Genomic DNA, 72,089 nt, shown 5'->3' on the forward strand with positions numbered 1-72,089 from the left:
GACGACGAGCAAGGGAGCTCGTCGCCCGTGCGGCACGAATGCAATGAGCAAGGGCATGGTGCACGAGCACAAGGCAGCAGCCCTGCCTTGTGTCGTGGGCTACGAGCACTGGACGAATGGGCATGGGCGAAGGCAAGGCACGGAAGTCGCGTGTGGGCAGCAAGCGAGCTGCGCCACAACGTGCACTGCCTCGCGCAAGCGCGCGCAGCCTCGCGCGCAGCGAGCGCAAGCTCGCGTGCCACGAGTGCTGCGCCCAGCGTCGATGCTCGCGCACAGTGAGCGATGGCTCGCGCACAGCGAGCGATGGCTCGCGCACAGCGAGCGCTGGCGAGCGCGCACAGCGAGCGATGGCTCGCGTGCATCGAGCGCTGGAGCACGCGCAGCGAGCGCTGGCGAGCGCGCACAGCGAGCGATGGCTCGCGTGCATCGAGCGCTGGCGCGCGCGCAGCTAGCACAAGGTCGCGTTGAGCCTTGCGAAGGATAGCAGCAGCAGCTATGCGACGCAGCGCATGGGCTGCGCGCACATGGCCAGCGATGGTTGTGTGCGTGTGGCCCATGGGTGTGCGATGCGTAAGGTTGTTGCGTTACGATTAGATCGTTTTGAAATTTTAATTTGAAATTTTCAGTTTACGTAATTTTAATTAATTTTAAAATTAATAATTTAAATTATTTTCTTGGATTTTAATTTTGAATATTGTAATTATAATAAATTTTATTTATTCTAATTATTTTACTAAAATTAAAATCATGAATTAATTTAAATACGACTGAAATTAAATTAAACTTTTTGGATTCAATTATAAATTTATATGAGCTTTAAATTTTAATTAAATTTGTATGTTTCCGGTTAGACTAGAAATACATTTTTATGTTTAAAATTAGTAAAGCATATGAATTTATTGGTTTAAGTGGGAGCCCTTTTAGTCATAAACTCTTGATGAGGTCTACAAATCCTTAAGGTTAAAACAACTTGATTAGAATTAATAAGGACTGAATAATTGGTAGATTATTGGTGCCCTTGATTAATTGCTGCAAATGTTTACGTGATGCATAATGTGTTTTACTAACCAGCTATGTGGGCCATTCATGATAATAAATGGGTGAATGGTGTATATTGTATATGTACTGTTTTGCAGGTTATGAAGTGACTAGTATGGCCCAAATAGGATAGAAAATATGGTCTACGTACCATTAATTTGAATGTAATTGGTCTAAAGTACCAAAGTTGTTTTTCAATTCAAATATGGTCTGCGTACCATCAAATAGTTGTAATTAGTTTTAATTATAGCTTATTCTATTTGAAGAAAATGGTGCCTCCCACGGAGATTTTCAAGACGGACTTTGAAGTTAAAGCTTCAAGATGAAGTCGGGCCATACTAGATCACATTTATCTTATGCATGTTTTAAGTTATTTATTGCTTTAAATATGTCTTAAAATGCATGAGATTACGGCTTGATTATGTTGCATGATTAAGGATTTTAGTTCACTTAAAATCTAACCAACATAGTAAGAGCCTTAAGTTCCAAACTTAAAAATTGAGTTAAAAGGTGCCATGCCAAAATATACACTTGCTTGGATATCCTTTACATCAATCTAGTAATAGTTTTCGCTCAGCGAGGTGTTACTTATTGGTCCTAAAGGGGCAAGGTACACAAATAATTGTGAGTACATGTTAGTTTTGGTGAAACTCAACGATATAAGTAAGGAGTCCTTTTATGTCGTGGCAAAATCGATAGGTTTACCTAATAAGTTCTTAGACGTACCTATCAACCAAGAATAGTTTCTAGACTATTAGCAAAAGGCTTTTGCTTACCTAAGATATTTTAGGATTAAGTCGACAAACTGTGCTTAGTTCTTCAATGATTTTAGGGTCTTGGAATCATTTTATTCACACCTGCCGGAACACATAATTCGAATAAAATGCTAATGACTTGTTTAAATTGCATGATTGCTTTCATTTTCAAGTTATTATTCATGATAAATGTTTAGACTTTGCATGCTTCAATGTATGTTTTAATTATTGTTTATAATTAAATATCTTGCACTGCAATAAATCCTTTTAGAAAGGTAACAGTAAATTTCCTCGATTGGTAGTGAATCCAAGAACGATTCACGTAAATGAGAGAGAATGAGCGATTTAAAATGTACGTTTCTTTTAGCGACTTTTATGGTTGTTTTCGAACATCAAAGTCGAATGGCAAACCAATTGGTGCTTGTGAATTCAAAATACAATGTAGTTTTGAGATCATAAAGCATTGAGCTTAAAACGCTCAGCTTTACCAATGGTTAACAACCTAATATCTTTGTCCATTTAATTCTCGAATGAGTCTAGTTCCTAGACATTCGAATAGATCGATACTTAGAGAACTTTAGAAGCTTCTGGTAAGATCATCTAGTTGAAACAAAATATTCAACATAAATTAAAATGGTAAAGAACCTTGTTGGTGACATTGGACATGTCTAACAAAGTATAAAAGTAAACACTAAAGAATTCAATTCTTAAGACTATAAGAAAGGGTACAAGAAATAGGAAAACAAAGGAACATATGAAAGGAATTTACGATTCCGTTTCTACCTATAAGTTTATGTTTAAAGAGAAGTGACCTAGCAATCAAACTTCCTTGGTATCATATATACCGCTTGAGGTTCTTACTCCGGTAATAACTCAAACAATGGAAGCTAGGATACACTAATGACCTACAAGTGGGAAATGAAGCATGGCAATGCTACATTAGTTGTAGGGTCATCTAGTTTGTTTTAAGTCCTTTCAAAGGCTGGAACTTAATGGCTATTTTGTTCCATAATCAACATACCTAAATTTCTGTTTTCAAACACAGAAAGACTCACATTCAAGAAAAACAAAAACAATGTTTGTTTGTTTATTTGAATGAAATGGTCAATTACAGGTTGAGTCAATATGCTTGATTAAAACAAACAACTCTTTAAAGAACTTTACTAGGTTCAAATCAACCCCTTGATTTGAGTTCCACTAGTCTTTGGCATTGTTGCTTAGACCATATCAATAAGTTCAACTTCAAAAGCTCTATTTTGATGGACTTTTGAAAGTTCATTGATTTCTAGATCAATTTAAGACGACTAGTCTTACTTGTTGAAAGTAACAAAAGATATGAACTATTGTTAGAACGCCTAGACAATAGAGTTCAAAGCTAAAGAAAGATTTTATGACTTTATTATTTCACATGGATTTGAGTGAATATAGGTTTATTTACTCAAATGTGATATAAGTTTGGCTAGTTCAAAGATTCAGAAGTATAAAATCCACTTAGCAAGAAATCATAAAGATCTAGGTTAGATCATGTTGATGATTACTTGAGACCAAATATGATCATCAATGATTGTGTGTTGTAATTTCACAATCTAGCTCCATAAGATATGGCATATCTACGTTGGAATGATCAAAGTCAATTAGTACTTGATTCGATCAATGATGAATCATAAAGACTTTTCCTATAATTTCTAAAACAAAATGCTCAACTACCACCAAACTAAACCAAATTCGTCAAAGCTATTGAAAAGTAATTTCAGAATATCTTTTCATAATATATCTAAAGAGTTCCTAAACTCAGTGTGAGCTTAGTGTTTGTTATTCAACAAACTAAGGCCCAAGTATAGATATATGTTTCATTGTGATTTATTCAAATGAGACACAAGGGTATTGTTTCTACCACGAATTTTTGAGAACATAATGTTTGTTTGCTCGAAATAATGTCCTTTTGGAGATTCGTTTCCAAAATGACAAGTGGGAGAAAATAGACCTCGAAAGTCTTCGAGGCGAACAACAAACATAAATGGACATTCCGGAGGCTTTTCGAAGTGCTTCAGAAAATCCGAACTTATTCTTTAAGGACTTTAGAAGTGGCTTTTAAAGAATAGACATCTCTTAGAAGACTTTACAAGTGCTTCAAGGAGAACAGAATATTCAAAGGACTTTCAAGTGGCTATTGATATTCTATTGTTTGATGTTCTATACCCAAGTAGGCATAGATTTCAAGTCACTGAAACTATTAGATAGTGAAGAAACATGGAGTTCAGGTCACTGAAACTATGCAATTCTTCTATTAGATAGTAAAGAAACCTACAACTTGCAGTCAAACTATTAGAAGTGACTTGTAAGAAAGCTATGACGAAACCCAGATTCCCTAAAATGGTTAGAGGCCATATATAGACTCAAATGTTTTAAATGGTTGGAGGCCATAAAACATACTCAATGTTTTGATGACAAAATTGAAATTTTGTTGATTTGCAAGAATAGTTTCACACCTATTGGTTGCAAGTTTGTTTTAAGGATAAAAACCATCAAACATGAAATTGTGTTCACACACAAAGCTAGATTAGTTGCTAAAGGTTACAAGCAAATTCACGGCGTGGATTGTGTTGAAACCTCATGCATAATCGTAATGCCCAAGTCTATAAATCAAGCAATGATTGCATATTGGTACATATGGCAATTGGATGACAAAACTTATTCCTCAATCAAATGTTGGAATAACTATGTACATGGTATGTCATAGGATTTGTGGATCCAAATAAATGCTTGAAAAGGAAAGCTAGCTTATAAAATCTAAGTACAGATTTAAGCAAGCAATTGGGAATTGGAACTGTATTTTAAGTGAAGCTAATAAGCATTTTAGTTTCATAAAATATACATGATTCTTATAGATATATAAGAAGTTTAGTGGGAGTACGTAAAAATTATTTGGTCCTATGTGTATCACACATATCTCTCTATTGTGAAATAACATTCAAATGCTAATGACTTAGGTTTGAAATTACTCATCAATGATGGACCATGGCGAAACTTAGTACATACTGGGTATTAAGATCTATTTACAAAGATCTTATGATATTGTTTTAGATTAAGTAATGGCATTTACTAAATCAAACACGAAAGTCTCCATTGGAGATATTCGACCCATGTGAATAAATCTAAGTAAAGGATGTTTGAACTATGTATAAGCATTTACTAAGTTAAACATCAAAGAGTCTAAATGAGATTCTTAACCTATATTATATGTCAAAGAATTTAGCTGAATATAGTATCTACTGAAATTGAATGAGCTAAAGTTACATGAATGGAATTCAATTGGGAATTATTCTGCAAAAGAATTTATCATGTATGATATAATATGAGGATCGCCAAAAACGTATCGTATGACTTTAGGCATGACGAACATATACCAATCTCTATTGATCTAAGTGAAGACTATTTAGATTGAGATCAAGAATACTTATGGTACTTGAAAAGGTACATAGGAATAGTTCTTGATTCAAGGAAATAAAGATATGCTAAATATTGATGCTACACGCATAAACACTGGCAAAGGATCAAGCAAGACCCTTTGGAGTTAACCATTGATAAGGACGAGCTATAGAGCATCGTGTTTTGAAATGGCAACATGGATTGGAGACCATGAGTTGTTGCGTGGGAAATTAAATATTAATTTCTACGTTCTAAGATACAACTGGAGAGTCTTCCACATATCTATGAACTGCTTGGATAGGTAAATCCAAACAAAGCATCACTAGCAACCTATACAGTTGAAGTAAAAGTAATTATTGCCTAAGAAGCAATAAAACAGGGTTGTTTAAAGTTCTTCACTGAACTTGGGTAGATCACCTATCTGCTGGCTTGATGGTTCTTCATTGAAAAATGCGTAGAACCACTCTTGAAGCAAGAAAAACGTCTGCTAACTTGATGGTTCTTCATTGAGAAATGCGTAGAACCACCATTGTAGCGAGAAAGACTAGATCACAAAATAAACAAACTCGAAAAGATCTTATCATCATATCTCAAAGAACATTCGATGAAAAGGATGTTAAGATTGGAAAAGCATGATAACTAAACCTATGCAACAAGTGAGAAGCAACACTCACGTTGTAGCACTGGAAATCAAGCATAGCTTTGAATTCCATGAAATGTTTTAAAGATGGGTTAGAGGCCCATGGTTGTAAAACATTGGGGTTGAACATTTATCATATATGAAATGTATTTTCATATTCCATTTAATCTTGGTTTAGTATTAAATGATGAGTCCCTTCAAATTTGACGAAATATTCAAGATAGACTGTCAGGACCAGTCCTGTGACTAAGAAATGTCTATCAAGTGAACTTGAATGTCAAAGGTTGAAAGTGGTCCCTGGTCGGAGTTTTCTATAAAATTGGACGCATAGAAAACGTTAGACGATTAGAATGCAAGATGACTAGTAGTTCTGTTTCTTGAACTATGTGGACATGGCAATGTCATAATCATTTGCATAGATACTTACTTTGGGAAGACTAGTATCGGACAAGACCTATGAAACTTTATTGTAAGAGATGAAAATCTGTCATAAGTAAATTTCATTAAAATTATTAGACACTAAATCCTCAATACCTGAGTGATTTGAGATTACTTGTTTGAGAACTGGTTGCTTTGACGTTGACCAACCGTCGCACCGTAAAAGGAGGCTATAAAGGCAACGCTCAGGTAATCACCTATCAAACGAAGTCTAATCTCAAGATCACAAGATTGGATTGTCCTCCCATAAATCGGGATGAGATGCTTAAAAGTTGTACAAGGCCACTCGGAGAGCTAGAAACTATGAAATGCATGGCCGTGCTCGGATGAATCATAGGCTATGATTATCTGTTTATTTGATCAGTTGAACTCTGAAACCGAGGAACACCTCTGGACATAATAAGGATGACAACTCTTACCTTATGTTCAAGAGCAAGCATCGAGCGACAAAGGAATTAGGAAATGCACACTTGTCCCTAAGGACAAGTGGGAGACTGAAGGAAATAATGACTTTGGTCCAAGTATGCATTCAATGATAAGTCTAATATATGCGGTTCAGTATTAATTAACAAGTTAATAATTCAGTGAGATCAAGTGAGCTGAATGCCTAGCTAGAGGCCGCTTCAGTTCAAGTGGAATTAATGATATTAATCCACAGCTTACTCTTGACTGAACCCGTAGGGTCACACAAATAGTACGTAAACGGATCAAGTATTTAATGGCATTAAATACTCCATCTATGGGTATTCGGAATCGACGGATCTTGGTTTCAGTGGGAGCTGAGATCGTCACAGGCAAGAAATGAATACTCCGGAAACGATGATATTGCCGGAAACGAAAATATAGATCGTATCGGAAATATAAAAATTATCCAAGTCGTAGATGTTGCCGGAAACGGAAACATGGTACGTATCGGAAAATATTATCGGAAATAGAAATATTGCCGGAATCGGAAATATTGCAGGAAACGGAAATATTGTCTGAATCGGAAATATTATCGGAATCGGAAAATAATTCCGGAAACGGAAATATTAAATATTTGTTCGAAACGGAAATTAATTCCGGAATCGGAAATGTTAAATATTGTTCGTATCGGAAATGAATTCCGGAATCGGGAATTTAATCGGAAGCGTATCGTACGAATTAGCATCGGACGAGGCCCGCTAGACGAAGGCCCAACACGAAGCCAGGCCGTCGCCCAGCGAGCCAACGCGCACCATCGCACGCCAAGCCTCGACCAGGCCCAGCGCAAGGCCAGGCCCAGCCAAGGCCTTGGGCGCGCGCGCGAGAGCACAACAGTGGGCCGAGCGCTGTGCGCCTAGCGTGGGCCGCAAGGCTTGCGCGGGTGTACGGTGCTCGTGCAATGCTTGTGCGGGAATCCTGAAGCAATCGGGATTCGAAGTGTGATTAAATCCTAAAACTATTAGATAATGATTATTTAATTAGAGTCCTAGTAGGGTTATAATTAAATAAATTAGTATCCTAATAGGATTCCAAAACCCTTTCCATAACTCTATAAATAGGTGCCTAGGGTCACATATTTTCATAGATTATTCAAGTATTCAAAGTGAGTTTTTGAGAGAAAATTCAGACACATTCCTTGACTAAAAGTGCCGAAAATCTTTAGTACCTTAAGGGCGATTCTAGTTGGTCAATCTTAAGGCGGATCCGTACGTGCTGTGGACTATCTACGGAGGGACGACACTTGGAGTCCTAAAGACTTGTTCTTGTTCGGTTCGGGCGCAGCTAGGGAAGGCACGCAACAAAGAGTATGCATCTAAATTATGCTATATGATTATGTGTAAATAATATGTATTCCTGGCTTAATGGTTGTTTCCGCATGATTTATGAATTGTCATATATATCATAACCCAACACATACTAGATACAGAATCATTACAAAGCCATTATCATCTGATTATGAAGAGACCAGACATGTAGCAGAGACCAGCAGAGGTGAACTAATACTAGTAGAAGAGACCAGACATGTAGCAGGGGTCTGATTATGAAGTATGAGATAGTTTGAAGAAAATTCTTTATCCAGGAGTCTGTAATGATTCTTCGGAGAGGAACAATTGCATTTTAAAATATACAACTATCATCACGAATTATAAAAATAAAATTTCAGAATGTGTGAAAACTATAAAGAAAGAAAAGTTCAATAATCTAGAAGATGCCAATCAAGAACATCAAAGATGAAAACTTTAAATGTGTGAAAATTATAAAGAAAGAACAGTTCAATAATCTAGAAGATGCACTCAAATAGCTTTCTTGCAAGTACTTAACTTTAATTGGGAGACAACTTGTTTGGAAATGATTGATCTAAAGTCCCTTTAACAATAAATGGTGGTAAAGGTGATGAGCTTCTAAGAATTTTCGCAAGGAAATTCCATGTCAAAGTCCATAATAAGTATTTTTTTTCAAGAAATTTTCATTACCACTCATACCTACGACAGTGGTAATGAGTGGTAACAGAAGCGAAAGCAAATACTTGAAGGTGAAGCGTTATCATGTCACTTCCCGGCAAAGTTACTTTATTTGAAACTTCTTACCATTATCGTCATTGTGTTGTTGCCTACAAAATGGGATACAAATGCACTCATACAAAAATACTTATAAGGGGCTTATAAAAACACTTACACATGTATCAGAGTCATGTTAGAACTGAAAAGATTACGCGGGATTTCTCCAGAGAGCTAATTCTTCCAAAGTGACTGCAAAGGTTTAACACTAGTCCAACATTAATAAAAAAAAATGTGGATATTAAGAGTTAGACAAAAATAACCACTACATCAAGGTTAAGGAATAGTACATACAAGTGCTTTGTATTAACTAGCAAATCGAGTCCAGGTTTGCTTCCATCAGAAACAGGAATGCTCCCGGTGAGCTGATTGTCAGACAAATCCAGCCAATAAAGCTGTTTCAAGCTACCAATAAAAGCTGGCACTTCTCCAGTGAATCGGTTTCAAATTTAGAGATCTGCAAGATTCAAAGATAGGATAAGAAAGAAAGTAGAGAAAAGTACAGTACAGTTGTAGACACGCTTTAATAGAACTAAAAGAAGCATAACCATGAATAGCATTCTTACAAATATACAAGCTTCTTGAGCGATCCCATTGAATTAGGAATGCTCCCGGAAAAGCCACAACCAAGAAGAATTCTTGCAGATAAAATGGAGAAAAGATAAGAAGAGATTTCATGAAGTGTGTATGTTGTAATTCATGTGTATCATTTAATTCCTACTTTGTGCAACATCAAACCCATAGCTTTTTTAATAATTCAACATGTACACATTTATTCCATGAGTTATTAATGTGACCAACATGTTCAAATGCCGCATTTAACAATCATTGTAAGGTTAGTGGTTACATGAATACAAGGTGCTTAAGGTAGAGACCAAAAGCTAAACTGTAATTATGTCAAACCATTTCCCCCGTAAAATATCCCAACAGAAAATTGGGTGTAGTTAGCAGAGAACAGCAGTGGAATTGTGTGTGAATGCATGAGAATTTACTCAGAGAACTACTGAAGGTTTATTACAAGGTTGTAAGCTTTGACAGTTTTCCGATAGTCGTTGGAAGTGAGCCTGTAATCCCTTTATAGAAGGATATATCACTGCATTAATTAAAGAGAATGAATCAGAATCTCAACAGGACAAGTAAAATACCTTCAAGCCTATCAACTTGTTCGATTGAACATGGGCATATTTCAGATGCATTACATGTATAATGTGGTTAAAAAGTTATGAAAACCTACAGAATCTGCAGTTCAGACAATGAATCCAGGTCTCCAGTTAGCTGACCTGTCAAATCCATACTTGTTAGTGTTCTGAACAACAACAAAACAACATTGAAAAGTTAGTTTTCACCCCAGAAAAGTTGTATAGGAATTGTGAGCAGGAAAAGACATCATGAATCTTCAGGTTGCTGCGAATCTTAAGAGCAGGAAAAGAATTTTCAGATATCAAAAGAAGATAAAATCTGAACACCAAAAACCCCTAAAAGTACCTAGACTTAGAAAATTCGTAAATTGACAGAAGGTAGGAATTTGAAACAACTAAAACCCCTAAAATTCGAATTTAAAATACCAAGACCCTAGACAATGCAGAAATTGAGAGAAGCGAATCTGAAACACCAAAAACCCTAAAAAAATCGAAAATTCTAAAAATCAAATTCAGCCCCAAATTATAGAAAAGAAAACCCTAATATACAATTAAATTCATCGAAAATTTTTAGTCACTAAGCCAATAATGGAACAACTTGTATAAATTCAAATTCTACAGAGGAAAAGAAGATGTAAAATTTGAAGAACTTACCTAGTACATATGGTGAGAGGTTGAGAGCATAACTGCAGGAAGGAGAGAGGAAATCATGAAGAAACGAAGTTCGTAGGAGGAGGAGGGACTGAGGAAGTTCGTAGGAGGAGGGACTCGTCAGTGAATTTCGTAGGAGGAAATAAAAGGATAGAGAGGAGGATAGAGAGGAAAGAAAAGAAAAACCAATATTGCAGCAAACTAATTTTTTACCCGGGCTATTGCAGGGGGCTTTTACTATGTACGCTGCAAAATGAAAGGTCTATTGCAGGGGGCTTTTACTATGTACGCTGCAACAAACTCTTTTGCAGGGGGCAATTAATTTGTACGCTGCAATAACCCTTTAAAGGGTTTGACCCGCGTTGACCTACAGGTTGTTGAAGCGTATTAATCTTTGTACGCTGCAACAAGGGGGGTGCAAAAGGGGGTTTTTCTACTAGTGAAACAAGTTAAATATCATGGTCATTCTTCGAAACACCATAAATGTGTATCGTTAAGTCGTTGGTTTTCCAAATAAAAAAATGTTTGTCTGTCAAAAGATTAATCCGGGCCAAGCTAAAACCGGATGTCGCCTGAAAACTAAAGTCGCACTCCACGGCTTCGCTAAAGTAGCACACTACTATAAAAGGTCGCTCGCACATACGAGCATGACCCCAAACATGATTACAAGATGTAAAAAACGACCGACGAGCCCCAGTGCTTGGGGGCTCGCGAAAAATAGACTCCAACAAGGAGCGCACGATCAAAATCGCATTCCCGGACTGCGCCATACACCATATCATGTTTGGATATCTCAAAAAAAAAACAACAGGTTCGACCTCAGGGAAGGTCGTCATTGACACTTGTGCACGGTCCTCTGATCGAAGACCAAGTCGAGCCGTAAAGACTAGCTCAAAATCACGAAAGCAGACGGTCGCAAGACAAAGGTCCGTCTGAACACGTTGTCAGCCCACGTTCATGTTACAACTAAATTCGAGCATCCCTCAAAAGAATTCGCTCTTGCAAGAATAAATAAAAAGAAATTCTCAGAAGAAATCACAAAGAACCAAAGAAATAGGAACTTGCCCATCTTCAGTTGGCAAGATCGCGTCACAAACCGCGCGATTTCCCAAATCGAAAAAACGAATTCAGGGATGTCCACCCTTAGCGGACAGGGCTCGCCCACCTTCAGCTGTCGGGGTCTGCGTAACTAGCCGCGCAGGTCCTCAGTTTTCGAAAAATATAATCTTCAAAAAATAAAATAAAACAGGCTCGCCATCTTTAGCCGGCGGGGTCTACGGCGCAAACCACGTAGGTCCTTATTTTCAAAAAATAAACACAAGAACAAATTTCAAAAATAGATTCGCCCACTTCTATTGGACGGGGTGTCCACCCTTAGCGGACAGGTTCACCATCTTTAGCCGGCGGGGTCTACGTCACAAACCACGTAGGTCCTTATTTTCAAAAAGCACAAACAAATTTCAACACAGATTCGTCCACTTCTATCGGACGGGGTGTCCACCCTTAGCGGACAGGCTCGCCATCTTTAGGCGGCGGGGTCTGCGTCACTAACCGCGCAGGTCCTTAGTTGCTGCAGCGATAACTTTTTCTGGTTTTCCCTTTTCCAAAAGATTAAAAGGATTGGTTTTCCGTTTTTTCCAAAAAAGAGCGAGGTGCTGGATTTTCCTTCGTTTTACGTCCCATAAAAACAAGGGAGTTTTCTCGTTTAGCTAGCCCTGAAAATGAGAATCTTTAAAAAACATTTTCACCTCGTGATTGGGCTTGGCCAGGCCCAATTACACTTTATAGCTTTGATTTCGAAAACATCTGTAGCTACTCCCAATGACAAAGTGAGGGAGTTCCTACGCCTCTTTAGATACTTCCAATGACAAAGTGAGGGAGTACTCTATACTATCCGTTGACAAATCCCAATGACACGTGAGGGGTATGTCGACACTTCAAAGTGATGACCCTTAAGTCAAATGTTATCACTCGGGGGCTCGTGAGACCCTCGCAAAACAGGTCACATACACCATGGCTTGTGTGACGCACTCCGTCTAGTACTTTGACCATCGTCTTACTCCAAGACTCAGTCAAAGTGGGGGCTAAATGTAGACACCTACTTTTGTCCCCATTCCCGAAAGGGAAAGGTTCGATGATGAAAACATAAATCTCCACTTGACAACGCATCTCCCATAAAATAAACAAAACTTAATTCCCCTCTTCATTTCACCCGAAACCTGCTATTTATAGAAACCTGCTAAAAATAGTAACTGCCGTAAAGGGTAGCTTCTAAAAGTGGCAAGTCATAAAAGATAGAAACCTGTCAGAATTAGGTGTTGCACTCCAACATAAATCCTAAATGAGATAAAAAACTGTGAGAATCCTATTCCTAATATGATTCAGAAATAAGAGTTACGTATTAATTAAAATCCCAACGAGCCTAGAGTTCGTAACGGGCCCAGACGCATTCCGTCATGAAATTGATACGCACTAAAAGACTCGATTAAGTCTCAAACACTACGGATCTCAGGAATCCGAATCTGACTAAGAAAACAGCCCAGACCCTATTTTCAACGCCTGGCTCTGGGCGCCGAAATCTTCGGCGCCCAGGCCTGGGCGCTGAAAATACCTGGGTACGTGTTTTTTCCTAATTCTTTGTGGATTAGAACTCTGCAATTCTATCTTTCCACGAACTCTTCCCTATAAATACAACCCCAAATTCGACGTGAAAGAACACAACACACAATTATATTCTGAGTATTGACTCCAACCCTTAGCCTAAGCCTCACGCTGCAAAACTGTTCACGCGTTCTGTCGCAATCGATCCATAAATCGAACAGAACGTATCCTGTCCCATAATTTGAGATTCGTTAAATAAAAAGGAGAAATAGCAAAGTTAAAGTGGTTAGTTTTCTGAGAACCGTGACGCACCTCTCAAGGGTGCGTCGTAATGTGTCCCTTTTCGATGATTTAATTGCTTTCCTCGCCCTTTTTATGAACTGTTAAACTAACTAAATCTGATTGTTCTACCACGCCTAACAAATATAATATTTTTGGGAAATTGGATTATCATGCTAGGTCCCTTAATACTATTTAAATCAGATAATCACGATCGATCTAGTATTATATGTTGCATATTGCTAAAACCAACTCAGATTAGTTTAATAGTTAACGCATGTCCCTTCAATTATTTATGCTGAGCTAGTAAGGATATCCTGCCTCTAGAGTTATCGACGAGCGAAGTACTCCTCTCGGTAGTTGCAGTCCCCCGAACCCTCAATCTCTACCTTGCGGGTGTATGTTGAGAGATCCCCACACCAGGGATCACAAGGGAACCTACGGCCGTCGTGGTCAAACATAATTGCACTCCCTTTATGTCACGATAACCGGGTTTTGTCAGTTTTTCTCATTGTTGTTAAAAACTGAATGGCGACTCCTATATTACTAGTCAATTGGGTGTATACTCACAGGAAATCCAATTACACTTGATTGAATAAAAGAATTGTCACACCCACGAGGGACGAGGTCACGCATTAGCCTCGTGCTTTTTCGACCCCCTCACAATGTCCGTTTTATGTTTGTTGTTCGCCTCAGGTCTGTTTTCTCCCACTTATCATTTTGGAAACGAATCTCCAAAAGGACATTATTTCGAGCAAACAAACATTATGTTCTCAAAATTTGTGGTAGAAACAATACCCTTGTGTCTCGTTTGAATAAATCACAATGAAACATATATCTATGCTTGGGCCTTAGTTTGTTTGAATAACAAACGCTAAGCTCCTACTGAGTTTAGCAACTCTTTAGACATATTATGAAAAGATATTCTGAAATTACTTTTCAATAGCTTTGACCAATTTAGTTTAGTTTAGTGGTAGTTGAGCATTTTGTTTAGAAATTATAGGAACAGTCTTTATGAATCATCATTGATCGAATCAAGTACTAATTGACTTCGATCATTCCAACTTAGATATGCCATATCTTATGGAGCTAGATCGTGAAATTACAACACACAATCATTAATGATCATTTTTGGTCTTAAAGTAATCATCGTCATGATCTAACCTAGATCTTTATGATTTCTTCCCAAGTGGTGATTTTATACTTCTGAATCTTTGAACTAGCCAAACAGATTCAAACTTATATCACTTTGAGTAAATAAACTTATATTCACTCAAATCTATGTGAAATAATAAAGTCATAAAATCTATCTTTGGCTTTGAACTCTATTGTCTAGGCGTTCTAACAATAGTTCATATCTTTTGTTACTTTCAACAAGTAAGACTAGCTTGTCTTGATTGATCTAGAAATCAACCAACTTTCAAAAGTCCATTAAAATAGAGCTTTAGAATGTTAACTTGTTGACATGGTCTAAGCAACAATGCCAAAGATTAGTGGAACTCAAATCAAGGGGTTGATTTGAACCTAGTAAAGTTCTTATTGTTAAAGATTTGTTTGTTTTAATCAAGCATATTGACTCAACCCGTAAATGACAATTTCATTCAAATAAACAAACAAACATTGTTTTTGTTTTTCTTGAATGTGAGTCTTTCTGTGTTTGAAGCAGAAATTTAGGTATGCTGATTATGGAACAAAATAGCCATTAAGTTCCAGCCTTGAAAGGACTTAAAACAAACCAGATTACCCTACAACTAATGTAGCATTTCCATGCTTCATTTCCCACTTGTAGGTCATTAGTGTAGCCTAGCTTCCATTGTTTGAGTTATTACCGAAGTAAGAACCTCAAGCGGTATATGATACCAAGGAAGTTTGATTTCTGGGATACTTCTTTTTAAACATGAACTTATAGGTAGAAACGGAATCGTAAATTCCTTTCATTTGTTCCTTGTTTTCCTATTTCTTGTACCCTTTCTTATGGTTTTAAGAATTGAATTCTTTAGTGTTGACTTTTATACTTTGTTAGACATGTCCAATGTGACTCCGACAAAGTTCTTACCATTTTATTTATGTTGAATATTTTCTTCAACTAGATGATCTTACCAGAAGCTTCTAAAGTTCTCTAAGCATCGATCTATTCGAATATCTAGGGACTAGACTCATTCGAGAAATAAATGGACAAAGATATTAGGTTGTTAACCATTGGTAAAGCTGAGCGTTTAAACTCAATGCTTTATGATCTCAAAACTACATTGTATTTTGAATTCACAAGCACCAATCGGTTTTCCATTCGACTTTGATACTCGAAAACAACCATAAAAGTCGCTAAAAGAAACGTACATTTTAAATTGCTCATTCTCTCTCATTTCCGTGAATCGTTCTTAGATTCACTACCAATCGAGGAAATTTACTGTTACCTTTCTAAAAGGATTTACTGCAGTGCAAGATATTTAATTATAAACAATAATTAAAACATACATTGAAGCATGCAAAGTCTAAACATTTATCATGAGTAATAACTTGAAAATTAAAGCAATCATGCAATTTAAACAAGTTATTGGCATTTTATTCGAATTTATTATTCCGACAGGTGTGAATAAAATGATTCCAAGACCCTAAAAACCATTGAAGAATTAAGCACTTTATGTATTTAGACTCAATTCTAAAATCTTTTAGGTAAGCAAAAGCCTTTTGCTAATAGTCTAGAAACTACTCTTGGTTGATAGGTACGTCTAGGAGCTTATTATTAGGTAAACCTATCGAATTTGCCACGACAAAAAAGGACTCCTTACTTATATCGTTGAGTTTCACCAAAACTAACATGTACTCACAATTGTTTGTGTACCTTACCCCTTTAGAATCAATAAGTAACACCTCGCTATGGCGGAAAACTATTTATAAGATTGATGTAAAGGTTATCCAAGTAAGTGTTATTTTGGCATGACACCTTTTAACTCAATTTTAAGTTTGGAACTTAAGGCTCTTACTATGTTGGTTAGATTTTAAGTGAACTAAAATCCTTAATCATGCAACATAATCAAGCCACAATCTCATGCATATTTAAGACATATTTAAAAGCAATAAATAACTTAAAGCATGCATGAGATAAATGTGATCTAGTATGGCCCGACTTCATCTTGAAGCTTCAACTTCAAAGTCCGTCTTGAAAATGGATTGGAAACTACGTCTTGAATTTCTCCGTGGGAGGCGCCATTTTCTTCAAATAGGATCAGCTATAATTAAACTAATTACAATTATTTGATGGTACGCACACCATATTTGAATTGAAAAACAAACTTTGGTGCATTCACTAGAGGAAAAAACCTTATAAGTTGCTCATCAAAAGTTATCCTTATACAACAAGAGCAACTTATAATAGTCAAAAAAATATATAATTTAAAAATTGCCCTTATCTAATAAGAGCATATTTTAATTGACAAAAAGTAAAAAAAAAAAAAAGAAATCTCCCATTTTCTTCTCGCTGCTCCCCTTTTGTTACTCACAAACTACTCAAAAACTCGACCAAACTACGACCAGTCGACCACCGCTCGATTGATCGATTAGAGGGACATTTTTCTTCCATCAAATCCATGAGCAAGGATTACATTTCTTCAATGGCTACAGATAATTGGTTTCGTGTTCAATTCGTAGCTTAGTTTCTAACATTCTTTCCGATCAATTACCTTCTCTCCTGTTATCCTTGAGGTAAAATCATCCTCACTTTCTTATTCTTTCAATTTAATTAATTGTTATTTGCTTATTTATTGATTATGAGAGATTTTGGAGTGATCTCTGACGAATTTTAGCATTCCAAGTTGTTTGTTAAGCAAAATTGTCAATTTTTAGTAGAGCTGGCAAAAATTGACCCAACCCACCATCCCAACCCGAACCCAACCCAATAATAAAAGGTTGGGTCAAGATTTTCAACCCGTTTAATTAAATGGGTCAACCCAACCCAACCCGTTTAATTAAATGGGTTGGGTCAGGTTGAAATTTTCAACCCGAAAACAACCCGCCTAACCCGTTTAAGTTCAAGCAAGTATGTAATATAGATCTGTAGAATGTGATTTGAAAGATTTTATTTCTCATTTTCTCTTCAACATTGAAAAATTATTTGACATTTTGATTCATGTCAAATACATATTGGAGTATTACTTTTTGCTATGAGATATGCCATAACAAAATCACCTCGCAATTCTATAGTCAAATCAATTTACACTTAAAAGTGGGAAAAAAAATTAAGCGGGTCAACTTCAGGTCAACCCGTTTATAGTTGGGTTGGGTTGGGTTGAAAATCTCAACCCGTTTAATTAAACAGGTCGGGTTGGGTTGGGAAAATCTCAACCCGTTTATAAATGGGTCGACCTGATTTCGACCCAACCCAACCCATTGCCAGCTCTAATTTTTAGGGTTTTGTTTTACAAGATTGAGCAATCAGATTTCGATTGATGTTCTGCGATTGCACGCTTACCTAACTAATTTGGCGACATGTAGTTAATGTAGGTTATGCGGATTGTTCTACTCCATGTATTTTATTAGTTTATGCTTTAGGTTCTAATTTAGTTTAAATTAGTAGTATACAAAAGTACAATTCTGAATTGTTTTTCTTATTCTTTGTCCAGCGTTATCATAGTGGTATACCTACTTAGTATTTTTTGGGTTTTTGTCAATTGCTTGAGATCAATTTTTTATATACATACATATGAATTTCAGCTGTATATTCTGATAAATCAAAGCAAGGTATCCTACTTTAGGGGCTTAAAATATTTAAAAACAAGTTATGTGCTCAAGTTTCCGTAATTACAATTCCCTAATACTCATCATTATCTTCGTCATGGTTGATTGAGGAATCAATAACCACCTGATTGGGTATTCGTTAGAGTTTTAAATGGATTTTTTGTGTGTTATTAAGCTCACTTTACTGTAATGAAACTATGCACCTTAATGTTGTTGCTAGTGCTTTTCAGATCCGTGCTTATTAGCTACAAGAAGAAGACAAAAAGTACGCTGCCAAGAAGTCATTTGATCTGTTTCTTTAGAAGCTACTAGATTGCAAAAGTTGTATAGTCGACCAGCTTGATGTACTAACAGTTTGACAAGAGAATAGAACATTTAAGGAGTAGGCAACATGGCCAGCATGTCCTCACAGGAGCATTCATAGAACCAGCTAAGTCTACTCCTCTTTTTGTTTTTCATTTTGAATATGGGAAATGTACTGTGGGATTATGCTACAATATTATCTTGTTTCTAACTGGTTGTCTTGGTCTGTATATATAAATTATGTATGCTGGAATTTATATATCAATGTGGAAAAATGAAAGATTGTTATTTGAAATTTCATATTTTTAGAGGAGACGCTACTGAACTTTATACTCAACGAGGTATGGTCTTACGTTTACATTTGTAAGCAAGTCAAAAAGATCCTCTAAATGTAGTGCCATGACACCTTTTGTGTGTCCAGCTTAGCATCCCATATAGATTCTGAAAAGTAGAAGAAATGCCAACCCTTTCTTGAACCTCTTCCCTGCATATGCAGATATAATGGCAATGAAATAACAGACAAAAGTTTTTAATTCTGTCACATGATAAAATTTGAGTGAAAATGTTTCGTGTTTCATCATAGAAGGCACCTATTAGGACCGGTGTTGTATATAAAACATAGAGGACAAGAAAAGGTAGCAGTGCAACATGTATGAACTTTGATCTATAATGGCTTAGAGGACAAGAAAACCAAGCATTGACCAAGAAATCCCAGCAGGAAGCAGAAGCTTTTGAAAACACGTGCACCTTGCAAGGAAAAGTTTGAATATAATCCAGCATTAAGTAAATGCAATCAAGTCAAAAGGCGTCTAATAAGTAATAAAAATATGCAATATCACAAACTTACTACCTGCAAAACTAGTGCAAGAAATCTAGACATACAAATTTCCTCTGTTTGCATGTTTAATACACTTAGTATTAGGTAGTCAATCCTTCTTCACATCTACTTTGGTCAATTTAAGGCTCGTTTGATCCTTACATGTCATATTTTGACAAAAATAGCCGTTTTCGCTCTCAACTCTCAACTCATGAACCAAAATAGGAATTCTTAACCTTTACATGTTCAAAATACTTAGTATTAGGTTGTCAATCCTCATTCTCATCTACTTTGGTCAATTTATGCACATTTTAGGGTCGTTCGATCCTTACATGTCATATTTTGACAAAAATAGCAGTTTTCGCTCCCAAATGAGACTTATGTGTGCATAAAGAACTTGAAATGAATCTTAGTAACCTCTAACTAAGCATATCAAACATAAAAAAGATTTAGAAAGTGTCATTAGGTTCATTTGTTGATATTTGGGATCGAAAATGCTATTTTTGGCCAAATATGACCTATATCGAGCCAAATGAGCCTTAGACGTGCATAACGAACTTGAAATGAATCTTAGTAACCTCTAACTAACCATATCAAACATAAAAAGATTTAGAAAGTGTCCTTAGGTTCATTTGTTGATATTTGGGATCGAAAATGTTATTTTTGTCCATAAATGACCTATATCGACCCAAATGACCAATAGGCGTGCATAACGAACTTGAAATGAGTCTTATAATCATATAACTAATCATATAAATCAAGAAAAAGGTTTAGAATGTGGATATAGGTTCGTTTGTTGGTAGTTGGGATCGAAAATGCCATTTTTGGCCATGAATGACCTATATCGACCCAAATGACCCATAGGCGTGCATAACGAACTTGAAATGAGTCTTATAATCATATAACTAATCATAGGAATCATGAAAAATGTTTAGAATGTGGATATAGGTTCGTTTGTTGGTAGTTGGGATCGAAAATGCCATTTTTGTCCATAAATGACCTATATCGACCCAAATGACCCATAGGCGTGTATAACGAACTTGAAATGAGTCTTATAATCATATAACTAATCATAAGAATCATGAAAAAGGTTTAGAATGTAGATATAGGTTCATTTGTTGGTAGTTGGGATCAAAAATGCCATTTTTGGCCATAAATGACCTACATCGACCCAAATGACCCATAGGGGTGCATAACGAACTTGAAATAAGTCTTATAATCATATAACTAATCATAGGAATCATGAAAAAGGTTTAGAATGTGGATATAGGTTCTTTTGTTGGTAGTTGGGATCGAAAATGCCATTTTTTGTCCATAAATGACCTATATCGACCCAAATGACCCATAGGCGGGTATAACGAACTTGAAATGAGTCTTATAATCATATAACTAATCATAAGAATCATGAAAAAGGTTTAGAATGTAGATATAGGTTCATTTGTTGGTAGTTGGGATCAAAAATGCCATTTTTGGCCATAAATGACCTACATCGACCCAAATGACCCATAGGGGTGCATAACGAACTTGAAATAAGTCTTATAATCATATAACTAATCATAGGAATCATGAAAAAGGTTTAGAATGTGGATATAGGTTCGTTTGTTGGTAGTTGGGATCGAAAATGCCATTTTTTGTCCATAAATGACCTATATCGACCCAAATGACCCATAGGCGGGTATAAAGAACTTGAAATGAGTCTTATAATCATATAACTAATCATATGAATCATGAAAAACGTTTAGAATGTGGATATACGTTCGTTTGTTCGTAGTTGGGATCGAAAATGCCATTTTTGGCCATAAATGACCTATATCAATGACCAATAGCCGTGCATAACGAACTTGAAATGAGTCTTATAATCATCTGACTAATCTTAGAAATCATGAAAAAGGAGAATGTGGAAAGAGGTTCGTTTGTTGGTAGTTGGGTTCAAAAATGTCATTTTTGGCCAATATAATTGTTTTCGTGACCAATATAATTTTTGTTTTCGCATATGAAACTTAATTTAATTTATTGGTTTGCATGTACGGTGTTCTTTTAAAGGTTTTCAAAACTCCAAGGGAGGGGCCTTTTACCAAAAAGGAGTTGGATGAAGTTCGAGACAAGTGGGCTACTTACTTCAAGGATTGTGAACTACGCTCAGTGTAATAAATAGAGAAGGCTTGTAGTTATTCGTGACTCCTACATTATTTTGTTATTTATCGATTTAATTAATTACATTTGAATTAATTCGGTAATATTATTGGAAATTTGAAATTTATATCATTTTTGAGAATGTCAAGCTGATGCTTGATGAAACATAAATTATAGGAAATTTTGTGAAACACTACCTTAATGTTTGGACGTTTTGTGAATTACTACCTTATAAAAACTTTTTTATATTTTCCTACCTTATAAGTTTGATATGTTTTAGTAACACTACCTTGTAACAGAAACCGTTAAATCTCTCCGTTTGTGGACCCCATTCCAACGACTTTATTCCATTTCTCTTTCCTTTTTCTCAGTCTCTATTCTTTACTTATCTTTCTCGATCTTTATCCTCTCATCCTCTTCCTTGAAATCCCCTCTCAATATTCCTTTAGTAATCTCATTCTCGAATCTCGACATGCTGTTGTATGAAACGCTTAACAAAGCATACTATACCAGTCATATCATACTCCAAAATAACAAAGCAGTGCACCGATTTAAAAGCATACTATACCCCCCACATTAACATGAAAAACAAAATGCACTAGTTGCGTATTTCTGCTCCCACTATTTTAATTGCAATCTATCGAGACTGAGAGTGAATTAACAACCGCATCCAATTGAGCAGTAATCAACAGTAGAGTGTCCTGGACTTTTACACTTTAATCAAAAACCCGCATCCAATTGAGCTACTCCACTTCAATCAGTTTGAAATATGTGGAACACCCTTTTTTGTGTTTTGTTATTGACAAAACCAATGAACTTCAATAGTTTTATTTACGTCTAATAATTTAGTATCCGATAGCTTAATTTTGAGGAATAGAGAGGTGCCTCAGGTCTTGTCAATCAAAAGTTCAAAGTACCCCCTTCGTGTAAAAAGAAATATAAAATGCAAAATCATAAACCAAATGAAAACAGAGAAGAAAATTCCTCCTCCAAGTGATGACAAATGAAAAGTCTATTTGATTATACCTTATGTTATTGTTGGCTGTCCATTTGAGAGGGGACTTCAAGGAAGAGGATTGAGATTTGAGAAGACAAAGATTGAGAAAGAGAAGTATAGAACAGAGCTTGAGAAAGAAGAAAAAGAAATGAAATAAAGTCGTTGGGGTGGGGCTCACAAACGGAGAGATTTAACGTTTTCTGTTACAAGGTAGTGTTACTAAAACATATCAAACTTATAAGGTAGGAAAATATAAAAAAGTTTTTATAAGGTAGTAATTCACAAAACGTCAAAACATTAAGGTAGTGTTTCACAAAATTTCCTAAATTATATTGCAAAATCAGAAATTATATTGCAGAATATTAGGAATTATATTGCAGATTTTTTTTTTTTTTTTTAAAAAAAAACTCAAAAGTTGCCCTTGTTTGCAACAAGAGCAACTTATGTGCAGCTTATAAGGTGCCCTTGTTGCAAACTTATAAGTTTCACATAAGGTGCCCTTGTTGCAAACAAGGGCACCTTATAAGTTTCACATAAGGTGCCCTTGTTTGCAACAAGGGCACCTTATAAGATTATAAGTTGCCCTTGTTAAGGGCAACTTTTGATAATTTTACAAAAGTGACCCCCCATTGGTGGCACTTACGAAGGGCAACTTATAAGCCACTTTTAAGAGCATCTTATCAATTTTTTTCCTCTAGTGATTAGACCAATTACATTCAAATTAATGGTACGCAGACCATATTTTCTATCCTATTTGGGACATACTAGTCACTTCATAACCTGCAAAACAGTACATATACAATATATACCATTCACCCATTCATTATCATGAATGGCCCACATAGCTGGTTAGTAAAATACATTGTCATGCATCACATAAATATTTGCAGCAATTAATCAAGGGCAACAATAATCTACCAATTATCCAGTCCTTATTAATTCTAATCAAATTGTTTTAACCTTAAAGGATTGTAGACCTAATCAAGAGTTTATGACTAAAAATGCTCCCACTCAAACCAATAACTTTATATGCTTTACTAATTTTAAACATAAAAATGTATTTCTAGTCTAATCGGAAACATACAAGTTTAATTAAAATTTAAAGCTCATATAAAATTATAATCGAATCCATTTATTTAATTTATTTTTAGTTGAATTAAATGAATTTAAATTAATTCAAGGTTTAATTTTAGTAAAATAATTAGTATAAATTAAAATTTATAATAATTATAATATTCAAAATTAAAATCCGAGAAAACAATTTAAATAATTAATTTTAAAATTAATTAAAATTATTTCCGAACTGAAAATTTAAAATTAAAACGTAACGTATCAATTGTTTGCAAGACGAGGCACTTGGGCTTGCGCCCAAGCCCCATCGAGCCACGAGGCCCCATGCCCCGTGCCATTGATCGTTGCACACAGCTTGCACAGCCACACCGCACACACGCCCCTCTGCCACGCACACACGCAGCCTTGCAGGCTACGCTGCGCGCAGCTTCGTGCTGTGTCGTGGCTGCCTGTCCCTTGCGAGCCTGGTGCGTCGTGGCGCAGCACATCGCTTCCCACACGCATCTTGCTCGTCGCATGTGTTACCCATTGCCCTCGCCCATCGCCCAACATGCATGCCTAGGCTTGCTGCTCGCTGCATTCGTACCGCACGGGCGACGAGCTCTCTTGCTCGTCGTCGCGTGCCCGCACTACACAACACCCCTTAAGGGTAACTGTGAGGGGGTCGAAAAAGCGCGAGGCTAATGCGTGACCTTGTCCCTCGTGGGTGTGACGATTCTTTTTATTCAATCAAGTGTAATTGGATTTCCTGTGAGTATACACCCAATTGACTAGTAATATAGGAGTCGCCATTCAGTTTTTAACGACAATGAGAAAAACTGACAAAACCCGGTTATAGTGACATAAAGGGAGTGCAATTATGTTTGACCACGACGGCCGTAGGTTCCCTTGTGATCCCTGGTGTGGGGATCTCTCAACATACACCCGCAAGGTAGAGATTGAGGGTTCGGGGGACTGTAACTACCGAGAGGAGTACTTCGCTCGTCGATAACTCCAGAGGCAGGATATCCTTACTAGCTCAGCATAAATAATTGAAGGGACATGCGTTAACTATTAAACTAATCTGAGTTGATTTTAGCAATATGCAACATATAATACTAGATCGATTGCGATTATCTGATTTAGATTGCATTAAGGAAACTAGCATGATAATCCAATTTCCCAAAAATATTATATTTGTTAGGCGTGATAGAACAATCAAATTTAGTTAGTTTAACAGTTCATAAAAAGGGTGAGGAAAGCAATTAAATCATCGAGAAGGGGAACATTACGACGCACCCTTGAGAGGTGCGTCACGGTTCTCAGAAAACTAACCACTTTGACTTTGTTATTTCTCCTTTTTATTTAACGAATCTCAATTATGGGACAGGATACGTTCTGTTCGATTTATGGATCGATTGCGACAGAACGCGTGAACAGTTTCGCAGCGAGAGGCTTAGGCTAAGGGGTTTAGAGTCAATACTCAGAATATAATTATGTGTTGTTGTTGTTGTTTCACGTCGAAACTAGGGGCCTATTTATAGGGAAGAGTTCGTGGAAAGATAGAATTGCAGAGTTCTAATCCACAAAGAATTAGGAAAAGAAACGTACCCAGGTATTTTCAGCGCCCAGGCCTGGGCGCCGAAGATTTCGGCGCCCAGAGCCAGGCGTTGAAAATAGGGTCTGGACAGTTTTGTTTAGTCAGATTCGGATTCCTAAAATCCGTAGAGTTTGAGATTAATTCGAGTCTTTTAGCGCGTATCAATTTTATGACGGAATGCGTCTGGGCCCGTTACGAACTCTAGGCTCGTTAGGATTTTAATTAATACGTAACTCTTACTTCCGAATCCTATTAGGAATAGGATTCTCGCAGTTTTCTATCTCATTTAGGATTTATGTTGGAGTGCAACACCTAATTCTGACAGGTTTCTATCCTTTATGATTTGCCACTTTTAGAAGCTACCTTTTTACGGCAATTACTATTTTTAGCAGGTTTCCATAAATAGCAGGTTTCGGATGAAATGAAATGGGGAATCGAGATTCGTTTATTTTATAGGAGATGCGTTGTCAAGTGGAGTTTTTATGCTTTCATCATCGAACCTTTCCCTTGCGGGAATGGGGACAAAAGTAGGTGTCTACAGTTAGCCCCCACTTTGACTGAGTCTTGGAGTAAGACGATGGTCAAAGTAATAGACGGAGTGCGTCGCACAAGCCATGGTGTATGTGACCTGTTTTGCGAGGGTCTCACGAGCCCCCGAGTGATAACATTTGACTTAAGGGTCATCACTTGAAATGTCGACATATCCCTCACGTGTCATTGGGATTTGTCAACTGATAGTATAGAAACTTCCTCACTTTGTCATTGGAAGGATCTAAAGGTGCGTAGAAACTCCCTCACTTTGTCATTGGGAGTAGCTACAGATGTTTTTTGAAATTAAAGCTGTAAACTGTAATTGGGCCTGGCCAAGCCCAATCACGAGGTAAAACGTTTTTAAAGATTCTCATTTTCAGGGCTAGCTAAACGAGAAAACCCCATTGTTTTTATAGGACGTAAAACGAAGGAAAATCCAGCACATCGTTCTTTTTTGGAAAAACGGAAAACCAATCCTTTAATTTTTGGAAAAAGGGAAAACCAATCCTTTAATTTTTGGAAAAAGGGAAAACCAGTCCTTTAATTTTTGGAAAAAGGGAAAACCGAAAAAAGTTATAGCTGCAGCGACTAAGGACCTGCGCTGTTAGTGACGCAGACCCCGCCCGCTGAAGGTGGGCGAGCCTGTCCGCTGAGGGTGGACTCCCCGTCCGATAGAAGTGGACGAATCTACGTGGTTTGCGCCGTAGACCCCGCCGGCTGAAGATGGAGAGCCTATTTTAAATTTGAAGACTTTATTTTTTTGTTGAAAACTGAGGACCTGCGCGGCTAGTGACGCAGACCCCGCCCGCTGAGGGTGTGCGAGCCCATTTTGAATTTCTTATTTTGCCTATGTAGAAGGGCTTTTGTGATTACGACCTGTTGGTGGGTCGTAATATTTCCTGATTAGATGTGTCCTATAAGTGGGTCCACACAATATATTTTTTTGAGATATCCAAACATGATATGGTGTGTGGCGCAGTTTGGGAATGTTGTTTTTAACTTTGCATACTTTTTTTTTTGAAATATATATTTTCTTTCGAGCCCCCAAGCATTCGTGCTTGACGGTCATTTCTTGTCAAAGAGTTTCCTTGGGGATACGCATTTTGTAGTGTCCTTGATCGTGTTTTGGGATCGTGCTCGTAAGTGCGAGCGATCTTTGTAGTGGTGTGCTATTCTTGACAAAGTCGTGAGGTGCGACTTTCAGTAAGGAAATCGGTAATTTTTGAGTCGAATGGATGTGGCAGGGCCCAACAGAAGTTAGGGCCTTTTTTTTTATCCTGGGTTCATTTTCGGCGCCCAGGCCTGGGCATTGAAATAATTCACGCCCTAGGTTGGGCGTTGAAAATGTTGTTTGGGCTGGTGTTTTGATGACACAGTTGGCTTCTTTTTTTTACTTGGAAATTCTACGTTTTCTCTTCTCTTTTTCTTTTTGCTTTTATTTTTTCGGAACGTGATGATTTTCTCGAGAAGCCGTAGCCGATTGGTGGACTACGGTGCTTGTCGCTTTGGGGCGATTATTTTAAGGAACTGTTGCTCTTAAGGCGTACAGTTATTGCAATAGTTGGGCGAGTCTATTTTGGCCCGAGGAACATACCTTGAGGCGTAAGACTTTGATTGCTCTTGTATATATTTTTTCTTTTGAACGCGTTCGTGAATGTTCGATACTTAGAATGATGATATGTATGTGCGAACGAGCGTTCATAGAATGGCCGTTGTGTGCGGTCCATTAATCAGTTTGCTTGAATCATTTTTTGAGCAATGACTGATTTTGAATAGTTTGCTTAGAAGCTTGATAGGGTTCAGGCCCATTCATGAAGTGGGCTTAAACATCGTGCCCTTTCGATTGTTCAAACATTTGCTTCGAGATTTTTTATTTTTCTATGGTCGTTTCGTAGCTTTGAGCCCCCAAGTATGCATGTTGGGCTGCTTCCTTGTGGCGTACGATTTTGTAGGGTTTTTTTGAGAAAGATGCCTTGGGGTTCCGCTCGTGTAGGTGCGAGCTATCCCTTCCGTGGTAGGTGATGTTTTGCTACCTTTAATCCTTAATATAGAAGTCGTGTGGCTTGCATTTTGAATTTGGGCGATAAGTAATCTTTGCCTCTTTTACACATGCTCTTTGGTCGTGCTTGCATTAGTGCAACATGCCTTACTCTTTTTTAGACTTGTACCGTGGGACGGTTGAACTTATGGTGCGACGTAGGCTTGTGTGGCCTAACGGCGTGTCTTATAACATTCTTTCAGGTGTTGGGATATCATTTGCATTGGAGTATTTCATCATGCCTTGTTCAGGTGCTCGAATAAGTGTAGCACCTTCTGCGTGGGTTTGCACGGCTTATTACTTCGTTCGATGCGAGGATTCATAGGTGTTTCTTTCTTATTTTTATATCTGGGCAAAACTTGGCTAGCAGAAAGAATCAGCGCCCAGGCTGGGGCGTTAAAGATATCGGCGCCCAGCTCTGGGCGCTAAAAATGATTTCTGGGTATATTTTGACAGTTCTTATCCTTGATTTTTTCTTTCGCTTTTGCTTTGGAACGAGGTAGACTGTGTAACGGGCGCTTGTAGGTCGAGCGTTATGTACAGTAGTTTGATCGGAGTTTTGGTGACTCGCGATTTTCAGTTACCCTTGTTAGTGGGGTGACTTTATATATTCTAAGTAGTGCTTTAGAATTTGGGAGGGGTTGTAGCCATTATAAGGTTCGTTTTACACGATTTAAAGCTTAGGATTGAGCCCCTATGACATATGTATAGCATTAGCGTCGAGAATTTGCGATGAAATCGTTATTTCGAGCATTTTTAGAGTGTTTTTCTCAAGCCCCCAATTGTAGCTACGGGATTGGCTTGGTGCTATAATGCTTTGCATACGTCTTTATGCATTCATGGTGACATGGATCATGAATAGTTTGAACCAGACTCGTTTAGTGCGAGGTACGTTCGAGTAGTGACCTGCTACTTCTCTTGTAAATGTCGTATTATGCGACATCGCCATGGTCAAGGTAGTAACATGTGGAAGTGTGCCTTGACCAAAAGTTAGGTGCCTTTCTTTTACCCATAATCATATTTAGTAATCTTTTTGGCTCACTTGCAACATCGGGATAAACGCATACTTAGATTAAACCAACGACTCTTTCTTATGTTCGAAGAAGTCTTTGAAAATTATTTGGAAAATATTTAAAATCCGAATCCTACTGTGTACAGTCCAAGGTGTCCTAAGTAGGTTGACTTATAGGAGGGTTCGTACAGGATCAAAATACCGTTACGATTTTTGGAATGCTGTCTAAGGATTTGCTGGAAGCCAGGGTGCAGGCGTCAAGATATTACTTGTGCCCGTTTGGCATATGCTTTGGGCTTTTAGGGCCATCTTTTCTAGAATTGCGGGAATATAAACCGTTTTCAAATTGACTTAGATTTACTTGGTGTATGTCCGTACAAAAGGTTGAGGTATACTTAGTTCTTTCCCTAGCTCTTTCATTTCAATTTTTAGCCCCCAGTTGCTGTTATGTCTTCCCACTAATGATGCTTTCAGATTTTGACTTTTAGATGCCCGTGTCATATGTCTGAGTAGGGTAAGCCTTGGTTAAGTGCCAAGTCCCATTGACAATGTCTGATTTTTTTTTAAAACGGGGATTAGCAAGCATTTGAATTACCATGAACGGGTGCCCTGAGTTCGAAGGAACGATGGGGTGATGCCGTAGAACAATCCTCTTTATTGCAAGCTTACTGCCTTTACTACTTGTCGGCGACTATGACTGTGTCTAGTGGTGAAAGAAGGTCTTTAAGCGAACAACCATGTCTAGTGGTGAAAGAAAGTCTTTAAGTGAGTAAGTTCTCTTTAGGGAGGGTCAAGTCGAGTACTTTAGAGGTCATGGACGCTTGCGCTAGCCCCCACTTAATTGAGGCAAAGCGATCTTTTAAGTCTTGGCTAAGTGCCTAGGAGTGTGAGTGCTCCTTCTGGCAAGGGTACGTGCCCTTTGTTATTTTTCGATATGTGCTCATTTTGGCATCTTGACGACTTGGATTCTTTTTTGACTTAATTTTTTTTTTCGACTTGGATTGCAAGTAATTAAATTTCAATAAGGGACTCTATTTTTTATTCTTGTTATTCTATAGGCTCTAACATTTTTGCAAATTGGTTGGACCGAATCATGGATTGCCTACGTATCCGCCTTAAATAGATTTAATTTGGAATCAGGTCTTGCGTAGTTCTTAGTCCTAGAAAATGGTTTCATAGAATGCCGATTATAAACAAGTATGTTCTAAGGTGGAAACATATTATTTGAAACGGTAGAATAAGTGAATTTTATTATTATTTAAATCTGCTGCCTTGCCGTAAGCCAAAAAATTTGTTTTATATTTTTGAGTACATGTATGTTCTTTTCATGTGTTTTTTTTTTGGTACGTATACCTGAATACGTGTTGTACCCCTCCAAGTGTTCGTTATTTTTCCGTGCATGTGTGGATAAAATGACGAGCACTTCTGGACAAATTTTCAGCAAGGAGAAAGATTCGGCGCCCAGGCTTGAGCGCTAAAGATTTCGGCGCCCAGCTCTGGGCGCTGAAAATGGTTTCTGGGCGGATATTTTTTTGGTGCGCTAAATGCTTCTCTATTTTTCTTTTTAGACTAACTTTAGAGGCGCTTTTGCAAAGTTTCTTTTTTATTATTCACATTTTATTATTTTTTTGCACTTTTCATTTGTTTCCTTTTTCTGTTTGTGACTCAAGACGGCTTGAAAGATGGGTTGAATGAGATAGGAGAATTTGTATAGGTGTTGGTCAAGCATGAGGATTATATCTGCTAGGGCTCACAATTTGCAGCTTCAAGCTAGTGTCACGAGTTTACATCAACCAAGGCCAATGAGTAGCATGGGGACGGCTCAAGGGTATATCAACGGGATGTATCCAAACAAGTTATATGGTTATTACGCTAATGGTGGCGTAAGAGCAGGTTTTGGAAATAATGGGTATGACGCACGTGTCAATGGCCGTGCGTGGTTTGCAGTTGACAACAAGTTCAAGAACAAGAGTCGAGGTAGTGGTTTCTTGGGTTATGGCAATGAGAGCATGGATGGGTTAAATGAGCTGGACAGGGACCCCAGAGCGAAGGCGTCTAAGAACATAAGGATTGGAAAGGGTAGACATCGTAGAATTTTATGATTTAGATTGGTTGACTCAATTCTCTTCCTTCGTTTTACTTGTGTAAATTTCGCACTTTGGGAGGTACGGGCTAAGTATTTCATGGCTCGCTCTTTTCGCTCTCCCTTTCTCTTTCTCTTTTTTCTTTCTTTTTTCTTGGGATTTCTCCCCAAAGTAAATCTTTCAATTTTTTATTTCGGCTAAAAGGTAGATGGTTGTGGTCTTTGAGTCACGAGGCGAGACTGAGTGAGCCTCGTTTGGTAGGCCTATAGTGGGCCTTTAACTTTAGTAGGCCTAGGGTGGACCCTTAGATTGTCTTACTTTGGAAGCGTATTTAGTCGTTTCTTAAAATGTGCAAATAGCGTAGATTCAAAATGTTGTTTTTGCCTTATTGAAATTTAACGAAAGAACGACATCAAAAATAATTTTTTTGTTTCTTTTCAGACTCCAGTTTCTGGGATTTGATTGGAAGTTGTGATTTAGACTCGAACTTTCATTAATCTTTCTGATTATAACCCATGTATGAATACAAGGAGGTGGCCTAGACTCAAAATAATGACGTGGCGTAAGCCTATAACACTTGACCAAGCGACTCTTTTGTTAGTTGACACTTTAGATTTTAACCCTTGGGTGTTCATTTGTCATGTGCCATTTTGCTTAATGTTGGCAAGGTAGTTAATTGGGGAGATCGAATTTTATTTTTGCAAGACTAGAATCATTAGTGCGGCTTCTCTCTTAGTGTGTATTGCTTTTACCCCAATGGTAGTCTTATGGCATGTTGATTTGGGTATTTTCATGGTTGGTCATGTTGCATTCATGGAAAATCTTTTAGTCCGTACTTAGTAGTATTTCAAGGAGCGAGTGACTCGAGAGGACTATGATAGTCGTGACCCAATGTGATTATAAGCCTTGGGGCCATTAGTTTTTTCTTTGCCAATGGTATTAGCACCTTAGGTTCACTTTGGGGGTCATGCGACTATGGGGGAATGATTTCCAGAATGTGACCGTTTCCATTTTGCAAATACTATAATATATTCTTTTTATTGGTGAGAGAGAGTATTGAGGTCGTGGATTCCTAGCAAGGGATGACAAGTACATATGGGTGCTCATTGATTTAAATGTTAGGAAGGGAGACTCAATATGGTTTAACCTTTTAGTTTGCAGAACGACACCAAGTATTAGGACCGATTCTATGGATAAGATGAAAGAAATAATGCCCTTGGTCCAAGTATGCATTCAATGATAAGTCTAATATATGCGGTTCAGTATTAATTAACAAGTTAATAATTCAGTGAGATCAAGTGAGCTGAATGCCTAGCTAGAGGCCGCTTCAGTTCAAGTGGAATTAATGATATTAATCCACAGCTTACTCTTGACTGAACCCGTAGGGTCACACAAATAGTACGTAAACGGATCAAGTATTTAATGGCATTAAATACTCCATCTATGGGTATTCGGAATCGACGGATCTTGGTTTCAGTGGGAGCTGAGATCGTCACAGGCAAGAAATGAATACTCCGGAAACGATGATATTGCCGGAAACGGAAATATGGATCGTATCGGAAATATAAATATTATCCAAGTCGTAGATGTTGCCGGAAACGGAAACATGGTACGTATCGGAAAATATTATCGGAAATAGAAATATTGTCGGAATCGGAAATATTGCCGGAAACGGAAATATTGTCTGAATCGGAAATATTATCGGAATCGGAAAATAATTCCGGAAACGGAAATATTAAATATTTGTTCGAAACGGAAATTAATTCCGGAATCGGAAATGTTAAATATTGTTCGTATCGGAAATGAATTCCGGAATCGGAAAATTAATCGGAAGCGCGTCGTACGAATTAGCATCGGACGAGCTTGCTAGACGAAGGCCCAGCACGAAGCCAGGCCCACGTCCAGCAAGGGAAACGCGCGCCACAACACGCCAGCCCAAGGTTGCGCCAGGCCCACCGCAAGGCAGGCCCAGCGCGCGCCCAAGGCTGCGGCAGTCGTGGGCTGCGATGCTCAGGCTGTGCGCGCGCGCGCATGGCGCCCCTCGTGGGCTGCTGTGCGCGCGTAGGTGTTTGTGTTCGCATACGAAACCTAAAACGTACAAGATTCGTTTAATGATTAAGTTCCTAATTCTATTTGATAAATTAATTAAATAAGAGTTTCATTCGGATTCTAATTTAATTAATTCGTATCCTAATAGGATTCCAATTTTCTTTCCATACCCCTATAAATATGTGGCCTGGGTTCACAATTTATAACGAGTTTTCAAGTATTCAAAGTGAGTTTTTGAGAGAAAAATTCAGACACATTCCTTGCTCAAAAGTGCCGAAATCTTTAGTACCTTAAGGGCGATTCTAGTTGGTCAATCTTAAGGCGGATCCGGACGTGCTATGGACTATCTACGGAGGGACGACACTTGGAGTCCTAAAGACTTGTTCTTGTTCGGTTCAGGCGCAGCTAGGGAAGGCACGCAACAAAGAGTATGCATCTAAACTATGCTATATGATTATGTGTAAATAATATGTATTCCTGGCTAAATGGTTTTTCCGCATGATTTATGAATTGTCATATTTATCATAACCTAACAGTGGTATCAGAGCCTCTTATTATTTTCATAATCTAAATTGCATGAACATGGTTAAATATTACAAATTTGCAAGAATTAAAAGGGGTGATTAATTTTCGTAATTGTTAATTAATTGCAAATTGCGTTTATTTAATTATATGTACGCAGTTTTTCGGCAGTTTTTTCGTTACTCATCCAAATCGAGTGATTTTTGTGTCAATTCCGCATGTAAAAGGCATTCTAAAATTTTGACAAAATTAGTATTTTTCTGCCGAACCCAGAATTCTCAAATTCGAAGCCTAACTATGACTTTTCGAAGGTTTTAGTTTTTCGAATGCAAAATTTCGTAAATTTAAGATGTTAAACTAAATATTTGCGGTTCTTGTTGATAAATCTTGAATTTTTGATTGACCTACTGTATATGTTTAACAAGTTTGAATGCCTAGCCTTGTTAAATATGCAATCTAATTTGTAATTATGATTAATTTGTTGAAAATTAGAATAATTTAGAATTAATTTGATTTTCATAATTAATTATAATTTAATTAGAAACCTATGATTAAAAACCACCATAAAAATTGTAAATTTATGATAAATTTTAAATTTTTATAACCTAGGCTTGAATCCATGATAATCGGAAATGAATTGAATAATAAATTTTCGATTTTTCGCCCTAAAATTATGAAATTAATATTAATTTATTAATTTGTCATTAATTTTAAATATAAATTTTTAAATTTTATGCGATTCGTTCATATAACTTGCACGCACAAAGCAATGGACGCTACGTGTTACCCTTAAGGGGTGTTGTATAGTGCGGGCATGCGACGACGAGCAAGGGAGCTCGTCGCCCATGCGGCACGAATGCAATGAGCAAGGCCATGGTGCACGAGCACAAGGCAGCAGCCCTGCCTTGTGTCGTGGGCTACGAGCAATGGACGAATGGGCATGGGCGAAGGCAAGGCACGGCAGTCGCGTGTGGGCAGCAAGCGAGCTGCGCCACAATGCGCACTGCCTCGCGCAAGCGCGCGCAGCGAGCGCAAGCTCGCGTGCCACGAGTGCTGCGCCCAACGTCGATGCCTCGCCCAGCAAGCGATGGCTCGCGCCCAACGAGCGCTGGCGAGCGCGCACAGCGAGCGATGGCTCGCGTGCATCGAGCGCTGGCGCGCGCGCAGCGAGCACCAGCTCGCGCGATGGCTTGCGAAGGGTAGAAGCAGCAGCTAAGCGACGAGCGCATGGGCTGCGCGCACATGGCCAGCGATGGCTGTGTGCGTGTGGCCCATGGGCGTGCGATGCGTAGGGTGTTTGCGTTGCGATTAGATCGTTTTGAATGTTTAATTTGAAATTTTCAGTTTACGTAATTTTAATTAATTTTTAAAATTAATAATTTAAATTATTTTCTTGGATTTTAATTTTGAATATTGTAATTATAATAAATTTTATTTATTCTAATTATTTTACTAAAATTAAAATCATGAATTAATTTAAATACGACTGAAATTAAATTAAACTTTTTGGATTCAATTATAAATTTATATGAGCTTTAAATTTTAATTAAATTTGTATGTTTCCGGTTAGACTAGAAATATATTTTTATGTTTAAAATTAGTAAAGCATATGAATTTATTGGTTTGAGTGGGAGCCCTTTTAGTCATAAACTCTTGATTAGGTCTACAAATCCTTAAGGTTAAAACAACTTGATTAGAATTAATAAGGACTGAATAATTGGTAGATTATTGCTGCCCTTGATTAATTGCTGCAAATGTTTACGTGATGCATAATGTGTTTTACTAACCAGCTATGTGGGCCATTCATGATAATGAATGGGTGAATGGTATATATTGTATATGTACTGTTTTGCAGGTTATGAAGTGACTAGTATGGCCCAAATAGGATAGAAAATATGGTCTGCGTACCATTAATTTGAATGTAATTGGTCTAAAGTACCAAAGTTGATTTTCAATTCAAATATGGTCTGCGTACCATCAAATAGTTGTAATTAGTTTTAATTATAGCTTATCCTATTTGAAGAAAATGGTGCCTCCCACGGAGATTTTCAAGACGGACTTTGAAGTTAAAGCTTCAAGATGAAGTCGGGCCATACTAGATCACATTTATCTTATGCATGTTTTAAGTTATTTATTGCTTTAAATATGTCTTAAAATGCATGAGATTACGGCTTGATTATGTTGCATGATTAAGGATTTTAGTTCACTTAAAATCTAACCAACATAGTAAGAGCCTTAAGTTCCAAACTTAAAAAAAATTGAGTTATAAGGTGCCATGCCAAAATATACACTTGCTTGGATATCCTTTACATCAATCTAGTAATAGTTTTCGCTCAGCGAGGTGTTACTTATTGGTCCTAAAGGGGCAAGGTACACAAATAATTGTGAGTACATGTTAGTTTTGGTGAAACTCAACGATATAAGTAAGGAGTCCTTTTATGTCGTGGCAAAATCGATAGGTTTACCTAATAAGTTCTTAGACGTACCTATCACCCAAGAGTAGTTTCTAGACTATTAGCAAAAGGCTTTTGCTTACCTAAGATGTTTTAGGATTAAGTCGACAAACTGTGCTTAGTTCTTCAATGATTTTAGGATCTTGGAATCATTTTATTCACACCTGCCGGAACAATGCTAATAACTTGTTGAAATTGCATGATTGCTTTGATTTTCAAGTTATTATTCATGATAAATGTTTAGACTTTGCATGCTTCAATGTATGTTTTAATTATTGTTTATAATTAAATATCTTGCACTGCAATAAATCCTTTTAGAAAGGTAACAGTAAATTTCCTCGATTGGTAGTGAATCCAAGAACGATTCACGGAAATGAGAGAAAGTGAGCAATTTAAAATGTACGTTTCTTATAGCAACTTTTATGGTTGTTTTCGAGTATCAAAATCGAATGGCAAACCGATTGGTGCTTGTGAATTCAAAATACAATGTAGTTTTGAGATCATAAAGCATTGAGTTTAAACGCTCAGCTTTACCAATGGTTAACAACCTAATATCTTTGTCCATTTAATTCTCGAATGAGTCTAGTCCCTAGACATTTGAATAGATCGATGCTTAGAGAACTTTAGAAGCTTCTGGTAAGATCATCTAGTTGAAACAAAATATTCAACATAAATTAAATGGTAAGAACCTTGTTGGGGTGACATTGGACATGTCTAACAAAGTATAAAAGTCAACACTAAAGAATTCAATTCTTAAGACTATAAGAAAGGGTACAAGAAATAGGAAAACAAAGGAACAAATGAAAGGAATTTACGATTCCGTTTCTACCTATAAGTTTATGTTTAAAGAGAAGTGACCTAGCAATCAAACTTCCTTGGTATCATATACCGCTTGAGGTTCTTACTTTGGTAATAACTCAAACAATGGAAGCTAGGATACACTAATGACCTACAAGTGGGAAAGGAAGAATGGCAATGCTACATTAGTTGTTGGGTCATCTAGTTTGTTTTAAGTCCTTTCAAAGGCTGGAACTTAATGGCTATTTTGTTCCATAATCAACATACCTAAATTTCTGTTTTCAAACACAGAAAGACTCACATTCAAGAAAAACAAAAACAATGTTTGTTTGTTTATTTGAATGAAATGGTCAATTACAGGTTGAGTCAATATGTTTGATTAAAACAAACAACTCTTTAAAGAACTTTACTAGGTTCAAATCAACCCCTTGATTTGAGTTCCACTAATCTTTGGCATTGTTGCTTAGACCATATCAACAAGTTAACATTCAAAAGCTCTATTTTTATGGACTTTTGAAAGTTCATTGATTTCTAGATCAATTTAAGACGACTAGTCTTACTTGTTGAAAGTAACAAAAGATATGAACTATTGTTAGAACGCCTAGACAATAGAGTTCAAAGCTAAAGAAAGATTTTATGACTTTATTATTTCACATAGATTTGAGTGAATGTAGGTTTATTTACTCAAATGTGATATAAGTTGAATCTGTTTGGCTAGTTCAAAGATTCAGAAGTATAAAATCCACTTGGCAAGAAATCATAAAGATCTAGGTTAGATCATGTTGATGATTACTTAAATCAAGAATGATCATCAATGATTGTGTAGTAAAATTCACAATCTAGCTCCATAAGATATGGCATATCTAAGTTGGAATGATCGAAGTCGATTAGTACTTGATTCGATCAATGATGGATCATAAAGACTTTTCCTATAATTTCTAAAACAAAATGCTCAACTACCACCAAACTAAACCAAATTCGTCAAAGCTATTGAAAAGTAATTTCAGAATATCTTTTCATAATATATCTAAAGAGTTCCTAAACTCAGTGGGAGCTTAGTGTTTATTATTCAACAAACTAAGGCCCAAGTATAGATATATGTTTCATTGTGATTTATTCAAATGAGACACAAGGGTATTGTTTCTACCACGAATTTTTGAGAACATAATGTTTGTTTGCTCGAAATAATGTCCTTTTGGAGATTCGTTTCCAAAATGACAAGTGGGAGAAAATAGACCTCGAAAGTCTTCGAGGCGAACAACAAACATAAACGGACATTCCGGAGGCTTTTCGAAGTGCTTCAGAAAATCCGAACTTATTCTTTAAGGACTTTAGAAGTGGCTTTAAAGAATAGACATCTCTTAGAAGACTTTACAAGTGCTTCAAGGAGAACAGAATATTCAAAGGACTTTTAAGTGGCTATTGATATTCTATTTGTTTGATGTTCTATACCCAAAGTAGGCATAGAGTTCAAGTCACTGGAACTATGATATTCTTCTGTTGGATAGTGAAGAAACATGGAGTTCAGGTCACTAAAACTATGCAATTCTTCTATTAGATAGTGAAGAAACCCACAACTTACAGTCAAACTATTATCATGTAGATTAATGAGTTTGTGACCTGTAAGAAAGCTATGACGAAACCCAGATTCCCTAAAATGGTTAGAGGCCATATATAGACTCAAATGTTTTAGATGGTTAAAGGCCATAAAACATACTCAATGTTTTGATGACAAAATTAAAATTTTGTTGATTTGCAAGAATAGTTTCACACCTATTGGTTGCAAGTTTGTTTTAAGGATAAAAACCATCAAACATGAAATTGTGTTCACACGCAAAGCTAGATTAGTTGCTAAAGGTTACAAGCAAATTCATGACATGGATTGTGTTGAAACCTCATGCATAATCGTAATGCTCAAGTCTATAAATCAAGCAATGATTGCATATTGGTACATATGGCAATTGGATGACAAAACATATTCCTCAATCAAATGTTGGAAGAAAACTATGTACATGGCATGTCATAGGATTTGTGGATCCAAATAATGCTTGAAATGAATGCCAGCTTAGGAAATCTAAGTACAGATTTAAGCAAGCAATTGGGAATTGGAATTGTATTTTAGTGAAGCTAATAAGTATTTTAGGTTCATAAAATATACATGATTCTTATAGATATATAAGAAGTTTAGTGGGAGTACGTAAAACTTAATTGGTCCTATGTGTATCACACACATATCTCTCTATTGTGAAATAACATTCAAATGCTAATGACTTAGATTTGAAATTATTCATCAATGATGGACCATGGCGAAACTTAGTACATACTGGGTATTAAGATCTATTTACAAAGATCTTATGATATTGTTTTGGATTAAGTAATGGCATTTACTAAATCAAACACGAAAGACTCCATTGGAGATATTCGACCCATATGAATAAATCTAAGTAAAGGATGTTTGAACTATGTATAAGCATTTACTAAGTTAAACATCAAAGAATCTAAGTAAGATTCTTAAACCTATATTATATGTCAAAGAATTTAGCTGGATTTAGTATCTACTGAAACTAGATGAGCTAAAGTTACATGAATAGAATTCAATTGGGAATTATTCTGCAAAAGAATTTATCATGTATGATATAATATGAGGATCGCCAAAAACGTATCGTATGACTTTAGCCATGACGAACATATACCAATCTCTATTGATCTAAGTAAAGATCAACTAGATTGAGATCAAGAATACTTATGGTACTTGAAAAGGTACATAGGAATAGTTCTTGATTCAAGGAAATAAAGATATGCTAAATATTGATGCTACACGCATAAACACTGGCAAAGGATCAAGCAAGACCCTTTGGAGTTAACCATTGATAAGGACGAGCTATAGAGCATCGTGTTTTGAAATGGCAACATGGATTGGAGACCATGAGTTGTTGCGTGGGAAATTAAAATAATAATTTCTATGTTCTAAGATATAGTTGGAGAGTCTTCCACATATCTATGAACTGCTTGGATAGGTAAATCCAAACAAAGCATCACTAGCAACCTATACAGTTGAAGTAAAAGTGATTATTGCCTAAGAAGCAATAAAACAGGGTTGTTTAAAGTTCTTCACTGAACTTGGGTAGATCACCTATCTGCTGGCTTGATGGTTCTTCATTGAAAAATGCGTCGAACCACTCTTGAAGCAAGAAAAACGTCTGCTAACTTGATGGTTCTTCATTGCAAAATGAGTAAAACCACCATCAAAGTAAGAAAGACTAGATCACATAATAAACAAACTCGAAAAGATCTTATCATCATATCTCGAAGAACATTCGATGAAAAGGATATTAAGATTGGCAAAGAATGATAACTAAACCTATGCAACAAGTGAGAAGCAACACTCACGTTGTAGCACTGGAAATCAAGCATAGCTTTGAATTCCATGAAATGTTTTAAAGATGGGTTAGAGGCCCATGGTTGTAAAACATTGGGGTTGAACATTTATCATATAGGAAATAATGCCCTTGGTCCAAGTATGCATTCAATGATAAGTCTAATATATGCGGTTCAGTATTAATTAACAAGTTAATAATTCAGTGAGATCAAGTGAGCTGAATGCCTAGCTAGAGGCCGCTTCAGTTCAAGTGGAATTAATGATATTAATCCACAGCTTACTCTTGACTGAACCCGTAGGGTCACACAAATAGTACGTAAACGGATCAAGTATTTAATGGCATTAAATACTCCATCTATGGGTATTCGGAATCGACGGATCTTGGTTTCAGTGGGAGCTGAGATCGTCACAGGCAAGAAATGAATACTCCGGAAACGATGATATTGCCGGAAACGAAAATATAGATCGTATCGGAAATATAAAAATTATCCAAGTCGTAGATGTTGCCGGAAACGGAAACATGGTACGTATCGGAAAATATTATCGGAAATAGAAATATTGCCGGAATCGGAAATATTGCAGGAAACGGAAATATTGTCTGAATCGGAAATATTATCGGAATCGGAAAATAATTCCGGAAACGGAAATATTAAATATTTGTTCGAAACGGAAATTAATTCCGGAATCGGAAATGTTAAATATTGTTCCTATCGGAAATGAATTCCGGAATCGGAAAATTAATCGGAAGCGCGTCGTACGAATTAGCATCGGACGAGCTTGCTAGACGAAGGCCCAGCACGAAGCCAGGCCCACGTCCAGCAAGGGAAACGCGCGCCACAACACGCCAGCAAAAGGCTGCGCCAGGCCCACCGCAAGGCAGGCCCAGCGCGCGCCCAAGGCTGCGGCAGTCGTGGGCTGCGATGCTCGGGCTGTGCGCGCGCGCGCATGGCGCCCCTCGTGGGCTGCTGTGCGTGCGTAGGTGTTTGTGTTCGCATACGAAACCTAAAACGTACAGGATTCGTTTAATGATTAAGTTCCTAATTCTATTTGATAAATTAATTAAATAAGAGTTTCATTAGGATTCTAATTTAATTAATTCGTATCCTAATAGGATTCCAATTCTCTTTCCATACCCCTATAAATATGTGGCCTGGGTTCACAATTTATAACGAGTTTTCAAGTATTCAAAGTGAGTTTTTGAGAGAAAAATTCAGACATATTCCTTGCTCAAAAGTGCCAAAATCTTTAGTACCTTAAGGGCGATTCTAGTTGGTCAATCTTAAGGCGGATCCGGACGTGCTGTGGACTATCTACGGAGGGACGACACTTGGAGTCCTAAAGACTTGTTCTTGTTCGGTTCGGGCGCAGCTAGGGAAGGCACGCAACAAAGAGTATGCATCTAAACTATGCTATATGATTATGTGTAAATAATATGTATTCCTGGCTAAATGGTTTTTCCGCATGATTTATGAATTGTCATATGTATCATAACCTAACATAAGACAACTAAGACTTAGGATTTAGATTGTACTTTGGCATAGCCTAGTCTAGACTCGGATTTTTTTTATTCGAACATTATTTTTCTTGAAAACTTCATTTGAACATTTTTTTTTGAATACTTTGCCCATGTGACATTCAAGGTTATTTCAATTAGCTGGCTCGGTTTTGGTGCCGAGCATTGTCGTCGTAGGAGGCCTAACAACGACACAAAGAGTTATTTATTTTTATTTTTTTAGTCGCTTTTAGAATCGAGTGCCTTTTAATATGCCCTCGTAGCAATTTTCACAAAAGGTTTTTTTTTGCTACGTGTTTTTTTATGCGCGGGCACCGAGGCTGCTGTGCCTGACCAAAAGGCCAGGCAGCAACTTCATTGCCCAGCAGTGGGCGTGAGAAATATTGGCGCCCAGCCAGGGGCGCTGAAAATGCGTCCCTGACTGGTACTCGTTTTCAGTTTTCGTCTACTTTTGTTTTTGCGACTTTAAATTTGCGTGTTTGCCTTATAACGTCCTTTACGCGTTGTGCAGCGTTTGTGGGATTCGTTACGGCCATCCCGAGCGTCGCTTATTTTTGTGGCGATCGTTCGGGCTTGCGGAACACGTATTTTGGTATAACTCTTTGGCAAATTAGTCTATGGATGTTTGGGCTATTTTTAAGGTCGTTGGATTTCTAGCATTATTTGTAAACACAATCATAACATAGTCAGATAGTTCGCTACACATAACTACATTACAAACATGGATTTGAAAATTAAATATGTCACGTAGTTTATGATAGGCTTCTATGGGTAGTATTTGCGCCTGGCTTGGTACCGCTTCTATCGTAGATCCAACACATGCTCCGGTCGAGGTAGTGTCTTCAACAGACGAATTTCGCTCAAGAGGCCAACCCGCAAGTGCAAGCCAAGGGGGCATGCAGGCGAGAGGGACCTAATGAGCGAGCGATTGGGTTCGGGATAGGTGTACTACCTGCACAAGTACCGAGTGGGAAACATGCGCGGCGTATGCACCCCCCTATTGGCGAAAAAAGGTATCCTTAGTCCCAACTCCCGAGGGAGCCGAGATTCGTTATGATGTTCTGCCCGTTCACATTAATATGCTGATTTTCAGGTCGTCCCAACTTGATGGGGAAATAAACGCGGGGTAGGATCGTTTCACCCTTCGGCTATTTTGATTACCTACAAGCACGAGTATTTCCTTCACTATCCCCAGTGGAGTCGCCACTGTGAGGGGGTCGAAAAAGCACGAGGCTAATGCGTGACCTTGTCCCTCGTGGGTGTGACGATTCTTTTTATTCAATCAAGTGTAATTGGATTTCCTGTGAGTTTACACCCAATTGACTAGTAATATAGGAGTCGCCATTCAGTTTTTAACGACAATAAGAAAAACTGACAAAACCCGGTTATCGTGACATAAAGGGAGTGCAATTATGTTTGACCACGACGGCCGTAGGTTCCCTTGTGATCCCTGGTGTGGGGATCTCTCAACATACACCCGCAAGGTAGAGATTGAGGGTTCGGGGGACTGTAACTACCGAGAGGATTACTTCGCTCGTCGATAACTCTAGAGGCAGGATATCCTTACTAGCTCAGCATAAATAATTGAAGGGACATGCGTTAACTATTAAACTAATCTGAGTTGATTTTAGCAATATGCAACATATAATACTAGATCGATCGCGATTATCTGATTTGATTGCATTAAGGGACCTAGCATGATAATCCAATTTCCCAAAAATATTATTTTTGTTAGGCGTGATAGAACAATCAAATTTAGTTAGTTTAACAGTTCATAAAAAGGGCGAGGAAAGCAATTAAATCATCGAGAAGGGGCACATTACGACGCACCCTTGAGAGGTGCGTCACGGTTCTCAGAAAACTAACCACTTTGACTTTTCTATTTCTCCTTTTTATTTAACGAATCTCAATTATGGGACAGGATACGTTCTGTTCGATTTATGGATCGATTGCGACAGAACTCGTGAACAGTTTCGCAGCGAGAGGCTTAGGCTAAGGGGTTTAGAGTCAATACTCAGAATATAATTATGTGTTGTTGTTGTTGTTGTTTCACGTCGAAACTAGGGGCCTATTTATAGGGAAGAGTTCGTGGAAAGATAGAATTGCAGAGTTCTAATCCACAAAGAATTAGGAAAAGAAACGTACCCAGGTATTTTCAGCGCCCAGGCCTGGGCGCCGAAGATTTCGGCGCCCAGAGCCAGGCGTTGAAAATAGGGTCTGGACAGTTTTGTTTAGTCAGATTCGGATTCCTAAAATCCGTAGAGTTTGAGATTAATTCGAATCTTTTAGCGCGTATCAATTTTATGACGGAATGCGTCTGGGCCCGTTACGAACTCTAGGCTCGTTAGGATTTTAATTAATACGTAACTCTTACTTCCGAATCCTATTAGGAATAGGATTCTCGCAGTTTTCTATCTCATTTAGGATTTATGTTGGAGTGCAACACCTAATTCTGACAGGTTTCTATCCCTTATGATTTGCCACTTTTAGAAGCTACCTTTTACGGCAATTACTATTTTTAGCAGGTTTCCATAAATAGCAGGTTTCGGGTGAAATGAAATGGGGAATCGAGATTCGTTTATTTTATAGGAGATGCGTTGTCAAGTGGAGTTTTTATGCTTTCATCATCGAACCTTTCCCTTGCGGGAATGGGCACAAAAGTAGGTGTCTACAGTAACACGTAGCTTCCTTTGCTTTGTGCGTGCAACATTTATGAGCGTTTTTCATAAAAATTTGAAATTTTTAATTCAAAATTAATGACAAATTAATAAATCATATTAATTTCATAATTTTAGGGCTAAAAATCGAAAATTTATTAATCAATTAATTTCCGACTAACATGGATTCAAATCTAGGTTATAAAAATTTAAAATTTCTCACAAATTAACAATTTTTATGGTGGTTTTTAATCATGGATACCTAATTAAATTGTCAATTAATTATGAAAATCAAATCAAATTCTAAATTATTCGAATTTCAACAAATTAATCACAATTACAAATTAGGTTGTATAATTAACAAGCTTAGGCATTCAAAATTGTTAAACATATACAGTAGGTCAAACAAAAATTCAAGATTTATCAACAAGAATCACAAATATTCAATTTAACATCTTAAATTTACAAACTTTTGCGTTCGAAAAACTAAAACCTCCGAAAAGTCATAGTTAGGCTTCGAATTTGGGAATTCTGTGTTCGGCCGAAAAAGATTATTTTTGTCAAAATTTTAGAATGCATTTTACATGCGGAATTGACACAGAAATCACTCAATTTGGTTGAGTAACGAAAAACTGCCGAAAAACTACGTACATATAATTAAATAAACGCAATTTGCAAATAATTAACAATTACGAAAATTAATCACCCCTTTTCTTTGCAAATTTGTAAAATTTAACCATGTTATGCAATTTAGATTATGTAAATAATAAGAGGCTCGTGATACCACTGTTAGGTTATGATACATATGAAAACATAAATCATGCGGAAAACCTTAATGCCAGGAAACATATTATTTACACATAATCAGTTAGCATAATTCAGATGCATACACTTTGTAGCGTGCCCTCCCTAGCTGCGCCCGAACCGAACAAGAACAAGTCTTAAGGGCTCCAAGTGTCGTCCCTCCGTAGATAGTCCACAGCACGTCCGGATCCGCCTTAAGATTGACCAACTAGAATCGCCCTTAAGGTACTATTAATTTCGGCTAATTGGGCAAGTAACGTGACTGATTTTTCTGCTAAAAAATCACAGCTTATATTGTATGAATACTAGTTAAAAAACTCATGTATAAATTTATGACCCTAGGCATATATTTATAGAACCATGGAAAAGGATTTCGAGTCCTGTTAGAATACTAATTAATTAATTAGAATCCTTTTCGAACTCTAAATAATTAATTTTATCTTTTAGGATTAGGATTTAATCATAGCACGAATTCCGATAGGTTTAAGATTCGTATAGCACGCACACGAGCACGAGCACGAGCACCGCACAGCCCACGCGAGCTGCACGGCGCCTTGGCCCAATGCTCGCAGCCCATTCGCTGAGCGCGCGTGCCATGCCATGCTGGGCCTGGCTGGCTTTGGCGTGTGTTGATGCGTGTGGCTTGCTGGGCGACGGCCTGGCTTCGTGCTGGGCCTTCGTCTAGCAAGCCTCGTCCGATGCTAATTCGTACGATACGCTTTCGATTAAATTCCCGATTCCGGAATTCATTTCCGATACGAACAATATTTAACATTTCCGATTCCGGAATTAATTTCTGTTTCGAACAAATATTTAATATTTCCGTTTCCGGAATTATTTTCCGATTCCGATAATATTTTCGATTCTGACAATATTTCCGTTTCCGGCAATATTTCCCATTCCGGCAATATTTCCATTTCCGATAATATTTTCCGATACGTACCATGTTTCCGTTTCCGGCAACATCTACGACTTGGATAATATTTATATTTCCGATACGATCCATATTTTCGTTTCCGGCAATATCATCGTTTCCGGAGTATTCATTTACTAGCCTTTGACGATCTTAGCTCCCACTGAAACCAAGATCTGTCGATTCCGAATATTCATAGATGGAGTATTTAATGCCATTAAATACTTCATCTGTTTACGTACTATTTGTGTGACCCTACGGGTTCAGTCAAGAGTAAGCTGTGGATTAATATCATTAATTCCACTTGAACTGAAGCGGCCTCTAGCTAGGCATTCAGCTCACTTGATCTCACTGAATTATTAACTTGTTTAATTAATACTGAACCGCATTTATTAGACTTAACATTAAATGCATACTTGGACCAAGGGCATTATTTCCTTCTCAAGCCTAACCCGAATACATAATACCTTAAGTAAAATCCTAGTTGGTTAAACCTAAGGCGGATCCGAACGTGCTGTGTACTTTCTACGGAGGGGCAACGTTTGGGGCTCTAAAGACTTGTTCTTGTTTGGTTCGGGAGCAGCTAGGGAAGGCACGCATCACATTGTATGTCACCTAAACTAGCTTTATGGTTTTTCCACATGAATTATATTGTTGTATTATTCATAATCTAACAGTGGTATCACGATCCTCTAATTAATTCCATAATCAATTATAGTTAACATGGATTAAATTTTATAAATTTGCAATGAATTAAAGGGGTGATTAGTTTCGTGGATGTAATTAATTGCAAATTCGTGGATTATTTGATTATATGTTCGCAGGATTTTTCGGCAGTTTTGTCAATTATGGTCGAAATATTATGTTTTTATAGTGAATTTCGCATGTAAACGACGTTTTAAAATTTTGACAAAAATCAGACATTTGATGCTGAACCCAGAATTCCCAAATTTGAAGCCCAACTATGACTTTTCGGAGGTTTTAGTTTTTCGAACGCAAAATTTGTAATTTTTATGATGTTAAATTAAATATTTGCGAATCTTGTATGTAAATCTTGAATCTATGGTTGACCTACTGTATATGTTTAGCAAATTTAAGGTCTAATTTTTTTAATTATACAACTGAATTTGTAATTATAATGAATTCGTTGAATTTCAAATAATTTAGAATTTGTTTTGATTTTTATAATTAATTGATAATTTAATTAGGATCCTATGATTAAAAACCACCATAAATTTTGTTAAAATTGAAAAGTTTCAAAATTTTATGACCTGCATTTTAATCCCAAAGAATATATGTAAATAATAAATTTTCGGGTTTTCGCCTAAATTTAGTGAAAATAATATGGACTATTAATTTGTCGTTAAATTTAAATATAAAAGTTATTGATTTTTATAAATGGGTCACAAATCTTGCACGCACGAAGCAATGGAAGCTAAGTGTAACCTTAAGGGGTGTTGCATAGTGCGGGCATGCGACGACGAGCAAGGGAGCTCGTCGCCCATGCGGTATGAGGCAGCGAGCAAGCACGAGCATGCGCGCGCCGGCACGGGCATGTGCGGTGTGTGCTGTTCAATGTGATCGAGCAAGGCGACGAGCGTCAAAGCGCAAGGTAAGAGGCAAGGCATCAACACTACGAGCAAGGGAGCTCGGGTGCCGCTGCGCCAAGCCCCATACCCAGCGCAAAGCAGCAAGCACAACATGGGCTGTTGCGTTGCTCGCTGTGATGCATCACTCGGCCAGCAACAAGCAGGCCATGGGCGCTGCACTTGTGCACGCGGCCCATGTGCGCTGCGATGTGGCTTACTTGAGCGAGGCGTGGGCTTCGGCCTACGGCCTTGCCTTGGCACGTTGGGTCGTTTTTTTATTTTTCGGTTGAAAACGATTTTAATTAAATTTTTTCGTAATTAAATTTTTTTCTCTGAATTTAATTTTGATTAATTTAATTATTATAAATTATTTTATACTAATTATTTTAATAAAATTAAAACCTTGGTAAAATTATAATTAATTAATTTCAATCAACTGAAAATAATATTAAGGGATTCAAAAATTATTTTATATGAGCTTTAAATTTTAATTAAATTTGTAAGTTTCCGGTTGGACTAGGATATACAATTTTATGTTTAAAATTTGTAAAGCATGTAAATTCTTGGTTCTAGTGGGAGCTTTTAGTCATTAAACTCTTGATTAGGTCTTTATTCCTTTAAGGTTAAAACAACTCGATTAGAACTAATAAGGTTGAATAATTTGTAGATTGTTGGAACCTTTGATTAGTTGCTACAAATGTTTATGTGATGCATAATTTTTCTACTAACTTGCTATGTGGGCCATTCATTGATAAATGAATGGGTTATGGTATATTGTGAATGTACTGTTTTGCAGGTTATTGAAAGTGACTAGTATGGCCCAAATAGGATAGTAAATATGGTCTGCGTACCATTAATTTGAATGTAAAATTGGTCTTATGCACCAAAGTTTTTTTTAAATATGGTCTGCGTACCATCAAATATGTGTAATTAGTTTTAATTATAGCATATCCTATTTGAAGAAAATGGCGCCTCCCTTGGTGAAATTCAAGACGGAGTTTCCAACCATTTTCAAGACGGAGTTTGAAGTTGAAGCTTCAAGATGAAGTCGGGCCATACTAGATCACATTTAAATCTTATGCATGCTTTAAGTTATCTATTTCTTTAAATATGTCTTAATAATGCATGAAATTGTGGCTTGATTATGTTGCATCATTAAGGATTTTGGTTTACTTAAAATCTAACCAACATAGTAAGAGCCTTAAGTTCCAAACTTTAAAAATTGAGTTAAAAGGTGCCATTCCAAAATAATGTTTACTTGGATAACCTTTACATCAATCTAAGTAATAGTTTTCCGCCATATCGAGATGTTACTTGTACTAAAGGGGTAAGGTACACAAATAATTGTGAGTACATATTAGTTTGGTAAAACTCAACGATATAAGTAAGGAGTCCTTTTATGTCGTGGCAAACGGGATAGGTTTACCTAATAAGTTCTTAGACGTACCTATCAACCAAGAGTAGTTTCTAGACTATTAGCAAAAGATTTGCTTACCTAAAATATTTAAGAATTGAGTCCGAATACATAATGTGTAATCCCCCGTAAATTTAGAAATATTATTTATATATTTTAACGTATAGTTAATTATATTTAAATAAGAATTTACGAATTTTAGAAATAAATATATAATTAAAGTATATTTATTTTATTACATTTTAAATATTTTTAATGATTTATGAAATCAAAAGTAATTTTAAAATTTTTCGTTGAAAAGAAATCGAATTACGAAAATTGATTGAATTTAGAAAACGATCCTATCCGGTTTTGAATTCGAATCCTAAAACTAAACTCCTAAGTCTAGCCCAATTTGATGAAGCCCAACATAATAAACCCAAATTTACTTCCTCCCTTCTCTTCCTACTTCACGTAAAAGAAAAAGAAAAAAAAAAAAAAACCCCTCTCCTTCACTTCACGTGAAACCCTCCATTCACGTGAACCTGCAAAAACGCTCAAGTCCCTTTGTCCCAGCCGCCGCCAGTCACCGGCCACCTACGACCGTCGGACCACCGCCAACCTCCCCTTCCGTCCGGTAACTCCTTCCTCCTCTCCTTCGTTCTTCTCTTTTTCTCTTTTGGTTTCGGTTTCTTGCACACCAATTAATCGGTGTTGCTCTGTTTTTGTTTCGCTCAGCCGTCGCACCACCGCTGCGTCGTCGCCGCTGACAACACCAGCCGACGCCCTCCTTCATCTCTCCCTCTGGCTCGTGGAACTCTTCCACTTGACTGTTTTTTTTTTTGTTTCTTGCTCACAGCCACGTGCGGCCACCTGACCAACCACCGCACGGCTACCATTGCTTGCCGCCAGTCGCGGCGCCTCCCCTACTCGCCGCCGCGCCACCCTGTCCACCGGCAGCCTCTTGTTTTCGTCTCTATTGGGTCATTTCTTAAACCCTAAGCTACTTAAATTAAATGTTTTAATTATATTATTAATTTAATTTATGTTTTGATTGAATTAAATTTATGATTTTTGTGATTTATTTATGAATTTCAGACTTTAATATTGCATAATTGAATTACTAATTTTCAGATTATATATTTTGATTAAAATAGGGGTTTTAATTATTAAAGCATGGATTTTTAAGGTTTTAATAGTTTTGAAACAATGGTAGGATGATTATAAGTTATTAAAGTTATTGTTTTTGTGATTTCTAACATGTTAATTATGTTTTGGAGTAGTTTGAAATTAGTTATATTGCTGGAATTTAAAGTATGATGCTTTGAAGAGTTTTCAACGAATTTCAATAATTAATATAATTATTATGATGCTAGGAAATCAAATATTCAAGTTTTGATATTGGGGAAAGTTCTAAATATGTTTAGGGTGCATTTAGAATGCCTTATTATGGTTGTCAATGATTAGAAATTGATTGAGATTACTTGTTGGTTGTTTAGGCAGAGAATTCTCTTTAGGCGACTTTTGAAAGTGTTAAAGTGGCCTATCAGTTTGTTTACACAAGGTACGTACATACCTGTGTGCTTGGAATGCGTGCTATTTGTTGAAACCATGTTGAAATTGTTGATGAACTTGGTTATGTCGATATTATTGTTGAACTTGGTGATGTTGATATTATTGACGAACTTGGTTATGTTGAAATTGCATGTTTAATACTGTTGGACGGGCATATTGAACTTATATTGCATTATGAGAATTGTAACATGTTAGTATGGATGATTGATACAAACATGTTGGTTGGGAACACTAGATTATTCTATATGTTGGTTTGAATCGATTGATTATGGTTCCCTTTTTAGCTTTTCACTACTTTATGAGGGCGGTGGACCTTGTTTAGTAAGTTGAAACTTTATACCCATATACGGGGTTGATCATGGTTAAAGGAAAGGTTGGGTAAATTGGAATGAGTCTTGATTGATGCCTTTATGATCACTTACTTAATTCCAAGATAAAAACAGTTGTGAACGAATGTGGATTGTATGCCTTATGTCATTATTGAGTCATAACAGAGTCTCAATTTGTAAATCATGTAAAGTGAAACTGAGTAGCAATAGCTTTAGACTGTGCACGTCTAAAGTGACGGACAAACAGGAGTTGGGGTTCATGGTGGTAGCCCATGGCCTTTTCTGGGACCGGATTGATCACCGTGTTCTATTTTTATTAAAACGTTCCTCGATATCGCAGGTCACTGAGGTTACGGAGTCGCGCCCGTACCTCGTCTTCCTTAGTGAAGACTTCTGGATGGACAACTCGGTCCATTGTCTATTTCAACTAAAATAATATTGATGTTATGAAAGTCTAGTCCAGTCTAGTCTAGTCAACTGTGATTTGAAAGTGAATGTGTCTTGGTTATTCTTACTTACGTTATTAGTATCATGTTAGGATTCGTTTAATAGAATCATGTTAGGATTATTATTGATTTAGTATGTAGTACTCAGCTTTGCTGATTACGTGCTTTTGCTTGTGCATGTTGATCATGGCTATGCCTTATTGATCCTGTGATGACCCAATCTTGGTGAGCAGTCTCTAGGGATCAATAAGCATCGTCCATTACAGGTTTGAAGGTGATGCATCATGGGGTTCGGGATTGAAGAGCTGTGTAGTTATTAAATTGTTTTGTTTTAAGTTTGATGTTGAATTTGTTTGGCCTGTTTTAAAGAGACTCGAACTTTGTTTTAATTAATTACGTCGACTTTGTTTTGTTGGTTGGTTTTAGATTTATTCCGTAGTTGACTTATTTAAATTATTAAAGTTAGTTATTATGTTTTCCGCTGCAAAATTCTGAATAAGCCGATACGTTTTCACACGGGCGATAATGCCTTGATAATTCTCTACGTTTTATATTAAAAGGTTATTTTAGAAAAGAGGGAATTGTCGGGGTGTTACATAATGTACTTAATTCTTCAATGATTTAAGGATCTTGGATTCATTTTATTCACACCTGCCGGAACAATAAGTTCGAATAAAATGCCAATGACTTGTTTAAATTGCATGATTGCTTTAATTTTCAAGTTATTACTCATCATAAATGTTTAGACTTTGCATGCTTCAATATATGTTTTAATTATTGTTAAATATCTTGCACTGCAGTAAATCCTTTTAGAAAGGTAACAATAAATTTCTTCGATTGGTAGTGAATCCAAGAACAATTCACGGAAATGAGAGAAAGTGAGCAGTTTAAAATGTACGTTTCTTTTAGGGACTTTTATGGTTGTTTTCGAGTATCAAAGTCGAATGGCAAACTGATTGGTGCTTGTGAACTCAAAATACAATGTAGTTTTGAGATCATAAAGCATTGAGTTTAAACGCTCAGCTTTACCAATGGTTAAAAACCTAATATTGAAGGAAATAAATGCCCTTGGTCCAAGTATGCATTCAATGTTAAGTCTAATAAATGCGGTTCAGTATTAATTAAGAAGTTAATAATTCAGTGAGATCAAGTGAGCTGAATGCCTAGCTAGAGGCCGCTTCAGTTCAAGTGGAATTAATGATATTAATCCACAACTTACTCTTGACTGAACCCGTAGGGTCACACAAATAGTACGTAAACGGATCAAGTATTTAATGGCATTAAATACTCCATCTATGGGTATTCGGAATCGACGGATCTTGGTTTCAGTGGGAGCTGAGATCGTCACAAGCAAGAAATGAATACTCCAGAAACGATGATATTGCCGGAAACGGAAATATGAATCGTATCGGAAATATAAATATTATCCAAGTCGTAGATGTTGCCGGAAACGGAAACATGGTACGTATCGGAAAATATTATCGGAAATGGAAATATTGTCGGAATCGGAAATATTGCCGGAAACGGAAATATTGTCAGAATCGGAAATATTATCGGAATCGGAAAATAATTCCGGAAACGGAAATATTAAATATTTGTTCGAAACGGAAATTAATTCCGGAATCGGAAATATTAAATATTGTTCGTATCGGAAATGAATTCCGGAACCGGGAATTTAATCGGAAGCGTATCGTACGAATAAGCATCGGACGAGGCCTGCCGGACGAAGGCCCAGCATGAAGCCGGGCCATCGCCCAGCAAGCCAAACGCGCGCCACACGCCCAGCCAAGGCCCACCGCAAGGCAGGCCCAGCGCGCGCCAAGGCCACGGCTGTGTGGGCCTCGTGGCGTGGGCTGCTGCTCGCACGCACGCGCATGGGCGGCCCTCGTGGCTGCCGTGCGTCATAATTTATAGATACAATTGAACTATTCAAACGGTAAGTTTTTGAAAGAAAATTCAGCCATACACTTGCACTAACCTAGCCGAAAATCCTAGCACCTTAAGGGAGATTCTAGTTGGTCAATCTTGAGGCGGATCCGGACGTACTGTGGACTATCTACGGAGGGACGACACTTGGAGTCCTAAAGACTTGTTCTTGTTCGGTTCGGGCGCAGCTAGGGAGGGCACGCAACAAAGTGTATGCATCTAAACTATGCTAAATGATTATGTGTAAATAATATGCTTTCCTGGCTTTATGGTTTTTCCGCATGATTTATGTTTTGTCATATGAATCATAACCTAACAGTGGTATCACGAGCCTCTTATTATTTTCATAATCTAAATTGCATAAACATGGTTAAATATTACAAATTTGCAAGAATTAAAAGGGGTGATTAATTTTCGTAATTGTTAATTAATTGCAAATTGCGTTTATTTAATTATATGTACGTAGTTTTTCGGCAGAATGTTCGTTACTCAACCAAATCGAGTGATTTTTGCGTCAATTCCGCATGTAAAAGGCATTCTAAAATTTTTACAAAAAATTTTTTTTCGCCGAAACCCAGATTTCCCAAATGCGAAGCCTAACTATGACTTTTCGGAGGTTTTAGTTTTTCGAACGCAAAAGTTTGTAAATTTAAGATGTTAAATTAAATATTTGCGATTCTTGTTGATAAATCTTGAATTTTTGATTGACCTACTCTATATGTTTAACAAGTTTAAATTCCTACCCTTGTTAATTATGCAATCTAATTTGTAATTATAAATAATTTGTTGAAAATTTGAATAATTTAGAATTGATTTGATTTTCATAATTAATTAATAATTTAATTAGATACCTATGATTAAAAACCACCATAAAAATTGTTAATTTGTGTTAAATTTTAAATTTTTATGACCTAGATTTGAATCCATGTTAATCGGAAATTAATTGATTAATAAATTTTCGATTTTTCGCCCTAAAATTATGAAATTAATATATTTTATTAATTTGTCATTAATTTTGAATTAAAAATTTTAAATTTTTATGCAATCGCTCATAAAACTTGCACGCACAAAGCAATGGACGCTACATGTTACCCTTAAGGGGTGTTGTATAGTGCGGGCATGCGACGACGAGCAAGGGAGCTCGTCGCCCATGCGGTACGAATGCAGCGAGCAAGGCGATGGCGCGCGAGCACAAGGCAGCAGCCCTGCCTTGTGTCGAGCGCTGCGCGCATGTGGGCGATGGGCGAGCAGCGATGGCACGGTACAAGCAGAGGCGCGCGCGCGCGAGGGCGAGAGCTGGTCGCCCAGCGATCGCAGCTCAGCGCGCCAACACGCGTGGCGTCGAGCGCTTGCTTGCGCGAGCAAGCGAGCGAGCACATCGTTGCTGCTGCGGTGCGATGGGCGGGCAAGCTGCGCGCAAGCGTAGCTTGGCTTGCTGCGTTTGCGCGTGGCTGCTGCGATGACGTGCCATGGGCCAGCGATGGTCGTGCAATCGATGAAGCTTGGGCGCAAGCCCAAGTGCTCGTCATGTTACGATTATCGAGTTTTAAATTTTAATTTTAATTTTAGTTCGGAAACGATTTTAATTAATTTTAAAATTCGAAATTTAAATTGTTTTCTTGGATTTTAATTTTGAATATTATAATTATTATAAATTTTATTTATACTAATTATTTTACTAAAATTAAATCTTGAATTAATTTAAATTCGTTTAATTCAACTGAAATAAATTAAATTAATGGATTCGATTATAAATTTATATGAGCTTTAAATTTTAATTAAATTTGTATGTTTCCGGTTAGACTAGAAATACATTTTTATGTTTAAAATTAGTAAAGCATATGAATTTATTAGTTTTAGCGAGAGCATTTTTTAGTCATAAACTCTTGATTAGGTCTACAAATCCCTTAAGGTTAAACAACTTGATTAGAATTAATAAGGACTGAATAATTGGTAGATTATTGGTGCCCTTGATTAATTGCTGCAAATGTTTATATGATGCATATAACGTGTTTTACTAACCAGCTATGTGGGGCATTCATGATAATGAATGGGTGAATGGTATATATTGTATATTAACTGTTTTGCAGGTTATGAAGTGACTAGTATGGCCCAAATAGGATAGAAAATATGGTCTGCATACAATTAATTTGAATGTAATTGGTCTAATGCACCAAATTTGTTTTTCAATTTAAATGTGGTCTGCGTACCATCAAATAGTTGTAATTAGTTTTAATTATATCTTATCCTATTTGGAGAAAATGGCGCCTCCCACGGTGAAATTCAAGACGAAGTTTCCATTTTCGAACGGACTTTGAAGTTGAAGCTTCAAGATGAAGTCGGGCCATACTAGATCACATTTATTTTATGCATGTTTTAAGTTATTTATTGCTTTTAAATATGTCTTAAATATGCATGAGATCAAAGCTTGATTATGTTGCATGATTAAGGATTTTAGTTCACTTAAAATCTAACCAACATAGTAAGAGCCTTAAGTTCCAAACTTAAAAAATTGAATTAAAAGGTGCCATGCCAAAATAACACTTACTTGGATATCCTTTCTTCATCGATCTTAGTAATAGTTTTCCGCCATAGCGAGGTGTTACTTATCGATACTAAAGGGGTAAGGTACACAAATAATTGTGAGTACATGTTAGTTTTGGTGAAACTCAACGATATAAGTAAGGAGTCCTTTTATATCGTGGCAAAATCGATAGGTTTACCTAATAAGTTCTTAGACGTACCTATCAACCAAGAGTAGTTTCTAGACTATTAGCAAAAGGTTTTTGCTTACCTAAAATGTTTTAGAATTGAGTCAAAATACATAATGTGCTTAATTCTTCAATGGTTTTAGGGTCTTGGAATCATTTTATTCACACCTGCCGGAACAATAAATTCGAATAAAATGCTAATAACTTGTTTGAAATTGCATGATTGCTTTAATTTTCAAGTTATTATTCATGATAAATGTTTAGACTTTGCATGCTTCAATGTATGTTTTAATTATTGTTTATAATTAAATATCTTGCACTGCAGTAAACCCTTTTAGAAAGGTTACAGTAAATTTCCTCGATTGGTAGTAAATCCAAGAACGATTCACGGAAATGAGAGAAAATGAGCGATTTAAAATGTACGTTTCTTTTAGCGACTTTTATGGTTGTTTTCGAGTATCAAAGTCGAATGGCAAACCGATTGGTGCTTGTGAATTCAAAATACAATGTAGTTTTGAGATCATAAAGCATTGAGTTTAAACACTCAGCTTTACCAATGGTTAACAACCTAAAATCTTTTTCCATTTAATTCTCGAATGAGTCTAGACCCTAGACATTCGAGTAGATCGATGCTTAGAGAACTTTAGAAGCTTCTGGTAAGATCATCTAGTTGAAACAAAATATTCAACATAAATGGTAAGAACTTTGTTGGAGTGACATTGGACATGTCTAAACAATGTATAAAAGTCAACACTAAAGAATTCAATTCTTAAGACTATAAGAAAGGGTACAATTGAAATAGGAAAATAAGGAACAAATGAAAGAAATTTCACGATTTCGTTTCTACCTATAAGTTTATGTTTAAAGAGAAGTGACCTAGCAATCAAACTTCCTTGGTATCATATACCGCTTGAGGTTCTTACTTCGGTAATAACTCAAACAATGGAAGCTAGGCTACACTAATGGCCTACAAGTGGGAAATGAAGCATGGCAATGCTACATTAGTTGTAGGGTCATCTAGTTTGTTTTAAGTCCTTTCAAAGGCTGGAACTTAATGGCTATTTTGTTCCATAATCAGCATACCTATATTTCTGTTTTCAAACACAGAAAGACTCACATTCAAGAAAAACAAAAACAATGTTTGTTTGTTTATTTGAATGAAATGGTCAATTACGGGTTGAGTCAATATGCTTGATTAAAACAAACAAATCTTTAACAATAAAACTTTACTAGGTTCAAATCAATCTCTTGATTTGAGTTCCACTAACCTTTAGCATTGTTGCTTAGACCATATCAACAAGTTAACATTCAAAAGCTCTATTTTGATGGACTTTTGAAAGTTCATTGATTTCTAAATCAATTTAAGACAACTAGTCTTATTTGTTGAAAGTAACAAAAGATATGATCTATTGTTAGAACACCTAGACAATAGAGTTCAAAGCTAAAGAAAGATTTTATGACTTTATTATATCTTCGGATTTGAGTGAATATTGGTTTATTTACTTAATGTGATATAAGTTTGAATCTGTTTGGCTAGTTCAAAGATTCAGAAGTATAAAATCCACTTGGCAAGAAATCATAATGATCTAGGTTAGATCATGTTGATGATTACTTATACCAAGAATGAACATCAATGATTGTGTGTTGTAATTTCACAATCTATCTCCATAAGATATGGTTATCTAAATTGAAATGATCAAAGTCAATTAGTACTTGATTCGATCAATAACGAATCATAAAGATTTTTCCTATAATTTCTAAACAAAATGCTCAACTACCACCAAACTAAACCAAATTCGTCAAAGCTATTGAAAAGTAATTTCAGAATATCTTTTCAATAATATATATATTTAAAAAGTTGCTAAACTCCGTGGGAGCTTAGTGTTTGTTATTCGACAAACTAAGGCCCAAGTATAGATATATGTTTCATTGTAATTTATTCAAATGAAACACAAGGGTATTGTTTCTACCACGAATTTTTGTGAACATAATGTTTGTTTGCTCGAAATAGTGTCCTTTTGAAGATTCGTGTCCAAAATGACATGTGGGAGAAAATAGACCTCGAAAGTATTCGAGGCGAACAACAAACATAAACGGACATTCCAGAGGCTTTTAGAAGTTCTTTAGAAAATCCGAACACTTATTCTTTAAGGACTTTAGAAGTGGCTTTAAAGAATAGACATCTCTTAGAAGACTTTACAAGTGCTTCAAGGAGAACATAATATTCAAAGGACTTTCAAGTGGCTATTGATATTCTATTGTTTGTTGTTCTAAACCCATGTAGTGTTCAAGTCACTGAAACTATGAGATTCTTCTATTAGATAGTGAAGAAACATAGAGTTCAGATCACTGAAACTATGAGATTCTTCTATTAGATAGTGAAGAAACCTACAACTTGCAGTCAAACTATTATCATGTAGATTAATGAGTTTGTGACTTGTAAGAAAGCTATGACGAAACCTAGATTCCCTAAAATGGTTAGAGGCCATATATAGACTCAAATATTTAGATGGTTAAAGCCCATAAAACATAACCAATGTTTTGATGATAAAATTGTAATTTTGTTGATTTGCAAGAATGGTTTGCACCTATTGGTTTCAAATTGGTTTTAAGAATAAAAACCATCTAAACATGAAATTATGTTCACACACAAAGCTAGATTAGTTTCTAAAGGTTACAAGCAAATTCATGGCGTGGGTTGTGTTGAAACCTAATGCATAATCGTAATGCTCAAGTCTGTAAATCAAGCAATGATTGCATATTGGTACATATGGCAATTGGATGAAAAAACATCTTCCTTAATCATGTATAATATAATATGAGGATCGCCAAAAACGTATCGTATGACTTTAGGCATGACGAACATATACCAATCTCTATTGATCTAAGTGAAGATCAACTAGATTGAGATCAAAAAAAACTTATGGTACTTGAAAAGGTACATAGGAATAGTTCTTGATTCAAGGAAATAAAGATATGCTAAATATTGATGCTACACGCATAAACACTGGCAAAGGATCAAGCAAGATCCCTTTGGAGTTAACCATTGGCAAGGACGAGCTAAAAAGCATCGTGTTTTGAAATGGCAACATGGATTAAAGACCATGAGTTGTTGCGTGGGAAATTAAATATTAATTTCTATGTTCTAAGATACAGCTGGGATGTCTTCCACATATCCGTGAACTTCTTGGATTAGTAAATCCAAATAAAGCATCACTAGCAACCCAAACAGTAGAAGTAAAAGTAATTATTGCCTAAGAAGCAATGAAACATAGTTGTTTATGTTAAAGAGTTCTTTGTTGAACTTGGGTAGATCACATGTCTGCTGACTTGATGGTTCTTCGTTGCAAAATGCGTAGAACCACTCTTGAATCAAGAAATACTAGATCACAAAATAAACATACTCAAAAGATCTTATTATCCTATCTCGAGGCATTCGATGAAAAAGATATTAAGATTGGCGAAGCATGATAACTAAACCTGTGCAACAAGTGAGAAACAACACTCACGTTGTGGCACTGGAAATCAAGCATAGTTTTGAATTCCATTAATTGTTTTAAAGATGGGTTAGGGGCCCATCGGGGTTGAACATTTATCATATATAAAATGTACTTTTCATATTCGATTTAATCTTGGTTTAGTATTAAATGATGAGTTCTTTCAATTTGACAATATATTCAAGATAGACTGTCAGGACCAGTCCTGTGACTAAGAAATGTCTATCAAATGAACTTTAATGTCAAAAGTTGAAAATGGTCCCTGATCGGAAGTTTTCTATACAGGTGGACGCATAGAAAACGCTAGACGACTAGAATGCAAGATGACTAGTAGTTCTGTTTCTTGAACTATGTGGTCATGGCAATGTCGCAATCATTTGCATAGATACTTAATTGAGAAAATTAGTATCGGACAGACCTATGAAACTTTACTGTAAGAGATGAAAATCAGTCATAAGTAAATTTCATTACATTATTACACACTAATCCTCAATACCTGAGTGATTTGAGATTACTTGTTTGAGAACTGGTTACTTTGACGTTGTCAAGCGTCGCACCGTAAAAGGAGATATAACGGCAATGCTCAGGTTGTAACAACCCAGATATTGTAATAGAGAAAATAAGGAATTTAAAGTGCTATTTATATTGACGGTGGCGGAAACACCGTCTTCTGGGTTTGTCAGTACTAAAATAAAGAAGGGGTTTAAACACTAAATTGTTAAACAAACAAAATAAAACAAAAAGTAATTAAAATAATTATTTCAAATGAGGTACAACATAACCTCAAAACAAAAGTAGAAAGTTCAAAATAAAATATACTCCATTTGTTTTATTTCTCACTCGAAGCCCAAGTCCAAGCCCAAATAAGCTAAGAAAACAACCTGTAGAATGAACAACGAAATTCCACAATCAGTGGGGAGTAACTAACAACTCTCCCAGCTCAAGTGTAACCAATTAAATAGAAATCATAAGAGTCATAGAATATAGATAACACAAAATGAAATAGGAATACATATGATCATAAATTGACATACAATTTTATAAAGAATCATTCAAAAAGATAATAATAAGTAAAATTAAAGAGAAGAGTTACCCAAAGACATTACCAAGTACAATAACATAGTAAAATATATAACATTTATAATTTAGAGGTAAGAACGGAGCGCAAGTGAATCGCAAGACACTGTTCCTATATAGTCAAAGTCAGGAATATGTCCTCCGAGAATACGTCTCTAGTCTAAGTATGGCCACACCCTCAACCTAGTAGACAGCACCCGGAAGCTACTAGAGTCGAACGACGACAATGAACTAAAACGGTATACTCAATGGAATCCGTCCATTAGAGTTGCATGCTCCTCTCCATTGGGAATCCGTCCCTCCGGATATCTTAATCTCCAAAACCATTTCGAAGGGTGACCCATGTCACATAAAATAATAGGTCTTAAAATAATTAATATAATATTATATCGGAAATTTGGAGTCACCGCAACCTCATAGTTAACGACTTAAACCCCGGAATTCCATTTCCCATAAAGTGAACCCATCACTTAAAATAATAGTTTTAGCGATTACGTCGCTAATATATAACAAAAACCATAACTTCCCTGAATCACTTCTTAATAATAGAATACGAAATACATTAGAATAGTCACGCATCAAATTATTGAAATTGTACAAAACCATTACACATTAACCATAGATGACGATCAGAAGCACTAGAAAATAACCATAACAAAGTGAAAGATAAATGTAGATCAATATCATCATCATATTTATGACTGGGATCAAAGTCTAACGAGAACATAATACTAACTACAATTTATTCGCAACGTACTATGACATCTCAAACCTAAACAACAACACGATCGTCCAAATTCATATTACTAAACTACAACTAACAACTTATATACACTCAAGATAAAACAGTATTAAATGTTAACGTATAACATATTCAAGTTTAAAAGCATAAATCATGGTATTACATAAAACTCACGAAGAAAGTAAACTAAATATCATAGTCCCAAATATAATACTACACGAACATCCAACTATAATCTAGTCTCCGTATTATTGCCATTTAACAGATTAAATCCAAACGAGGACAACCGTTAGTTATCTTGGCCAACTACAGGAGTGCAGATTACGCGCGTACGATGAAGTACTAAACTTTGTAATATATCAGTATATCACTACCCGAAATGATTGAATAAGCGTGAAGGGGAAAAAAGAAAAGGAGGTGAAATACTATAATATGGGATCAACAAACTAGTCGGTTAAGAAGTAAATGAAGAGTTTAAAACTCCCACTAATTAAAGAGGTGAAGACAATCGAAAGGAGTAAACGCCCACTAAATCAAGATAATAGGAAATGGAAAAGTTAAAGATTTGAATTGGAATTTCTCCTTCACGGTTATAAAAGAAATAATAAAAGTGGGAAATGGAAGTTTAATGGTTTAATGAATATATAATTAGTTTGTAAAGTCCATTAATTGGAAATAAAAAGTTGGTCCAAAATAATAATGTATATGAAGAGCAATACTAACTAAGTATAAAATAAAGTATAATTTTGAATAATTAAAATAGGAAATATTTAGAAGGATAAAATTTTAAAGATACTAATATGTTTTAAAAACACTAAAAATTATGGGGTGTTACACAGGTAATCACCAATCAAACGAAGTCTAACCTCAAGATCACAAGATTTGGATTGTCCTCCCGTAAATCGGGATGAGATGCTAAAAGTTGTACAAGGCCACTCGGAGAGCTAGAAATTGAAAAATGCATGCCGTGCTCAGATGAATCATAGGATATGATTATCTGTTTTATTTGATAAGTTGAATTCTGAAATCGAGAAATACCTCTGGACTTAATAAGGATGACTACTCTTACCTTATGTTCATGAGCAGGCATCAAGCGACAAAGGAATTGAATTAGGAAATGCACACTTGTCCCTAAGGACAAGTGGGAGACTGAATGAAATAATGCCCTTGGTCCAAGTATGCATTTAATTCTAAGTCTAATAAATGCGGTTCAGTATTAATTAACAAGTTAATAATTCAGTGAGATCAAGTGAACTGATTGCCTAGCTAGAGGCCGCTTCAGTTCAAGTGGAATTAATAATATTAATCCACAACTTATTCTTGACTGAACCCGTAGGGTCACACAAATAGTACGTGAACGGATCAAGTATTTAAGTGAATATATTATTCATTAAGTACTCCATTTATGAACATTCGGAAACGACGGATCCTGGTTCCAGTGGGAGCTGAAATCGTCAAAAGGCAAAATAAAGAATACTCCAAAAATGATGATAATGCCGGAAACAGAAATATGGTTCATGAAGGAAATACAAATATTATCCAAGTCGTAGATGTTGCCGGGAACGGAAACATGGCTCGTATCGGAAAATATTATCGGAAATAGAAATATTACCGGAATCAGAAATATTGCCGGAAACGGAAATATTGTCGGAAAAGGAATTTATTTCCGGAATCGGAAATATTAACTGAAACTTAAATATTTATTCGAAACGGAAATGAATTTCGGAATCGGAAAACGATCAGAAGCTCGACGAGCGACAAGCCGGCGAGCGAGTCGGCCCATCGCTCGACGAGCAAAGGCAACACTATGGGCCGCGCCCTGCGATCAAGGCAGCAGCCATGGGCCGCGCCCTGCGAGAAAGGCAGCAGCCACGGGCCGCGCCAAGCTACAAGCAAGGCAGCAGCCTCATGGGCCGCGCCAAGCTGCAAGCAGGGCAGCAACCTCATGGGCCGCGCCAAGCTGCAAGCAAGGCAGCAGCTCATGCGCCGCGCCAAGCTTGCGGCAAGGCAGCAGCGTGTGCAAGGTCTGCCAAGGCATGGGCCGAGGCAGCACGCACACCAACGTGGCCCGTTGTGGCTGCGTTGGGTTGTTCGTCTTGGGCTCCAAGAAATCTCTGATTGCTTAATTCCCAAGTAACCATGGATTAAGTATTCCTAGTTTTACTAGAATTCAAATAATTAAGAGTTTAATTAATGTTGCAATTCTAATTTAATAATAATTTCAATCCTAGTAGGTATGGTAATTCTATTCCTAGTAAAACTCAAATTCCTTATTTCCTTCACTAATAAATATAAGGCTAGGGCCTCATAATTATAACACATCAATTGAATTGAAAACATATTCTTTATTCCCATTGTGAAAGGGAGAACATAATACAAGCCTAACCCGAATACACAAAACCTTAAGTAAATTCCTAGTTGGTTAAACCTAATGCGGATCCGAACGTGCTGTGGACTTTCTACGTAGGGGCAACATTTGGGGCTCTAAAGACTTGTTATTGTTCGGTTCAGGAGCAGCTAGGGAAGGCACACATCACATTGTATGTCACCTAAATTATGCTAATTGACTACGTGGCAATTAATTTGGATTCTGGCTTTATGGTTTTTCCGCATGAATTATATTGTTGTATTATTCATAACGTTAACAAAACTCACCAGCTTTCTCTCTCCTTCCGCGAACCCTAACTCACGAGCTTTCCCTCTCCTTAAAAACTCGGCCATGTCGCCGCCGTAGTGACTTCCTTGTCGTTGTCGCCTCACCTCCTCGCCGATGTGGTACTCGTCGTCGTCCCCTCCAAAACCCTAGAATAATTCATTCTCTCCTTCTCCTTCCTTAATCGACCTCCAGAAGTTACTCCATTTAATTTGTTGAATTTAATCTTCATTGTTTTTTATCTTTAATTTGTTGATTTTCAATCTCCATTTTTATTTTTCAATTGTTAATTTTCTCTTTAATTTGTTGATTTTACAATTTAGGTTTTTGTTTTTTTTTATTTTCGATTTCATGACAGGAGGTGACGATGGTGGAGGTGTGGCTAGGTGCTGCTACGAAAGGCGGTGGTGAAGGTGTGGCTGGATCAAATGATATGAGTACTTCGTTTGAGGTCCGAGTGGTACAGCAGTGCCGAGGTAGGGTTGTTGACAATGGTAATCTTCGTTATGAATTAATTAATGATTTCTTGTATTTAGTTATGTTTTGTGGTGTTTAGTTTTCAATATGAATTAGTTAATGATTTCTCATATTTAGTTATGTTTTTGTGGTGTTTAGTTTTCATATTTAAATTAGCTTGTATTACCGTTATCAGCTCAGTAAGTCTTGGTAGAGCAGAGTAGTGTGTTGGCCTGATTTTGGTAGATAAATGAAAAAATTTCAGCAAGAAATTCTTATAATTTATCCCCTTAGCTTCTAATAATTTATTGATCTTCAACATTCTAATAGCCCAAGCTGAATATTCCCAGTAAACTGGTATGTCTGTCATAAACTACTATTATGAAATTTTGCTAAATAAATGCGTGCAAAGGCTGGTGTTTTGTCAATTTTGAATTCCAAAGTGTAGATTATGGATTTCTTCTATATGCAGTATTTGGAGTGGCACTACAGATTACAATGCAGCAACAACAAGAAACAAGCAGGCCTATTCCCTAGATTCTTGTCAGATGTGTAGATCATCTCATAGCGTCAGGTCATTCTAAGAAAATTTAGCAACTTGACCTATTTTATCGTATACTACTTTCTATTATGTTAGTTTTGCATCTGCAAGATCATCTAAGAGGGTTGTTTTTCCTTTCTGTTTGTATTGCAGGCCTTAGCTCACCTTATTTGTTCAAATAAAATATGCATGTCTTTTTACCAAACAATTACAGTAATCTGATTGCTTGGAGTTAGTACAGCTGTCGCAACACAAATCAAAAAAGAAGTCAAGGCTACACCTCGGGGAATTTTAATTGAACACCTAATATGTTACCTCTTTCTTCGATAAAACTGTTGTCGCGCACAAGACGAGCAAGGCCGGCCACCATAGCTGATCACTAGCTACAAATTGCTGAGATTGTGCCTTTATCTTTACCAAGCCCATTTTTTAAGTGTAATTATTGATTTAATTTAGTAATGTTTAAGGCTGCGTTCTACTCACCCGATTTTCACTTATTTTTCCTCAACTTATCTTATCTGAACTTATCTGAACTTAACTGAACTTATCTGAACTTATCTGAACTTATTAGAACTTATCAAAACTTATTTTAGTTATAAATTGTATTTGATCAACCCTTATTTTTCCTGAACTTATCTTATCTGAACTTATCTGAACTTAATTTTCCTGAAATAAGTGGAAATAAGGTGAATAGAACATAGCCTAAATTGGTTTTAGTTAATAATAATTTATTTTTAGTTGTACTTTTGTTATATTTAGTTATGAAGTAAAATGCTTTAGTTACAATATTAATTTTTTGTTTTAGTTATAATTTTCTTATACATAGTTAAGAATCATATCGTTTTAGTTAAAAACAAAGTCGCTTTAGTTAAGATTAAAATTTTGAGGTTTAGATATGATTTTTTGAGATTTAGTTAAAATTAAATTTATTTTAGTTACGATCAAATTTCTAAGATGTGAATTTTAGTTATTATTTCAGAAGTTTAAATTAAGATTTTTGTAGTTGTAACGGAATTGGAGAACAACGTGAGTGATACCTTTTTTTTAAGTAAAAGATGGGGCAAAGCCAAAAAAACGTTACACCTAACCCTATATAATATCACTTTAGGTTCACTAGTAAAAAAAATTCATTAATCCATCTAATCTTAACTAAAACACGATAATTCTTAACTAAACCTAAGAAAATTTTAACTAAAACTTATAAAATCTTAACTAAACTTAGAAACATGTAACTAAAACTTCTGAAATCAAACTAAACCTACGAAAATCTTAACTGAAGCTTCTAAAATCATAAGTAAAACTCAGAAAATCTTAACTAATAAATTTTGGTACTTAACTAATTGGTTTCATTGCTTTTTAGTTGTTTCCAATGCTTAATTATTTGGTTTTATTGCTTAACTAATTGGTTTCAATATTTAACTAAATGGTTTCATTGCTTAACTAATTAAATTTCAAGCTTAACTAATTAGTACCAATGCTTAACTAATTGAATTTCAGGTTTAACAAAAAACTATCTTTATATCTTTAAACTTATTGGTTTTATTGCTTAACTAATTGGATTTCAGGCTTTACTAATTAGTTCTAGTGCATAACTAATTAAATTTCAGGGTTAAATTATTTTAACTAATTCGTTCCATGGCTTAACTAATTGGTCTCATTGCTTAACTAGTTAATTTCATTGTTTAACTAATTAGTTTCATTGCTTAACATATTAATTGGTCTTATTGCTTAAGTAATTGGTCACATTTCTTAACTAATTGGTTCCAATGCGTAACTATAACAAATTTATATTAACTAAAACAAAATTATTTCTAACTAACACGAATTTATTCTTAACTAAATATAACAAAAGTACTAAAATAAAAATTGACTTAAATGCAAAAAAATAAAATAAATACTAAACCATTTTATTTCTTAACTAAATATAATCAAAGTATAACTAAAAAAATTGACTTATATCATTTCACGAAGTATTTCATAACTAAATACTTCAAAAGTATAACTAAAACAAAAATTTATTTAAGTGCAAAAAATTATAACTAAACCATTTTATTTCATAACTTAATATAAAAAATGTATAACTAAGACGCAATTATTCTTAACTAAAAGAATCAATAACTAAAACAAACAACAACAAAGCAGCTCGTTAACAACAACAATCTGTTCCTTCGCATCGCAGCTAGCCACCGCTAGAGCCACGATTAACCCCAAGAGCAGCTTTGTTCCTTCGCATAACAACTAGCTACGACCATAGCCACCAGGCCACCAACACAACCACCTCAAGATCTGTTCCTCGCACGCTGCCCGATACGGCAACAAGAGATACAACAAGAAGCCCCGTCTTCTCACCAACAACAACGCCTAACCAACAACAATTCATGGCGCCGCCGCCACTACAAGTCTAACACAACCAGCGCCGCACCAAACCTAATCGGAAAAAGAAAATCGCATTATAGAATCCATATCAAGAAATGAGATTTAAAGAGGCTCAGTTGGTCACAATTGGACTTCAACGCATGAATAATAAGATCAAGTCCAAAGAACGAGAAATAAAATTGAAGAACATTGGGCGACGAACCTCACGACCCCTAGGTCGAACAAAAAAAGAAAAAAACACAATATTAGTACAAAAAAAATGGACGAATTAACAAAAACAAAGAGAAATAAGAAATAACTTACATAAATTTGGCGAAAATTGAAGAAGATTGGGCGACGAATGATTTCTCTCTCCTAGGATGGAAGCGCGAAGAAGGAAACCGTTTTCTCTCTCTTCAAGTGAACATTGAATTTCAATGAGGAAAATGATCTAGAAAGAAACATATATACGTGACCCGTGACACAACACACGGACTAATTATGACCCGCGAAAAACATTTGACCCACGACACAACCTTAGGGGATAGTGGTCTTTCCTGTTAAACCGTCTTTCCTAAAAGTTTGTTCTTAACAATCCGTCACATTGTTTCAATGGGATCACTTTCAAACCCCCCCCCCCCTCAGACAATCACGTACCCCTTGTATAGCACGAGGTTTGCATCACATCGCCAATTTCAACCCGAGAAATATCACTCAGAGCTACTCAAATGGTTAGCTACAAGTTGATGTAGCTAAATTTGCCACATTAAATTTCTGGCAACAATGTTTCTAATGTACAAAGTTTTTCATTGGTTGGCTACAATACTTTGTACCTCTTTATAATATTTTATTTAATATACTATTTTATTTATTTTACCTTTTCCACATTTTTATTCGTGAACTACCTGCTCATATGAGTTACAATATTTTGATAGCTGCTTTTGTAATTTCATATATCAACGGTTGGCTACCTGCTCATATATTTTTACTTTTTGCGAGCATGTCGTTTTTTTTACCATTGGAGTTGGTCATACAAACAAGGTAAATTTCTAAAAAAAACTACTGCCTCCGTTTTAAAATGATCTTTACACTTTTCGTTTTAGTCCGTTTCATAATATTCTAGACACTTTACTTTATTCTATTTTTGGATGTGAAAATTGACTATCTCACCCTTCTTACCCCGCAATATTTACAATTTTCACTCACTTTCTCTTACTTTATTCATTTTTTTCTTACTCTTATATACCTTTTTACACATTTCTCTTACTTTATCCATTTTCTGTTATATTTAAACAGCTTTTCTACTTTTGTCTTAATATTTGTGCAAACAGTAACTGCAAAGATCTTTATGAAAAAAAGGTAGTACCTTATAAAATCATGTTTTTGCGAAAAACTACTTATAAAAAAGGAAAATTTGTAAGAAATGACCTTTTAAAACACAAAAATTGTGACAAAGGACCTTTTAAAACAAAAGTTGTGACGTAGGACCTAAAATCGATTTTTTGTTGTGGATTGGGACCAACACCAATTTTTCGGTGGTCAACTCAATTTTCCGGCGTTCACCCGCGCGTGCATGGCACTTGACTTTAAAAAATGATTTTTTTCCCCAGATTTCCCCTCCACTTTTCCAGTTTTTCCCCCATTAACTATAAAAAAAAAAATCGCTCTTCTTCATACACAATTACACACTAAATCAAGCAGTTACCCAATTCTATTACATTCTGTATTCAAATGAAATTACAGAGACCACACTAAATTGGTTAATTAATCAAAGGTTGATTTCCTTGTCTACTGATACTCCAATCTGAATCATATTCTGGAATCTCATTTACCCTTAAACCAGTCAAAGGATGCTAGCTTGCTTACTTGTAGGTTGTAACCCAATACAAGTATGTTTTTTTAGTCCCCTCTTCATGTTGTTTTCATCCTCATAAACACCGACCTGCTCAAACAAAAACTTATAAGATCTCAAGTTCAAAGAACCGATGTTAAGCAACATTCGGTGTATCGGGTTAAACACCTGTGGTCTGCTTTCTTTCAAGTCATTTAAGATATACTGATATACTTGAGGATGCTAATAAAAGGAGATGCGCCAATGCCGAATCCAATGAGCAAAACAGTGTCATACTTTCTGTAATTATGTGTTGGAGCTCTATATGTCATACAAGAACGAGTCTCTTTGTATGACCCTAAGATGCTATATACAAGCGGAAAAAAAAATGGATATGAACCCTAACTTCGACGATAATGAAATTGGATGAATTGGAGCAAACAAATTGGGGCTTTACTCTTACCCGGTGGCCGGTACCAATAACGACGAACTGAAAGGGGAAGCAGTGTTTTTTTTAAGCAATATACCAAGAAATCACGAATTGAAGAACTTCAGCAAGAAAATAGAAGAAGCAACAGAGCAATTAGGCGAAAGAGTTTTTTTTTTAGGGATTTCTTTTAAGGTATTTGGGTGGAGAACAGAGGGAAAATCTGAAAGAAACAAAAAAATCATTTTTTTTAAAGTCACGTGCCACGTACGCGCGGGTCAACGCCGGAGAAATTGAGTTGACCACCGGAAAATGAGTGTTGGTCCCAATTCACAACAATAAATCGATTTTAGGTCCTATGTCACAACTTTTTTTTTAAAAGGTCCTTTGTCACAATTTTTGTGTTTTAAAAGGTCCTTTTTGACAAATTTTCCTATAAAAAAATGTTGTAAATTAACTAACTTATTAAAGAAAAAAATACTACGTAGTATGTATGTTGTAAGATACTACCTTTTTTTCGAATTATGCACATGAACTCAAAATTCCGGGCTTGACTTTACCATATGTCTTACGTGAAATAAAATTGCCCTTTTTCCCGCGAGATATCACGTGGTAGTTTACTCAACCCCGAAATCTTGAATAAATGGTAATAATCTGACCAAAGATAGTATCTTACAACATAATTTTTTTAAAAATAGTTAATTACAACATTTTTTTATAAGATAATTTTTCACAAAAACTCAATTTTATAGGGTACTTTTTGACAAATTTACCTATAAACAAATACTACTCGGTGCCAAGTTATACTGTACATAATAGTAAGTCAATCCCACCAACCATTGAAATGAATTGAAGATTGTTATAACAAGAACGAGCTTTACATAACATGGACTCGTCATAGACAGATTCAAGTATTCAACACACAGTTCTATGTAAGATCGGATGGAATATAATCAATAATTAGTAACGTTGATTGATCTTATGTACTGGTCTAATTTACTGGCATGTTGCATAATGGCAAAGAGAATTTGCAGAAATCATATAAATAATTATTTGCAAATTGGCAATACCTTATCTAGAAATTAGAACCCATGTCTACATCCGCAATTAATAAAGCAATGATATCTATAATGTAGAATGTCATAGTTGTAACTTGTCATAATACATAATTTAGTACCACTCCATTATCAATTGTCAATTACTAGTATCAAATATCAATTCTCAATTACTTCCCCGGTTCTATAGTCGTAATTTTTAATATTCATACTAATTTTTATAATGCAAATGGATAGGTAGTAACTTATATTCATATCCCATTTTTAAATATAATTAGGGAAACATGTGGTTTATTAAATATGTATAAAGAAAGTCTGGTAACGTCGATCAAACTGGTAACAACTATAATTATCTAATTTGCAAAAAATAACGTTACATCTAAAAGAGAACAGATGAGGTATCAATTATCAATATTCACCATTTTGTTGCTTGCTATAATTATCTAATTTGCACTTTTGGTCTAGTCATTGGAGTTTGTTGCTCATCGTGATACTTTTACGATATGAAAATGAAAAAGCTCGCAACATGCGACCTTTAAGTCATGTCACAATGATGACATGACGTGCTTATGTGTCATGATTTAAATTGGAAACTAAAATATTTAACTTATATAATATATTATTCATTGTTAAATACGGGTCTGGCTCGTACCCGTCATCAAGAGAGAGAGTCCACTTAACAAGTACAAAGGAGGTTTCACCTTAAAACCATATGGGCATAAGGGGAGTAGCCCCTTGGCCTTATTAAGTGATTAACTCTCTCATATTTTATCAATGTGGGACTCCCACACATGTTTGTTTGGGAAGGCTTGCTTCAACATTCATGTTTCAAAAAAATGTAGGAAAATTTTGATATTCTAATTTGTTTCCTTCTCTATATCAACTACCTTACTTACATATTTTCATAGTAAAAATATTACATTAATAGTAAAAATATTCCAACGACGCTTAACCTACGTTGCGCCTATATGTACCAATTAAACTCCAATACGTAAGATTGCGATACCTAAATGTTGTCGCAACTTGCGACCTTTATCGTCAACCTTTACGATAATCTTGAGATCATGTTACGGAGTATTAAGTTCCATTAAAGAAACTTTCATTTAAGGGTGTGACGACGTTTTCCTTTTCCTCGATTATTGCCAGGGTGCATGGAATTTTAACATTTACTTTTTAAATATAAAATTATTTCATTAATAGTCATGTGACATCTACAATACAAATTAAAACTAAAAAATGCAAAACAACTTGGATAACGAAATTCTATTTCGGAAAAGCCACGATCATTGAAGATTAATTAGATATGACAATGATGTGTACCATCTTTCACATTGTTGTTCGATATAACCTTCAATGAGTGGGTCTTTCGATGCGTTGTAGTTTTGGTATTGAATTAAATTTGATTTAATTGATTGAAGACATATAAAAGATATTCGTTGTAACACCGCACACATCTTCATCAATAAATCAACTTTTCTTGCGAAATTAAAAGCATAGCCCCAAACTTTTCAAGGAAAGAGATAAAACCCAATAAATGGGTAGAGATAACCCAATAAATAGATAACAAACACTCTTCAACAGTGAGAGAATATAGTTTTTATTCCGAA

At 36.2% G+C, this 72,089-nt stretch overlaps 1 long non-coding RNA gene across 1 annotated transcript; it reads left to right on the forward strand.

Moving 5' to 3' along the window:
• Window positions 1-16,787: 16,787 nt before the first annotated feature.
• LOC110775355 (uncharacterized) lies at window positions 16,788-21,611 on the forward strand. Its single transcript, XR_002529725.2, has 2 exons — window positions 16,788-17,194; window positions 18,457-21,611. It is a non-coding gene; the product is annotated as an uncharacterized lncRNA (long non-coding RNA).
• The last annotated feature ends 50,478 nt before the right edge of the window (window positions 21,612-72,089 follow it).

Source organism: Spinacia oleracea, chromosome 3, assembly GCF_020520425.1.
Source record: "Spinacia oleracea cultivar Varoflay chromosome 3, BTI_SOV_V1, whole genome shotgun sequence".
Taxonomy (NCBI): domain Eukaryota; kingdom Viridiplantae; phylum Streptophyta; class Magnoliopsida; order Caryophyllales; family Amaranthaceae; genus Spinacia; species Spinacia oleracea.